This window comes from Stegodyphus dumicola, chromosome 4 (genome assembly GCF_044657685.1).
Source record: "Stegodyphus dumicola isolate Sdum_Otavi_A_Nest chromosome 4, ASM4465768v1".
NCBI classification, from domain to species: domain Eukaryota; kingdom Metazoa; phylum Arthropoda; class Arachnida; order Araneae; family Eresidae; genus Stegodyphus; species Stegodyphus dumicola.
The window spans coordinates 79,680,752-79,740,643 of NC_140771.1; the positions used below are offsets into that span (position 1 = coordinate 79,680,752).

Consider the following 59,892-nt stretch of genomic DNA (forward strand, 5'->3'; position numbering starts at 1 on the left):
GATGCTGCTTATTTTTATTCTTTGCAGAGAAAACCCGAATTTGTAATAGGTCGGTGATTTAACGTGAATGCAAATACATCACAAAAATAAATAAGACCTGCATACATCAGTTATTCTGACTATCAAATGTCATAAATTTTATTCTTTTAATTTCTTTTATAAATTTATTGTGTTTCAGAATTGTAAATACAATACTATTTTATTAGTTGTTAATATATTGATACCGTGGTCTTATATCACTGATTTTGCATTTATTAACCCCATGATTTTTTATGTCGTCTCTTGGAGGTAATCAACTCTGATATAAATCAAAAGCTATTTGCGCTTACATGAAATTCTTGATTTTCTGGAATCCTAAACTTTTATGTTCTTGTAAAAATAGGATGAACGTCTTTACATACAGCAGTTGATATTACAGCCAAAGAGTTTGAATCCTTAGCTGTAGCATCACTAAATTTTTATGAACAAAAGATAAAGGGCGAAAGATCATGTTAAAATTCAACCTTTTGACAGCGAGTCTGAGAAATTTCCCGCTTTACGAGTCTACTTTTCCTTCGACCTAGAAAAAGTGACTTCACTTCCTCATTGGTTAATCTAGGCCACAAAAACTTTCAAATACGAGTTTCCAGTTGGCCTCGAGCATTGCACCAATTTCCACAAGAATCCAACACTACAACACCTAGTGATATTGAATAAAAGAGAAAACGAAGGAGAAATTCCGAAGGCTATTTCCAGTACCTTTTGGTATTCAGACAACTCTGTTTACGTAGCTTTTATTATCAAAGATCATGCCGGAAAATACACGGTTTGTTTCATCTTTAAAAGACTTATTAATAATTTGAGTAAAAAGATAATACAGTCCAAAATGGCTATAACGAAGTTCAAGAGACAGGAAGTCTCAAAACGCTGATAAACATTGCCACATCTATCAAAAGAAGTGAATTATAAATTTTATATAAAAAATCATTAAGATTTGATAACAGTTATTGTTAAAGAGAAGATAATTTATCTTTAATGTGTTTTATCCAATGCCCAATGAAAAGTAATTATTTTTTTCAAACTATGTTTGGTTTCAAAGCAAAGATAACTTTTAGAAAGGATATATCCTATAACTCTCATAAGAATTAAATAATGCAGAAAACCATTGTGAGGACAGAGCTTGGAAAGCGTTTATGCTCAAACAAAATAAATACATAAAGACCCAATTTCATTCACATTCCTAAGAGACAAATCATGTTTATAGCCTCAAATTATAAGATTCACTACTTCTTTTTTTCATGAATAGCGAAAGTTTCAAAATTCCCACTATATAACAGCTTTACATAGAGTTGTGTCAGATAGCTCAATCAAAGAATTTAAATGCAATTATAGCATCCATTCACGTTCTTTGGTTTAATAATCAGGTACACCATATGGTCACCTAAGATATGAATATTGTCTCACTCTCTTAAAAATGGATATATACGTGTTTAATGTAGAAATGTGGCCTCAAGTTACATCTACAGCACTCTCATTACTTGGTATATGATCTGTAGGGTTTAACTTTAAGCATTTTCAGTCTCCTCTTCCCATTCGCAAACACTGCAAATAGTCTCAGACTGTTGGAACAAACTGCATGTAAAGTGAAATTTTTTACTTAATAGATCCCGTTCTCACATTTTTTTAATTACATTTTACACTGTAAAATTCGAATAGCATAAAATTGTTTAATACCTAATATATCTAGAATCTAATATATTCATACGTTGAAATTAATTTTCTAACAGATACTAAAACTTTCTGATTTGTGATGCTACTGTAGTTACACTTAATATGTGACCTGATTCTCGATTTATATTTAAAAAATGCCTGTATTGAGAAATTCTCACCGAAGATGAGAATTTGTTAAATTTAAGATGACTATCATATCGTTCAAGATATTATGAGAAAGCGAATGCTGTCTTAAAATGAAATTAACATTGGCATAATTTGATATTAGGCCAAAAACGACCTTTAGATTGATTTAGAACACAACTCAGACGTCACATTATCAGTTTCTCTAGAGAAAGTAATTTTCAAAAGTGGGAAGAGCAACAATATGTTTTCAGCTGAGCTTAGTCGTAATTGGTATTTTTTTTTTTTTTTTTCAAAACCTAAGTCAACTTAAAATGCTTCTTTGCCTTTAAATTCCACATTGACGTGTTGTTTTCCAAAGCAATCGATCATGAACTTATTAATCTTCATTCATAAACTATGGTCTAAGTTACCAAACACAACAAATCAAAATTTAAGCGTTAAATTAGATCGTAAATGTAACGAAACGAGAAACTGGTTCATTTCTTTTAGATTAAAAATCAAGAAAATCAGAACATATTTAAGTTTTTTAAGCGTGTAGCGTGATCTTATAAATATATTTTAGTACATGTTAATCAACTGCGGTTTATTTAAATTAGAGACTTTCCAAATACTAATTACTTTTATACTAGCCATTTTTGTTTTATAGCGCCTTCTCTTCATTTCTCTTCATTGAACCAGTATAATTAATATCACAGATTGTTGTTACGAATTATTTATATGTATAAATCATTTTAGTGATATTATATGCAATATTGCAACATCTCTTGTATAATATAACATGAAAATAAATCTTCAAGAGAGTGAAACTTCGCCAGAAAAATAAGGTAAAACGGGCAAATCCATTTAACATTGAGGCAAACAGCTATCTCATCAGTGCGCCAAGCTAGCAGTGATTCTAGAAAATAATCTCTGTCGCCAAATTTGGCGAAAAATTGCCAAATATCACCAAACTTGGCGACCATTTAGCGACATTTTGATCCCACCCGTGTGCAATTTTAACTGGTCTTATTACTATGTAATTGTAACATATTCGGCCCTATGTAACTGTAACTAACTGTGTATCCTTCCGGAAATTTCGAGAAATCGTTTACCGAGCGTGCTTTCTCGGAGCTTTTTATAATGTCAAAACCCCAAGGGACTTGAACGAAATTTCTAAATCTTCACTAGTAATTTGGAAGTCCAAGAAAAATTTTCGAATCACTATAAAAATTTTGAAGAAGTAGTTTACCTAACATTTATACCTGTCTATTAAATGCAGTGGCGAATTTAAGAGACTAGATCCGAAAGCTGACCGGAAAACATTTGACTGACCAAGCCGTTTGACGCATCTCCTCAACCACATACATTCTAGCAGAAGCGGTTTTCTTACAGCGAAACACAACTTCTAACCGAAGATCAAGGCACAATTTCAAATTTTTTATCTGGAAAACTGATTGACTCGGACATTTCGAAAACTGATTGATAAAACTGATGAGAAGACAAGATTTTTGAAAAAAAACTACAGCATAACGTCGGCAAATAAAATAGGGCTGGGATACGCAGGATACTGAAGAATTATTGCAAGTTACAATTGGTGAAAATTTTTCTAACGATGATCTTAAAACATTTGTCCAACAAAATTGCACGAAAATGAGGAAATTAGCGTTTCTTAAAATGAGCAACTAAACAGATTTCACAGATGAAGAACAAAACAAATTCTTTCAACAGATTTTCTAAAAAAGTGTTTTGTCACTGTAACGAAATATATGGATCAGTTTATACAAAACGATTTAAATTTTGACAGTAGTTCAAAGCAAAACCAAGTGTTACTGATGCGATATCTTGCCATTGACAACTAAATACTGAACGAAACAGGAAAAGGCAAAAGACGCTAAGATGACTTTTTGACAGAGAAACAAAAAAAAAAAAAAAAAAAAAAAAAAAAAAAAAATACGTTGAATGAGGGAGAGCTTTGCTTATCACAAATATACCTTCTTTTCTCGAACGGTTTCTTAATTTTTTTGAAAGTTTTATGTATAAAAATGAATATCAGCAATAAATAAGTAAACAATGAAAGCGAAAAGGAATATTTAACAATAAAAAAGTAGTAATTTAGAAGTGAAACAACAGAAATCAGCGTTATATTTGCAAATTTTCCTAGTTTTGATGATTTTACCGAACAACCATCTTCAGCTACCAAAATGGTTCGGTAAAACCATCAAAATTAGTCTTGTGAAAATTTGCTAATATAACGCTGATTTTTGTTGTTTGACTTCTACATTAATATTCATACGGCGTGAAATTTTAACCTAAATAAAAAAAGTATTTAACAACAAATGTTACAAAATAAAACAAAAAATAAATTTTTGTATCGTCTTCTGTTTAACTTATCCCCATTATTTACGTGTTAAGATGATTTTCCTTAACGCTGTTTCGTATAACCGCTCGACTTTATCGAAACGTATACCCGCATTAAGCGACATCTTATTATACAGTTCATAGCTTTTTCATTTACACATATTTCTTCTTATCAGCTTTCCGTTTATCGCAGTAACTTAAAAGTCTTAATGCCTTTCTCCTAAAGTAACTCTAATTTTGAAGCTGCTTATAACTTCCTCTGTCCGATAATAATAATAGCAAGTGAATATTTAGAAAGGAATTATTGGTGAATGCAGCTTGTAAGCTATGTTATGTATGTAAATTGCGAAACCTTTTATCAAAATCAATATTTCGTGAAATCTGTCATTTGTTTTGACACGCCTTTCAATTTTTAGGTTAACTAATTGCCATGAATTATAACTATTTTTCTAGTTTCATCCACCAACCAAAATCAATTGTTTCATTTTAGTTGACTTTCAACTCATTTTAAATGTAACACAAAAAGAGAATTTCCAAGCAAAGATCGAGTTGTGATTATTCAGTTTTGGATGCATCAATAAAAGGCCAAAACGATGCAGAAAGGTGCAATTACGGCAGTTGCAAAACAGTTTAAATGCAACAGAATAACGATATCAAGAATATGGAAACGTACTTCCGAAATTAATTGTCACGGTGAATCTTATGCTAATGTTGATTTTTAGAAGAAACAAAACTGTAGCTGCAAGTTCAAAGATTATGGAGAAAAATTTGGAAAACTTAGACATATTCCTTTTAGCATTAAGAGATGTATGGAGGATGACTAAAGATGATGTGCTGTCATAAGAAATAGCGCCCCACACCATCACACCAGGGTTTATGGCTGTATGCCTTTGTAAAACAAAGGCTGATTGGGACCGCTCGCTGGCCCCGTTAATATTTTTCCCGAAATACTAAGTAATACATCTATGTCACTTCAATAAGTTACGCAATAATAAATTTAAATTTAAGGAACGCCAACAAATTTAAACTTACAAATTCGCTACCTACAAATTTAATATTCAATTCGTTACCTACAGATTTAAAATGCAGTCAAAATAAAAATTAAGGATAATATTTTTAATTTATTGTTTAATTTTATCTAGTTCTTTGATAATAAATGTTGCGGTCTACACTGGTGTGCAAAAATTAAGGACGAGACGATGTTTTCAATATAACTTTGTACAAAAGCTTTCCAAATCAACACATTTAATACCGTAAGATCCTCAATACGTAAGGACATGAGAAATGTAAGCAACACTTACTAAAAGAGAAATCAGAGGGATAAAAAGAAGCTTTATTGAAAAAGTAGCATGGAGCGCAATGCGACTGAAGGCCGAAACATCTCTGTGATGGTGTCCAGCAAGGGGATATGACTGACTGCTAGGCAGGTTTCACAGCGTCTGCCCATGCTGAGAATGAGGGTGTCAATGAGTTGTTGAGGCATTGCTGCCCATTCGTCTTGCAGCGCCAATCGAAGCTCCGGAATCGTTACTGGTGGTAAGGTACGAGCTGCCAAGCGTCTGCCTAGAAAATCCCATACATGCTCGATGGGATTGAGATCCGGAGATCGTGCCGGCCTATCCATACGTTCAATATCCTCACTCTCTAAGAGCTGTTCGGCAGCTACTGTGCAATGACATGGTGCATTGTCGTCCGTGAAAAGGAACTGCGGACCCATAGCGCCTCTAAAAAGACGCACATATGGAAGAAGAATCTCGTTACAATAACGGGTCCCGTTGACTGAACCTGCGTCAAAGATGTGAAGGTGTGTACGACTACCAAGCATGATGCCTCCCCAAACGAGAACACCGCCACCTCCATACCTGTCCCTTTCAATGATGTTCGAGGGATGATTGCGGCTTCCCCGCTCTCTCCAGATGAGTATGCGATGAGAATCGCTACTCAGACTGAATCTGCTCTCATCTGTAAAAAGTACTCGTCCCCATTCATTGTCTCTCCAATTCCGGTGTTCCCGGCACCACAGAGAACGCCTTCTCCGATGGGCAGGCGTTAGAGATACACACCGTACAGGGCGTCGTGGAAACAGACCACCACCGTGCAGTCTTCTGGCCCCGGTAAAACGCGATATCGGTCGTCCAGTCGCCTGTGTCGTGTGTCTAGCGATTTCTCCCGCTGTCTGCCGCCTGTTTCTTCTGGCTTGTAAGGCAATATACCGGTCATCTGCGGGTGTGGTTCCTCGTGGACGACCACTACTAAACCCCCGGATAGCTGTTCCTGTAGTTTGAAATTGTCTCCAAAGTTGTGAAACGATGCTGTGAGCAATTTCGAACTCTGCAGCCACACTTGTCACACTGCGGCCTTCCTCCAACTTCCCAATGATTCGACCTCGGGTAAAAGCTTCCAGATGTCGTCTAACAGATTGATTATTCGCCATTTCTCGCTGAGGCAGCAACTCGGTGTGATTTTAACTGCTATACGGCGTGCAATCTCTTTGCCGGAAATGCTGATCTTACACCGACAACATGCTTTATACTACTCAGACACTCCCCCATTACGTGTACCTGCATATCTGCGCATGTGCTACCGTACATCACCTTACTTAATCTCCTGATTGGTCTTTCTGTCAGCTCTGTCTCTTCGTTCAGCTGATATGCTAATTTTTCGACTTCGTCCTTAATTTTTGCACACCAGTGTATATTTATTTTCTTTTGATACTATTATTATGGAACAAATTTAATTTATCACCCGGTATTTTTTTCTCGATATTTATTACTTCGTTTGAAGTATATTTAGTGCTCTGTTCTTTCATGCTGTTCTTAGAACAGCGTTTTTTAACCGATGATAGTTACTATATTTAGGAGGCAGAGGGAGTATAATTTTTATCTATATTAGCTATTTATTATTATATGTATTTGTTCTTATTACAATTTCATATCATTTGTTTAGTTTCCTCTTCCTTTGTATTTATTTAGAAGTAATTTCTTTGACTGATATTTGCTTTTATTTACTTATTTTGACTTTTTTTAGAGGGGGACGAGACAGGAAGTTATTTTAAAGTTATTTTTCAAGCCCCATTATTCATTTGCTAGGCATTTGGCATCGTATTAATGGGCTAAAAATCTGCTTAGAAACGATTCCACTCTTTTCGAATGAGTATTACAATAAATTGTGTTAAATTGTTATTACAATATGCAGGATAACTAGATTTTAGGCTAAATCACCATTTCTAAAAAAGTTCAACAATAGCATTTCACTTTAAACTTACGCGTTAAAATTATATCTGAAATATACTTACACAATATATTAGTATCATTATAAGGTGTTTCTCCCGCCTTTCTAGCGTGCCTTCGTGGTGTAGTGGTTCTGCACGCTGGGCCGGTACTCCAGAGGTCCGTGGCTCGATTCCCGGCGAAGGCGATTGCTTATTTTTCATCTCCCCTGCTTCCGAAAATAAATCTAATGACTTTGCTGTGGCGCCCGAACTAAAAAGGGTGGTGGATGATGATTTCTTCCCACTCAGGATTTGGCGGTTGGTTCCCCTAAAAACCCCCAGTCGCCCTTTAAAAGAGAAAGTTTATAAGGTATTTCTCCCGCCTTCCTAGCGTGCCTTTGTGGTGTAGTGGTTCTGCACGCTCAGCGTATAATTGAGAGCTCCGAGGTTCGATTCCCGGTGAAGGCTTTGCTAATTTTTCATCTAATCATGCCTGCTTTCAAAAAGATACCTAATGTCTCTACAATGGCGCCCGAACTAAAAGGGTGTTGGACGATGATTCTCCTCACCCAGGATTTGGCGACTGTGTCCTGCCCCCAAAAACCACAGTCGCCGTTTAAAAGGGGGAGTGCATAAGGTATTTCTCCCGCCTTCCTAGCGTGCCTTCGTAGTGTAATGGTTCTGCACACTGGGCTGGTATTCCAGTGGTGCGTGGTTCGATTCCCGAAGGCGATTGCTCATTTTTCATCTAACCTGCTTCCAAAAAAAAAAAAAAAAAAAAAAAAAAAAAAAAAAATACCGAATGTCTCTACAACATGTCTGGTTAATATGGTAAAGGTTTTATAACTTGCTTTCACAAGAGAAGTATATTCAAGATAAAATAATGTTTTTGAACTTAGATGAAAGATTTTACACTTACTTTCTTGCACAGCTATACTCTTATCGTTTAAGTGTAATATGTCAAAGTTAAGACAGGTTGAAATCTTATAACTCAAGTAAACATGCAATTCATTTAGTGATGACTAAATTTGTGTCATTGTTATTCATGATGTATGGTAACACATTTAGTTTCACAAATATTTACGTATAATATCTTATCTGTAATTCCTTCCCGAAAATTTCTTATGTATACCAATGTATCCCACATAACTCACATACACATTCAGTCTAGTATTCATACACATTCAGTGCTGCCATGGTCCAAATCCTGTAAGTGATCAAAACGTTTACTTCACTTTGCCTCTAACTATACGAGTAAGAAACGAGGCTAAAGCAAAACATTAAATTATTCTAAGAATCTGAAAAATGATGACACTACGACGTCTGATCACGGGCAGTCTGACCTTCTAGAAAGACCTTGACGTTAAAAGAGATGATTTTGTCTTTATATCGCACTTATAATAAATTTGAAGTTTTTTAAAAACTCTGTCTTAATGAAAATAGTCAGGTATACTCTGCACAAAATTAAATGAGACAATCTCTGTAGCTCCCGTTGTATTAGGCCGATTGACTAAATTTAACTTGCGTTTTTTAATGTCTCGAAAGCGGCGACTTAGGATACATATTAGATTTATATATAGGATTGTTCTAGTATCGGTATTTTGACACAAAATCGGAGTTTTCTGAAATGACAAACCGATTTTTTCTATATTCTGATTTTACGATTCAAATTATACCAAAGTGCCAAATTTTGTGAAAATCTCAAGACTAGTTTTAAAACAGTTAGCTCTCAAAATTTTAGCTCCTCAGAATTAATTGAATTTAGTATATTTTTATGGGCATCTTTTTTTTTTAATTAAACTTACTCGATCCCTTCTTTCACAATTCGAAATTTAGGCTCAATTAAAAAAAATTCGCAGATTAGTTTTATTTGTTTTTATAAATTGTATTTTTTAGTAATTTTTATAAATATTTTTAAAATATTTTTAGTTAGTTAATAAATATATATATTTATTAATTTTAAGAGAGGAATCTGTTAACAAGACTTCAAAGTAATTCAATTTTCAATTAAAGTTTCATAAAAAAATGGGAATTTCCTGCTTACATTTGCTGAACTAATGAAAATTTCAAGAAAGTTTCACGAATTGTATAAAAATTGCATCTGCATAATTTTAGAAACGGTGATATAACATAATACCTCAGAAGTTTCGCCCATAATTATGAAATGCTATAATTTTATTGTACTTATTTCGTCCATCCTGCAGAATAGTATATTTAAATTAAAAGATATTTTTAGCAAATACGACAAGTTTAATTTTGAAATTTTTAAGAAAACTTCAGCAAGCTTATTGATATGAACAGCATTATGAAGAAAAAATAAGAAATAAGAGGTGTAGAAGCTTTAAAATTTAGTGTGAAAGTGAAATTGGGGATCCAATTCATCTAATTGTGTAATTCTTCCTACTAAAAATAAGCTTCATACCTGCTCTTTAAAGATTAAACTTATCTAAAGTAAGACACTTTCAATCCTCTTCCTTCCCCCTTCAAAAAAGTACTTAAGCAGAAAACACATTACATTATCAGAAGACACCTGCGAAATGTGGAAATCATATCAAACTACGACCAGCATTCCGATCGGTTAATACAGATAATACAAAATTATTTTTGACATTTAAATTATTTTTATTTGAACATTGACCACAGATTTTATAGTTCAAAACAGCTTTTTTATAATATCAACTATCTCATTCAGCATAAGCCTTTTAACCTGTAATTCAATGTTGGTGGTAAGTTATCATTAGTTTTATTACATTACAAGAATATTTTTGAAAATGAAGCTTACCACAGTATTACCGCATTGGGATGAATACAACAGAACTTTTCAATTTTGAGCCAATGACTCGGTATTGCATATAAAAGTTCGATATATAAAATGTTTTCTGTAAGAAATGTAATTGAACTGTCAAAAAGGGGAAAACTAAATAGTAAATATGATTAATTTTTATGTGAATATTAATCGCATTTATAGAAATATCACATAAAATAATAGAATGATTGATAAATTTATTAATATACTAAGGGCGCTCAAATACGACCTGGACGAATAGAACGCTCGAAAAACTGAAATGGTTGCATACTTGCGAAATCACATTATCATTTGAAATAATTCCCTACTCACAATCAGTACAGCACTGGAAAGTATATTATAGTATAAGGATTCAGCGTGTAATAATTTTAGATAATCAAACCCATTTTAGCTACTTGGCCCATTTTAGCTAATTTTTGTAGAATTTAAATTAAAAAATACGATTAAAAGATTTAAGATGCTAAATAGTCGAAATTTTATCTAAGTTGTCCTTTATTAGCATATGACTTATTTTTTCTTCTTTTAATTGAAATTCGAAACATTTTTTAATTTGATTAATGTATACGTACTAAAATATCACGCGCCGTTTATGCGCTATGTATCACCCTTCCTCCCCCCCCAAAAAAAAGCGAATTTTATTAATAGAGAAGTACATTAAGAGAAGGCGTAATTTACGGAAAATCAAACAAACTAAATGTGTAAGAACACAGATGAGGTGAAAAAAAGATTAAAGTAAACATTTTGATCGGTAGAATATCGTTTATAAAGTTTTTAAAGTTCATGTGTACAGAAGGAGAAAAACTTGTATCAATTTTGTCATTAGCAATTCTTTCAAGTAATCTATCCCTGAGTAAGCGAAACTGACGGAGATTTTTAAAGTCTGAAAAATAAATAATATCATTTGCTCGCATATACTTCGCTTTCGCAAAGCTATAAATTTCAATAATCGGTTAATTTTAATTCGCAGATCTTAACTTAATCTCGAAATCAGTTTCAATTCATAAATTACAACTTATATTGTAATTTTAAGTACAGTAGATTATCGGCCTTGGAAAATCGATTATTTATGGATTCAGATATGAAATTTTAATTTCTAGAACCGTAAAGGCAGTCAAAAAGCTTATTGCCTTACTTTAATAGATATGCAACAGTAGCAGATGGTGAGAGCCAACGGAAGTAAAAGCGAAAGTATAGGCAAAATAATAGATTAGCTGGTTGATTAATATAAAATCCTACAATTATAAAGGAAAGCGTAAATATGTGTATATGGGAATGCTATAACGTGTAGTTATGCACTATTCTGATTATTACTTGTGCGATGTTTACCTGTGTGTGTGCTTACTTGCTTTCCATGTGCGAAGTACTGTAATCACGAAGGATTTCAGTTTTCAGATATCAAAGGAAATATATCCATTTCCCTAATCCGCTTTGACTAATTCCGTCTTGATATCTATAAGTACGTATATTGTATAACTTCCAAACGGTTCTCCGTAAAGTGTTGAATTGGTTTATTTAATTATGGCAAAGCACTGTATAGCTATCTGCTTGGCTCGTATACACGCTACACACGTTCGTCTCTGATTCGAGTCCCGAGACGAACTACCAGTTTTCAGCGGCTTTATCGCTCGGCGCTAGTGGATACTGAAATTTTGTATTTGGAACTCTTATAATATCTGGTTGTAAGCCTCCAGTTTAGGTTACAGTCGGCAGTATCAAAAGGTCACATTACTCGAAGGGTTTTGAAACCCAGTAAAAGCATGTTACAAATGTAAATTAAAAATTTGGTAACTTTCCAAAGTTTTGTTTTTGTTTTCAATTTGTTAACGATTACATCATAACAATTTTTAAAAACAGCATTAGGTAGATGAAAGACTTATTAAAAGAGTGATAAAGGGACTTTATCCTAATATTTCATGTAAGATTGTTGAATTAGGAATTGTTTACGTATTTGATATTAATAAAAACTAATATTTTAGCAGATGTGTAGTTACGAGGGCTATCCAGAAAGTAGATTACGTTTTGGAATAAAAAAATAAACAAAGTAAAGGAAACAAATTTTATTATATACAGATGAAAGCCACACTCAAATACTACTTTTCTACATAGTCACCATACAAATTAAGGCATTTATCGTAGCGATGTACGAGCTTGGAAATTCCTTCGTCGAAAAATTCGGCCGCCTGCGCCTTCAACCACTTCGTTACCTCTTCTTGCCTTCCATCTTGCACAAAACTTGTGGTAACCAAGCTTTTCGCTGATGATTTCGTGCAACAAACTTCGCGAAATTTGTGGAAAACTCAAAGAAAGTTCCGTTATTGTGAAATTTCGATTTTCACGGACTTTAGCATCGACTTTTTCGAGAAGTTCGGCGGTCACTATGCTGGGTCTCCCACTTCGATCTTCGTCGTGAACATTGGTTCGGCCATTTTGAAATCTTATGACCCACTGACGCACTCCACCTTCAGTGATAATGTTGTCCCCATACACTTCACGAAGCTGCCGATAGATTTCTATCGGTTTACAGTTTTTTGCAGTCAGAAACCTTATTACTGAGCGCACCTCGCAGCTCGCGGGATTTTCAATTAACGCAGACATTTCAAACCGTCACAGTATCTGAACGGAGCACAGCACGAACCTCTCACTAGCACGGCTAGATGCAGACTGAGCTGCGCAACGCTCTGACCCCAAGATGGCCGCGCTAGCCCCGCCCCTAGCGGACACAGACGGAAACGTAATCTACTTCCTGGATGGCCCTCGTATATTAAAGAACAGGAGAGTAGTATCTCACTTTCAGATGAAATAAGTTTAAATGAAATGCAGCAAAAAGTATGTATAATTTAATTAATAAGCGTACAAAGAAGTCACAGGATGTTGACATCAGATTTTTTATTCGTTACATTATTTTTTTTTAAATACAATACATGGCGACAGCGTTTGGTGACCACATCTTGGTACTTGTGTTCCCATACATTTTTTATATTATCCTTTCCTTAAAAATAATACATAGAGATAACATTTGGTAGCATCATTTGAAAAGTAATACAGACAAAGAAGTGAGGTTTGAGACTATTAGTATCTCTTGTTCTAAAAAATCTTCTGTGTCGGAATTGATGGAAATAAAATACATTTTATAAGATTTAAAATAATTGCTAAATATGTTTCGCACTATTCAATTTAGATCTTCAAAACTGCTGCTGGTTCAAAATTTTTAGATGTCATAAAATGTGGCTATCTGGAGACCGAATGTATGATTGATTAAAAATTTAACTTTTATAATACTGTCTAACTCATCTTAGGATAAAAAATATGCAAAAAAGATGATACGCCAAGATTTCAAGTTAAACAGCTTCAGAAAACAAACGCTATCAACAAGAAAGAAAGGGAAAATACAAATAAAAGGCGAAAGCAAATGTTAAAAATAAAGCAAAAAAATCTTCGACAATTGAATTCCTTTTACTCTAGCAACCTATTCAATTTCCGTTATCTGTTTACATAAATTCTCCTTGAATTAACTTGTTAGAATCGCTTCGTAGTGGAATATCCGGTTCATAAATGTTGTTGAGACGCAAAGAAAACATCGAAATGATTGGCATGGCTATCTATTCGAATTTTCTTACTCAGCATCATTACCGAGGTACTGAATTCCCAAATGTCAAGATTATTGGTGCAAAGTCAGTGACGAAATTCTTTAAATGATTCTGCCAAACTTGCAGTGTGATCCTTAAGATTCTAATTAAGGGGCCAAAGCACTTTTAAATAGATTTTAAAAAGTCGCCATATTAAAGCTTTTATATTAAATTTCAGTTCTTAGAAACGTTGTGAAAACGTTCGCTCTAGAGCCAAAATTATGGTTAAAAAAAAAGTTCGAAGCTTTTGCTGTTTAGAGAGTCATGGTGTATGTTGACGTTTATAATTCAGCAAATTCCTCATACTGAAATCTCCTGAACGAGGCATATAACGCTTTTGTGTACAATTTTATGCAAATGTATGGGTACGCATGACAACAGAACAATTAATGTATTAGCTTATGTATACATATTTATTAATTTGGAGAAAATATGTTTATGAAATTATATAGTAATTTAATTTTTCAAATAAAACTTCCAAAAATAACATTTTCCTGCTTGACTGCAAGGTTTTTCTCAACTAGATGGATAGAATTTCAGAGTTTGATAATTGTGTAAACAACTTGTAACACAGGAACGTGTAGAAAAATAATTAATTTTGAAATTCTATTGTGAAAATGTAATTCTATTATTTTTTAAATAAGTTATTTTTATTATACACTATTTTTCTAATTTGACAAAACCAAATCAGCTAAAAATTGCGACTGAAAAATTCATCCATAAGGTTGCACGTAGTAAGCATTAAAACTTTATGTTAACAATGAAGGTATAATATATTTCTTTTATTTTAAATATCCTTCATTTCAGGAGCATAAAGCAACAAATTCGAAAACTTTAATACACACAAATGTATATTAAAAAGGAGTCCAATCTATTAAAGGTCGAAAGGAGACTTAAATTATTTATTTATTTATTTACTGAAAGAGGAGTATTTATTTATATATAAACTAAATTATAGAAATTCTGGATTCTACCAACTGTGCTGAAAAATAATCTTAGCGTAATCTTACAAATAGTAGATTATTGGTGATCTTTCTTTTAGCTCAGAGTTTCTCAAACCACGATACATGTACCATCAACAGTATATTGCGTTATTTTGATGGTACAATTTTCACACAAAGGTTTAAATAAATGTTCAAAAGGAATGTAAAATGGTGTTCCTTTTTGTATATGCAGTAAATCCTGCCGAACTAAACACTAGCAGGCGGTGAAAGCAGTGATAATGAAGATAAAGAGCCTTTAACATACAAGAAGTTAAACTAATTGTTGCAAAAGGAGCAGGACACTGTCCGGTTTTGTATTGGAGATTGACCCAAATGAAGAAAGGAGAGGATCCTGTATGACGGGTATTTAAAAAACTTTGCACTTCTTAATACGAAACGTTTAAGGAGTTGCGTCAGACATTGTCCCAAACAAGAATCACCAGCTATTAAATTGCGTCATGTACCTATTTATTAAGCAGTAACAGAAACCCTTACAGTTAACATTTTCATTTCCCCCTTTAAATTACAATAAATATTTAGGTTTGTATACGTAAAACATACTTTCTTAATCTGAACTATACTAAACATATTTTTTCCATAGAAAGTTAACGCTGCGGAATGCAATTTTGCCATACGCGCACGTGCATGGAAAAGGAAAACAAAAGAAAACGTTCTTTTGAAAGTGGATGGCAAACACATATTTCAACCGAAAAAGGAAGATATGTATTATATTTCAATATCATATAGTAATTCTGTTAAGCAAATGGTGGTAAAAAAATTCTATATCTTTATACACAGATCTACATTCTTATCCACAATGAAGCGAACATTTTTAAACAAGTTCGTAAAATAATAAGTCTATTTTATTAAACATTAAAAAACTGGAGTTTCATGAGTCTTTGGAGCATTAAAAATCTTTAATTAGATTTAATGTTAGCCCAGTTCTCAAGAGTCTTCACATTTCGCTTTTATTTAAAGTAGAGAATTCTAAAAATATTCTAGCTGCCCTTATTCTTCAGAAATAGACATGCCATATTTCATAACAACAATAATTGTAATCAAGTAAAAAAATACTTATATTCTTGTTGTAATTAAATATTACTACTAAGAGACATTAATGTTTTATCTAAACATAAAATTTAAATGGCGGAGCGTCATTCTGCCATTATTTTCCACATATATCATAGTTACATAACCACGAATCATATTTTCGGATTTAATGTCAATTCTGTCTGAAACGGCTGAAGGTGAAGACTTTTATTAGCTGTCCATCAACAAAAACTGAAATGGGACCATTTTGAAAATGTCTCAACTGAGAATGCCTGAAATGGGTCGTAATCGATTTTTGATGCATTCACCCTGAACATCGGCAAGAGGAAAGAAAAAATCCTGTAATTGGCTTGAAGCACACGAAAGTTGAGCGCCCAGTGACAGAGTGCATCGTCACCCTGGGCAATTCAATGTGATGCTATATGTGAAAGACCAGGGCTTTTTAAACTGTGGATCGCGACTCTCATGGGGGTCGCGGGACCTGCAGCAGGGGATCGTCAAAAATTTTAGCAGTTTTGATATTTCTTTAACTTGTAATAATTTTACAATTACCAAGAATTTTTACACACTATCGAAAAATAGATAAAGATACTACAATACAGACAAAGTAAAAACGAAAACGTTTCGGCGCATTCTTTTTATAATATAAACGTTCCTTTTTCTTGCTTTGTAGGTGATGCTTTCATTTCGTCTATTACTTATTTAAAATTTCCGCACTGTTCTATGTCTTAAAATTAGAAATTAAAGTTAATGACCTAAAACTGTAATAGTATATTACAGTACAAGTGGAAAAATTGACAGTTTTACTCACGCATGTGACGAATTTGCGCAATGCTTATGGGGTCCCATAAAATTTTCGTAAATATTATGCTGTTCTAGGAATTGCGAAAAATTCTCATTGATAAAAAGGGGTCGCGAGTGAAAAACGTTTACGAAGCCCTGTCCAAGACAATAGCATTATCCTATACGTTACCACAATGTTTGCAATGTCGTTTAGCGTCATCTGACGTTCCATTGATGTCCTCATTCCGAATACCTGTATAGTAGGAATTAAAGAATCAGAAGTACGTAAGACTGGAATGGGATACCGCGACTAAATCTGACGAGCAAATATGGAAGCGATAACGTATTGCAGTTGGCAAGAAATTCACGAAATATAAATGCTCGATGACAGAGTACATTGTCGTCATGGCCATAATGCGTATACTGCATGTCGTAATAATTGTACTGCATGTTCAACACAATAGGATTACCCCATGTATTACAATAACTGTCTTCTATTACACTAACTGTATATAATGTCTTCTGTACCTCTGAGCATCTTCTGACGCTCCACTTACAAAAATTCCAGAATTCGTTCCACACTTTTTTGGGGATGGAAAGAAAATGGATTAATGCTTATGGAAGATCTTTCAGATCGCGCGTTGTTTTCAATGTTCGTTCAATGGAACGTTCTCCCGCTTCTAAAGCACCTGTGCAACCTGAAGCATTGCGTAAGTTTTCATCGCCTTATATTGTTCATTAGAATTTGGTAAATTTTTTCTGGTACTATCATGTGACCCAAGATAAATCGAACCCAAAGAAAGTCACCCGTATCACGTTCGGTTTATCTTGTGCCACCGATATTAGCTCTGTTATAACTGTTTAGTTTAGAATTGTATCAGGTATTCATTTGGAATGTAAATACAGAAATCAGATTATAAAGAATAATAATAACTTTAAAATTTTCATTTTTTTATTGTTTTTCAGTTTTTAGAATTTTAACAACAAAATTTTTTTTGAGGTATTAAATTATAATTTGCAAGGTTTTCAGACCGCAATTTGGCCCCAACTCCCGTTTATTTCTCGTTTTTGACTTTTGTCGATACGACATAAGTGGTGTTAAAAATAGCATACTTGAAACTGCCTTTTAATTATGTATTAATTATTTATGTATTGCAAATATAGTCAAAACAGTTTTTATTTCAGTAATATATATTAAAATAACAAAAAAGCTTTTTTTACCTTTTTGCAGCATCATTTTTAAAATGAAAAGTTAATAATTCTTTGAGGCGCATTTTAATGACTAAGTTACATCTAAGCTCTTACGAAATTTAGAACTTGGTTCTCTCTTTAAATCTGGGACACACTTCTTCCATTTCCTGACTTTATGGAAAAAAAAAAAAAAGAATACCTTCGAGATACCATGTGCTACATTTTATTTTCCACTTCTTTTTTCTTACTGCAGTATGCCTTACATTCTTAACTGAATAATTTCTTAACCGAATACTTGGATTAATAATTTTCTTTTCTATTGTAAATGATATTTTCAAAAATGCTTGATATTCTTTTCTCATGACTTACCATAAGCTGTATTTAATGACAATCAAAAGATGTAAATAGCTTTAGGCGTAACCAGGCCGTGCAAATACAACAGTCTTACTCCCTGTCGTCTAAAACCTGACAAGTGACTAGATCCGGTTTGGCTTGCAAGATATTATCACCTCCCTTTCATATTTAACACTTTTCACCTTTCTCCCTCTTGCAGTTTTTTCCTGTGTCAAGATTAGTACTCATTTCAAATTTAACGCTGTCTGTTAAAAAGAGGAGAAAATTCCAGAGGAGTTTATCCTTTTCTCCTCCTCAACGTAGTCAGAACTATGCCTGTAAATACAAGATAATCAAAAATTTTGGAAATAATTTTGTAATTGCCGTTAGTAACTACCCCTTTTAAAATAATATGATGACCTTTATAATTTTTTCAACAACTGTAGGGAATATTTGGTGCTAAAAATAAATTAATAAAATTTTAAACTCTTTGAAGATTCTTTCTTATTAGTAAAAGGATTTACAATTGTTAAAATGACCCCTTTCCAAATTATGTGTTAACTTAACCGCTTTAATTTTTTCAGCTACTACAAGAACAACTTAATGCTAATACAATGCAAATTTTTAAATTCTTTAAAAAATACTTCCCAATCTCATATTAGCCAAATAAATAAATAAAATAAAATGCGAAAGCTTTCAGATTTTATATTATGCCCAATCGGGCGTTTCTTTCATTTACAGACCCACACACGTTTCGAGAGCATTTGGTTAACGCCCATCTGGACTGAAAATATTTGAAAACAGCACATCTTTAGAATTTCCGATAGATAGCCTCCCTGATAAAAATGTTTTATTCCCTACAGTGTCGTCACTACTGGCTTTAAAACATTGATTAATCAAAAATTCGTTTAAATTTTACAAAATATGAAACAGACAATAAAACAAATTCCAAATCTGCTCATATTCGGGTGTAGGCCTACGTTATTCAAAATTTGATGTCTCTAGGTACCTTTTTTTTTCACAATGCGGGAAAATACATACATTCATGCAGATTCTTCATTATTTAATTTCTTTAGATATAATGTAGTGTTGAAATATTTAGTGGCAACAATTTGAAAAGTGATTCAGACTTTTATAATGAACCAGCTCAAAATGCTAAAACGAAATTAATAGCCCTTCTAGGCAAACTGCCTATATGGACTAAAAAAACGATTATTATATTTTAAAATGCATATGGTATTTATTTTTCTGATATATACCACAACTTTAATCGGTACTTAGAGTACAAACTAAAGAGATCCGTACATTTTATTGCACTTCCTGTATCATTTTGTCAATACAGTTTTTTTCCTCCTACATGATTTGATGCATCTGAGTAACTATTATCATACACAAAGTGTATCCAAAACAGCTGAAGGTTTTTAAAAGAATCAGAAGGCTAATGGAAAAGAAATTAGTATAAGCTTTCTCGTACGTATTTATTACAGAATCAATAGATTTTGCTGTGGTACTGTTATGTTTTGAATTCGCACAGTTCAAGTTGACGGGTATTTTCTCTCTCCTTACTGCGAGCATTCGGGGTGTAATTGGAAGTATAGCCGTCTACTAATCAAGAGGTCTGGATTTAGCATTCCGAAGAGAGCATTGCACATTTGTCATGTTTTCTGCTTCGACAAGCCTAATTACTTTACAAATTGATGATCCTTTTGTTAAACATATTATTCCAGTCAAGAAGTTAAAAACATCATTGCATGCGAAAGCATTGTCTAAGGATTTCGCTGTATACACTTTAATCTTTCAACTCATCAATGGTTATGAGGGCGTATTATCATATGCCTTCACATACTTTTTGAGATAGCTTTATATGAAGTAGTTAAGCTAAATCAAGCGGCCTGGATAGCCAGCTGAAATCACTGCAATGCGATATGAGTAGGATTGGCGTAAGATGGTAAGGTATTTATATTAACTTACCATTTCATATTAGGAACCTTTACGGTCACTTCTGTCTTTCCGTTTTCCTACTAAATGCGAATTTCAGGTTGCAGGTATTTAAGCAAAAATTTGAGCGTGCTCTGCCTGCTGAACACTACGTTACTAGTTGATATTCTGCAATAGCATTCCTGTCTACAGTGTTGCTTTATTCTTGCAGATTGTGCTGTATCGCCGGTGTAGATTAGATTCAACTTGTGCGTTTAATTATCTGCGTGTAGCTTTGGCTAATTAAAACTTTTTGATTTCAAGTTATATGACTGGTTTTGTAAGCACCAGGAGTGCCCTCTGTTCAACTTATTTGAGTTCGTAATAAAAGGGAGTTTTACATCCTTAGTACGTTACAGTTTGCTTTCCTAGACATAGCGATCAAGTCTTAATTCTACAAAGGAGTCTTGATTTAGTGTATGTTACGAAAACAAATGAGTGTCTAAACCGTCGAACGAAATGAAATAAGGACAACGTCTCGAGGAAATTCTACATTTAGTCTACCCATCTCAACATTCCAAGCCCTACCGACACCAGGTAGTCCTATGGAGGGATTTGGATTCATTGTGGCACTATGCGAGCAGCTATGAAACCCACGTTTACTTTCGAAGGGAAAACTTCGGGAACTAAAACATTTAAATTCGCATTTTGTATTATATTGAGAACCAGAAGTTCAGAAAGTCACAACAGCAATTGCTGCTTTCAGAGGACAGCTTTTAATTCGGTACAATTGTATTGGCAAATTTGTGTTGGGTGATCTTGGGAGTAATACTTATAAATTTGAAATATTTAAAAAGCACTCATCAAAGAGTTCTTCTTTGTAAAAGATAGGGCCAAGTTTGAAGGAGAGCTTTTCAGTCTACATCAGATTAAAGTTGAAAAACTAACTGACTTTATATTGCGAAAATTACAGATTATAAATGTGTTGTATGGCAAAAGGTCTCACGGAGAAATAATACAGGTTGTTTTACCAGGTTACTGCCTCAAAATAAAATTTCTTTGAAACCAACAACATTTGAGAATCTGTTTGAATTCGCCATGAAATCTGAAAGTAGATGGACTGCTGAAAATAAACATATGGCAGGATATGATCAGAAGCCAAATGGGCAAATTTTTAAGCCTCCACCATAGTGAAGGTCCCAGTCTAACCAAAATAAGCTTTTGGAAATAGGCAAAAAGATTTAACCTCGAGCGGCGACCGCCAAAATGAAAGACAAAAAAGAAAACAAGCGGAAGGAACTAAAGAAAATTTAAACTAAGCCAGGAGTAGTGAAGATAAAAGGGTATACCTACTTCCGAAACAAGAAAATCAATCTAAAATTCAATTATATACAGTAGCTGTTAAAAATTTTGGCGTTGCCAGTAGTACATATATTGCTGAATAATGTCTCTGCAGATGCACTGTTAGACACTGGAACTCAGTGCAGTTTTCCATAGGAAATTTTTTTCCGCAAGTAAGTTTTAGGAGCTATAGATCGTTTGGCGTTGCAGGAGCAAAAGTTATTGCACCTCAAGGTAAGTAGAGTACATGCAATACATGTGCAAACTAAGGACTAAGAACAAAATGTAATGTTTTTCGTCGTAAAAAATCTTGAAGCACAAGTGATTTTAGGGAATGATTTCTTAAAATCGATGGGGGCAAAAATAAATTTCCAGGAGGCCACATCGCCGCTGGATGTGTGATGAAAAAATGTGGAGGAAGAAGAAGTACAACCCTGGAGATCGAAATCAGGCATCTATCAACAGAAGACACAGTGAAACTGGCAAGTCATTTTCTGCATTATTTAATGACAGGCCAGATCGCACTCAAATTGTGAGCAACAGTATTGGCATCGTAAAAACCTCCCTGTAAGAGTAAAGCTGTATCGTTATGATAAAATTAAAGAGCAAATAACAGTAATGCATATTGTTACGAAATGTACAGGGGCGGTAAGATGGCTTCCCCGCAAAGCAGTTTTAGGGTTGCCATAAAATGGCAAGGGAAGGCATTATTTCCCCATTTGGCGAAAAATAGCCCATTTGGCGAAATTTGGCGACAAATTTGGCGATATACCATGGACGGATGGAGAACTTTCTGGAACGAATCCTTACCGGTTTAGCCCAGAATGTTGTCGAACTATATAAACTATATAAAGTTATATAAACCCTGCTGGTTCGCAGTCAGTTAGTGTGTGTGTGCCTCGTCTAGCGAGCTGATAGTCATTGAGCGAGTGTCTCAAAGTCTAGCGCCGAGTTGGTCGTCGAGTGCATCGAAAGAGTATTTTAGTGGATCGTCTAGTTTTGTCTTAGTCTGTGCTGAGTCGAGAGCTATACTCTTGTGTATCGTCGAGTGCATCGCGTGGAGAGACTCGAGAGTAGAGTTCCGAGAACGACCAAGCAGAGTTGGGAGCTGTACTCGGGTGCTTTGTAGTTAAGCTGTCTCCACCGTTTTTGTCTGACAGTGTGAAGGCTGTGTCGCTGAACGTGTCAGCGTGTTTATAACAGTTCGACGACTGGAGCTATCTGATTAATATTGGTAAAAAAAGTGTGTTTCGATACTTCATCAAGTGTCGTCGTTATTCACGAACCCCGTACGAACGTGAAGGAAGAGAAAAACGCAACAACTGGTGTCAGGAGCGGGGTTTGCGAGTGAATGCCAGTGACCTGCCTGCAGAGGAAAGCCATGGCGGAGAAAACGAAGACTTTGATGGACTTCCTAGCCGAGATAAAAACGGATATGAACAGGTGAACGTGGAGCCTTTAGAAGAAACTGGAGCCATAAAAGACGATATGGAAATGGTATCTGAAGAATCAAATGATGAAGAAATGAAGGAAGTAGCTAATGAACTTTGAGAAAGATCACTTTGAGAAAGATCAAGAAATGAAAGATAAAACAACTAACGGGATTAAAGAAAAAGAACAAAAACACGAAGAATTAAAAGACGGGAAGGAAGATTTTGATTCTCATGTGCCTGAAATAGAGATAGAAGAAAGTGAAAATGCGACTGTCAAGTTCGTAGAAACTGATAGTGAAGTTATGAAAACGCAGTCAGCAGGTGTTGAACCATCTGAAAGTGCATGTGATGCAGAGATGGGAGAATCTGATGTACAGCTTAACCAGTGTGCTCCAGTAGTGCAAGAAAATTCACTCACCTCGCAAATTATGTGTGCGTCTCAAAGTGCAGGTTTTACAGACAAAGACTTGATTCTAAACTCGGATATTTTTGCTTTTAAAGGAACGGATTCTATTCGCGAAACTGGTGCAAACATCAGAACTGGTTCCCAGGAAACGGAGGAAAATAAGCATGTATCAATTACTAAAAATACCGAGGTGAAATGTATGCCTGCTGAGAATGAATTACAGAGTGGTGAACAAACAGTTTCAGATCTTCCTGTAGATTAAAAGTCTGAAAGGACTTTATCTTCAGACTGTGATATGCAAAACAGAAATGCATCTGAGAACTGCAGTGGAAAAGTATTTGGCCCGGGTATAAAGAATGAAAAGACTGAGACTGAAATTCTTTCTGAACTTTAATTTGTATAATTTAAAATTCTTATGTGTTTAATTTGTGTATCTAACTTGTACATAGTGTAAATATTTGTTTCTTTAGTTATGTCATTTGTTTCATTATGTTTTGTTTGTATCGAATTTGGCTTCTGACAAAGGTTTGTACTGGGACGCACAGTCCTTGGGAGGGGACAGTGTTACGAAATGTACAGGGGCGGTAAGATCGCTTCCACGAAAACCAGTTTAAGGGTTGCCATAAAATGGCAAGGGAAGGCACAGTTGCCACATTTGGCGATAAATAGCCCACTTGGCGACATTCGGCAAAAAAATTGGCGATATACCAGGGACGGATGGAGAACCTTCTGGAACGAATTCTTACCGTTTTAGCCCAGAAGGCTCTCGAACACAAGCCGAAAGCTATATAAACCCTGCTGGTCCGCAGTCAGTTAGTGTGTATGCCTCGTCTAGCGAGTTGATAGTCAATCATTGAACGAGTGTCTCGAAGTCTAGCACCGAGTTGGTCGTCGAGTGCATCGAGAGAGTATTTTAGTGCATCGCGAATTAGTGCATCGTCGAGTTTTGTCTTAGACTGTGCTGAGTCGAGAGCTATACTCTTGTGTATCGTCGAGTGCATCGCGTGGAGAGTCTCGAGAGCAGCGTGGAGTTCCGAGAACGACCAAGCAGAGTTGGCAGCTGTACTCTGATTTGTAGTGAAGTTGTCTCCACCGTTATTGCCTGACAGTGTGAAGGCTGTGTCGCTGAACGTGTCAGCGTGTTTATAACAGTTCGACTACTGTAAAAGTGATTTTGGAGCTATCTGATTAATATTGGTAAATAAAGTGTGTTTCGATACTTCATCAAGTGTCGTCGTTATTCACTCCAAATCCACGAACCCCATACGAACGTGAAGCAAGAGAAAAACGCAACAATAATATACACTGGTGTGCAAAAATTAAGGGCGAAGTCGAAAAATTAGCATATCAGCTGAACGAAGAGGCAGAGCTGACAGAAAGACCAATCGGGAGATTAAGTAAGGTGATGTACGGTAGCACATGCGCAGATATGCAGGTAGACGTAATGGGGGAGTGTCTGAGTAGTATAAAGCATGTTGTCGGTGTAAGATCAGCATTTCCGGCAAAGAGATTGCACGCCGTATAGCAGTTAAAATCACACCGAGTTGCTGCCTCAGCGAGAAATGGCGAATAATCAATCTGTTAGACGACATCTGGAAGCTTTTACCCGAGATCGAATCATTGGGAAGTTGGAGGAAGGCCGCAGTGTGACAAGTGTGGCTGCAGAGTTCGAAATTGCTCACAGCATCGTTTCACAACTTTGGAGACAATTTCAAACTACAGGAACAGCTATCCGGGGGTTTAGTAGTGGTCGTCCACGAGGAACCACACCCGCAGATGACCGGTATATTGCCTTACAAGCCAGAAGAAACAGGCGGCAGACAGCGGGAGAAATCGCTAGACACACGACACAGGCGACTGGACGACCGATATCGCGTTTTACCGGGGCCAGAAGACTGCACGGTGGTGGTCTGTTTCCACGACGCCCTGTACGGTGTGTATCTCTAACGCCTGCCCATCGGAGAAGGCGTTCTCTGTGGTGCCGGGAACACCGGAATTGGAGAGACAATGAATGGGGACGAGTACTTTTTACAGATGAGAGCAGATTCAGTCTGAGTAGCGATTCTCATCGCATACTCATCTGGAGAGAGCGGGGAAGCCGCAATCATCCCTCGAACATCATTGAAAGGGACAGGTATGGAGGTGGCGGTGTTCTCGTTTGGGGAGGCATCATGCTTGGTAGTCGTACACACCTTCACATCTTCGACGCAGGTTCAGTCAACGGGACCCGTTATTGTAACGAGATTCTTCTTCCATATGTGCGTCTTTTTAGAGGCGCTATGGGTCCGCAGTTCCTTTTCACGGACGACAATGCACCATGTCATTGCACAGTAGCTGCCGAACAGCTCTTAGAGAGTGAGGATATTGAACGTATGGATAGGCCGGCACGATCTCCGGATCTCAATCCCATCGAGCATGTATGGGATTTTCTAGGCAGACGCTTGGCAGCTCGTACCTTACCACCAGTAACGATTCCGGAGCTTCGATTGGCGCTGCAAGACGAATGGGCAGCAATGCCTCAACAACTCATTGACACCCTCATTCTCAGCATGGGCAGACGCTGTGAAACCTGCCTAGCAGTCAGTCATATTCCCTTGCTGGACACCATCACAGGGATGTTTCGGCCTTCAGTCGCATTGCGCTCCATGCTACTTTTTCAATAAAGGTTCTTTTTATCCCTCTGATTTCTCTTTTAGTAAGTGTTGCTTACATTACTCATGTCTTTACGTATTGGCGATCTTACGGTATTAAGTTTGTTGATTTGGAAAGCTTTTGTGCAAAGTTATATTGAAAAAACCGTCTCGTCCTTAATTTTTGCACACCAGTGTATAGGAGATGCTAAGAAATAAAATTATAACTCCAATAAGTAGTCCTTATTCCGGTGGTTTTATGTCGAAACAAAAATAATCGCCGACCCATAGACCACAAAGCGTAGCGATTTGCAGTTGATTGACTAAGTTAGTGTTAGTGTTGTAGTTAAGTTAGTGTTAGTGTTGTAGTTAGTGTTAGTGTTGCAGTTGTTAAGTGTTGTAGAAAACAGAGTGACTAAATATCCTGTCTTGTCCTTTTCCCATAAGTGAAGAAATTATTCGCAAAGTAAAGTCTAACTATATGACTGCTTCAGACCTAACATTCAAATACTTTCAGATTGGCGTAAAGCCGGAAGGCGCTCCGAAAACCTCATTTATCGCAAAGTCAGGTGTTCATGCCTTTCAAAGAATGCCATTTGGTTTATGCGGAACTTCCACGACTAATTGATTGTCTCTAGGTAAAGGCAAGTTTATTTATTTAGATGATATGATAATTACCAGTGAGATAATTGACAAACACATTAAAGACTTACACAAAGTTCTTTCGCTTCTAAACGAAGCAGGATTAAAAGTAAATACCACAAAATCTAAATTTGTGGCCAAAGAACTTCATTATTTAGCAGCTAAAATATCAAAAATTTAATGGAAACCGAAAATTTAAAAATAATAACTATACAAATTTTCGTCCACCTAATAGTGCAAAAAGTTATCTTCCTTTTTAGACATGTCTTCATATTGTTACGAAATGTCAAGGCGTGGTGAGATGGCTTGCCCGCAAAGTAGTTTTAGGGTTGTCATAAAATGGGAAGGGAAGGCAGGTTTGTCACATTTGGCGAGAAATCGCCCGTTTGGCGACAAAATTGGCGATGTGCTATGGACTGATAGAGAACCTTCTAGAACGAATTCTTACCGGTCTAGCCCAGAATGTTCTCGAACACAAGCCGAAAGCTATATAAACACTGCTAGTCCGGTCAAGTATAGTCTGCTAGTCAGCTAGTCAGTATCGAGAGGTGTGCTTCGTCGAGAGAACGAGTCAGAGTGCCTCGTCTGGAGTGCCAGATAGTTAGTATCGAGTGTATGCCTCGCCTAGCGAGCTGATAGTTAGTCATTGAGCGAGTGTCTCGAAGTCTAGCGCCGAGTTGGTCATCGAGTGCATCGAGAGAGTCTTTTAGTGCATCGTCGAGTTTTGTCTTAGACTGTGCTGAGTCGAGAGCTATACTTTTGTATATCGTAGAGTGCATCTCGAGTTGTAGCGGGAAGAGTCTCGAGAGTACGTGAAGTTCCGAGAACGACCGAGCAGAATAGGGAGTTGGACGTGACTTTGGAGCTGTCCTGATCAGTGTTAGCTAAATAAAGTGTGTTTCGATATTTCATTAAGTGTCGTCGTTATTTACTCTAACGTGACTTTGGAACTGTCCTGATCAGTATTGGCTAAATAAAGTGTTTTACGCTGTTTCATTAAGTGTCGTCAAAGATCTACTATAAACGCGCTGACACGATCAGCGATACAGACTTCAGGTTATCAGGCTATCACGGTGGAGACAGCTTCACTGCAAAGCATCAGAGTACAGCTCCCGACTCTGCTTGGTCGTTCTCAGAACTCCACGTACTCTCTAGACTCTCCACTCTACAACTCGATGCACTCGACGATACACAAGAGTATAGCTCTCGACTCAGCGCTGTCTAAGACAAAAGTCGATGATACACTAACTCGCGATGCACTAAAAGACTCTCTCGATGCACTCGACGACCAACTCGGCGCTAGACTTCGAGACACTCGCCCAATCAGTGACTATCAGCTCGCTAGACGAGGCACACACACTAACTGACTGTGGACCAGCAGGGTTTATATAGCTTTCGGCTTGTGTTTGAAAACATTCTGGGCTAAACCGGTAAGAATTCGTTCCAAAAGGTTCTCCATCTGTCCATGGCATATCGCCAAATGTCGCCAAATGGGTGATTTCTCGCCAAATGTGGCAAATCTACCTTCATTTGCCATTTTATGGCCACCCTAAAACTGCTTTGCGGGGAAGCCGTCTCACCGCGCCTTGACATTTCGTAACAATATTATAGGACTTTTATTAAATATTTCGCTAAAATAGCTGAGCCCTTTTAAAGTTAAAAAGAAAGAAAGTTAGATTCACTTGGTCAGCGGAAACAAATGCTGTTGTTCTTGCTTATGCTCACTTGTCTGACGCATACTCAGCACAAGCCTACGAAATTCCTCATGGCAAAGAGCGTTAGACTATGCCTGCCGTTAGCAGCAGCCTTTCAGGTGACAGTGCGATTTAGCTCATTTCTTCCAAGAAGGTTAGAATGCTAACCTCCCTGATTTCTTCTGCCCCCAACTTAGATGGAGAGCTCACCGGGGGGGGACGGTCCGTGGGTTTCCTACCCCTCTTCCATTCCACCAAACCACGCAAGAGGACTTTCGGCTCGCCGCATATTTAGAGTGCCGCCATGCCACACCAACACCATACATTTACAAACATCCATGCCTTCTCCGGGTGTTCGATTCCGGGCCCGTCGGCACGGCAGTCAGCGATGCTAACCACTATCCCAGTTGGGCGGCTAATAAAACTTGGAAATCGCTGCAGATGCCCCCAGATAAGCAGTGGGTGCTCTTCTAATTAAAAAAGATGGCATACTTTAAGAAAACTCTCGATCCTACGCAGAGAAATTTTACAGCTACAGAAAGCGAAACCCCAGCAGTTTTGTTACCAATTAAAAAATTTAGAGTATATTTTGGGAAAGCTCCTGTTACAATATATTCGGTCACTCGGCTGTGGGTGGTTATACTGCCGAAAGAATTTATCGTCACTGATTAGAAGGCTGTATTAGATGGGCCTAGTCGTCAAATTTATCATCAAAGGCCTTTAACTTCAAGAATTCAACCTAATCATTAAACATACACTTGAGAAGGAAAATATAATAGTCGATGTTTTATCAAGAATAAAATTAAATAAGGAAGGGAACACTCTAAAATATGTTATTCTTACTGCATAAACCCTTAATTCTCGTGAAACTATTATTGCTGAATTACCAACGGACCCCGAAATTAAAGATATTTAGGCTTTATTCAAAAGATCCTGATCATTTTGAGCATCATGATATTAGGGCAATTAGGAATGCAAGAAGCATCCAACTCTCAAATGTTAGAAATTGACAGCGATCCTCGGCCAACTGCCATATCAATCGACCAGGATGATAAATATTTTTTAGGCTCGGGATCATTCTATTAACTTCATTTTCATTAAAATGATCTAAAAGATTTCTTCAGCTGGTGAATTAGATCTTCCTGAATATTGGATCATTCATTAAAATTTATTAGCTTTCGATCTTAATTTTAACCTTGTTCTTTTCAAAGTGTTTAAAATTGTCTTTTCTCATAATTTATGCATATTTTTATAACTGTTGGTGCTATAAATTTTGCTTCCTCCTTTTACAATTTATTTAGTTTCATTTCATCAAACAGAAAGTCATATCTTTTGAAGAAAAAAATCGGTTCTTTTTATTGCTCGGGGAAAAAAAGAAACAAGAATTCGGCTTACATTCCATCAAGCCTTTGCAGCTTTGCTCTAAAATTAACATCAATCTAAGGCTGAAATTAGTTTTTAAACACTTGCAGATTTTTTTAGTGTATAAAATTTCTCATTTTCTTAAATATGAATGCTCTAACTGCAATATATATCATTTGTAACAGACATAAAGTTAAATAAGTAGTGCATTGATGTATCAAATATTTTTCTTTCGCTATTCAGTATTTAAAATATTTTTCAAATAAAGTACACGAAATGAATTAGTTATAAAAATGCTTGATTTTCTCACATCTATATTTAACGACAAATTTCAATTATGAAGAGCAGCTGGGTTAAATTGATAAACTGTTCTCTAAAACAAATCGCACTATCCCTTCAGGGAAGAGAATCTGAAAGAAAAAATAAATAAATTGATCACAAGATATTAGTATATTTTTATTCATAGCGGCCTTCATTTAAATGGTCGAATGCTAATGACCGTTACCCTTGACATCCTTCTAGAAGTCTAGTGAATCCAGTGGCCATTAATCTACTGCTAGGTATCGTCAGTTGAATAAATTAAAACTTCAGCTGTTAATTTGCCGAAGCAACGCATATATTGTATACTGCACAGTTAGTTATTCAAGATACGTATCTAAGTTTTTAACGATTTACCTGTGTTTCAGAAATATTGTCCATATGAATCATGGAGTAATTTCCCAGAAAACATCAGAAATTATACAGCATGTACCTTTATAAAAGCAGAAGCTTAAGATTTATAACGACTGAAGTGGAGCGCTAGTCTGTCGGCAGGATATTGTAGACATGCTTAATTCCAGAAATGCATTTTTACTAGGAATGGGGCAGCCTAAAAAAATTAATTTCCAGTTTAAAATCTGAAACAGTTTTTGATCTCTCATTCCATCATTAATATTAAGACTGAAAAATAAGCATTAACAGGTTGTAATAGAGAACAGATGGTCACAAATTTAAGTAAGCACGACAAAATAACAATATTCGTAACACTCTGTGGTAGGATGTGAAATGCGGATGCAGAAACACAATTAGTACAAAAACATGAAGAAAGAAAAGTACTTTTAGTCAAGGATATTTACCAGAAATAATGTTTAATATTTTCAAGAATAGATGAAAATGAAAAAACATCATCTTCAATATACTATATATATCAGAACGACGATGAAGTGACTAGAGTACAGTTTAAAAAGATATCCGTGATATCCTTTACTTCTGCAGCAGAGATTCTGGCAACAAGATCGTCATGAGAGAATTTTTTCTCAATGATTTGCACTTGCCTATAACGGCCATTGGCCACTTCTAAAGCCAGAAGCGGTGGCCATTTTTTGTGGAAACACCTAATATGCGGCCACCGTTACCTCCTATGAAGGGACAGACAATTTTACATACATGCCTTCTCGGTGATCTGAACCCGGGCTCTTAACTTAGGCTCCCCTAACCACTATACCATCTGGACAAGTTCTTCAAGAGAGTCAATCCAAGTTTCATAAACCAGATCCGTTGTCGTTGTGATGTATACATGGCTGGTCGTTCATTTGAACAATTCTGGTAAACATAAAACATTTTTTATTGCAAATATCGGTCATTAACGTGATTTTTTTCCTTCGTGTTCCTTGGGTGTGAATTGTACCTAATTGCCTTTTCTACTTAAATGAATTTTCTCTTTAAGTTGTTTGGAACTCAGTCTAGCTTCTATTTCTTCAGAACATCTTTTAATAGATGCAGTAGGTCTGAAAACTTTAAGTTCACCTTATTCTCCAACAAAAGAAACACTCCAGGAGTATACCACCAGGAGTATAAAGAAACTTGAACTTCTTTATACTCCTGGTGAAAGAGAATTTGTAATATTTTCAGTGGCAATATAACATTAAGAAAAATGTTTATTTACCCGATCCTTTGCTCGTTACATTTATTTATGTACAAATCATTTTTGCATTATGCGCCGTTGAAACAAAAAAAAAAAAAAAAAAAAAAATCATATTTAGTTCAGTGTTTATACGTGACGAATTTTGCTTGCGGTTCATACTCAAACATGTTATGCGGGACATTTTTGTAAGTTTTTGGTAGTTGGGAAAAAGAATCGGTAAGAGATCCTCTGATATCAATAATTCCACCTTCAACATAAAGACTAATTTATTGAAATATATAAAGTTACAGAGAAAATTACTTTAACAATTTATTAAAATTTCATTTCATAATTTTGAGTTTGGGCAGCGTATAAGACGAGGAAGATTAAAAATGCATTCGTGATGCTGATAAAATGTTCACACTTGAAAAATAAGATATAAAAGCCCCAAAGTTCTTCTATTGAAATTTTGAATACAATATGTAAGAGAATTACCACATTACCCCGCGTATGTATCGCGTTATTTTTAAGACGTCCAACTAGCAAAATTTGTGGTTCAAATTCGGCTAAGGGCGCAGTTCTTGCTCCAAAAAATTATAATGGTTTCTGTGGACTTTTCTATCTAAACATTTAACTACTATGAGGAGTCAAATTCTTATGGACAGCATAAAGAGTCAGTTAACACACACACACACACACACATATATATATATACCATGTATATATATTTTATTTGCTAGACAGATAATCCATCATTTTTCTTACAAAACTTTATTTCGAGAGAGTTTTAAGCCTTCTACTTTCCATTTCATTGTTGAGAATTACGTTCACTAAACTGTCGAAGCCTTTGACTTCGACAGTGGCGCGTTGATTCAGTGGCGCGTTGATTGTTCGTGTAAATCCCTTGAATAAACACACTAGATGAAAAGAAAAGCTTGAACCGGCTTCAAGCGATAGCAAATTTTAAAAATTGCAGTCTTAAAATTTTCAGATTACAGTTTAACTTCTCGAAAAGTTTACCGCTAAAGTACCGAAAGATGTAAAAAAATCATAGAATTAAAATAAAAATTTTAATCTTACCTGAGTACGCGGATTTCAATTTAACAGATGCAATAATTTTAAGCTAAGCAGTACAATAAACCTATTAGTTTAAAAACTAATCCCACCTTTGAAGAAATGCAACCAAAGTTCAACACTCTGAAGGCAATTATAATGACAAAATGTCATTATATATTGTTGTGATTTATTTCATTCACCTGACAAGAACATCAGAATTTCTTTGACCATAACATCAGAAACCCACGAATTTTATTATGCTTAAGAGGCAAGGGTTTTCCCTATCACTGACTTAGACCTTGGGCGCCTTACAGGTGTTAGTACGAATTAGCTAAGCTGCGTCCTGCTTTTGACAGATAATCCACCAGAAAACAGATCCGAGGTCCTTTTATCCCTACCATTAACTTCTCGACAGAACCTTTTGCTAGACAGTATTTTAAGTGCGCTCCTACCATAAAGACATTATACGTTTAAAAACATTTTTGCTTCCCCAGGGATTACAACCCGAGCTCAAAGCTATGAACGCCGATATCCAAATCACCATACCAACAAGGCTGTTTGGTTTATTGGTTATTTGATAATGGTAAGAAACGCGAGAGCTAGATGCCTTTCGCCTGGAATCGAACCCAGGCTGAATTACCAGTATTCAATGACTTTACCGCTTTGCTGTCCAATAAGGCCGTACCATAAAATGTAGTATCATCCATCATTGCGAAGAACTCTATAGTATCATCCAACTTCTACACTTTGGAGAGCTTATTTAAATTGTTTCTTTAAGAAGAGAACCACACAATATGATGTAGCAAATGTTCAAGAGTTAAGAAAAATCAGCTATTGTGGCCCACGGGCTATCAGTCAGCCGTCGTTGGGTGAAGAGAAATTATGTATAAATAAAGAAATGCACGATGAATAATTTCAAATAAAATATTTTATAATGTAATTTAGAATGTTTTGAAAAAAATCTGACTGTTTTGTTATTTTGTATTAGGAGATACTTCACCAGTGGCCAAACGATAAAAGAGCACTGAATACTTATAATTCATACAGGATTCAAACCCAGTGAGTGACTTGGCTTCATCGTTGGTTTTCTGGCTATTTCCCTCCCCCGTTTAATGTGAATGTGAGCCAGTTTGCCTTTGAAAATCCCTCATTAAAGCATCCCTTCCCTAAGCTCCCCTAAGATAGCCATTCTGTGCTTTGTCATATTCAAATGACCTAACCAAATATTGCATTAGGAGACGTTGATTGAATAAGGATCGATAAATTAATTATTTGAAAGTAGAAATATTATATATAAACAAAGTGCTTCAAAAATAATTTTTTTAAGTAAAGAAGGAGAAGAAAATGAAATCATCAAAGTTTTCCTGTAACAAATTTCCACAGGAAAAATATAATCACAGTATAAATACCATAAAATGTAAATTTAATGAAGGCAAGTTCTCTGTCATGCTGGGAATTATCATTTATAATCAAAAACTGACCGCAATATTTACTCAGTGTGAAAAACCTACTTCTCACGTTTTTTTTAATGCATTCCCCTCCCCCCGAAAATTAAGCTAGTTCCGCTCGGCTAATCTCAACACATCTGTAATAGACTCCATTCAAATGATGAGAAAAAGCACAAAAGTAATGAAAAGACTCTATGAAAACAAATATACTGTTTGAATGCTTTCATTTATTTTTCTTTTCGTAATTTTTGAAACACGGTTAGTAAAGCAATTCCTTTTATTTATTTATATTATTGTTATTATTATTATTTTTCATCCTTATGTGTATGACATATCACGGGTTTTAGTAGAATTGTTGCAATATGTGTTCCATAAGATGTTCAATATCTGTCTATAAAATTAAAATAGTATAATGCTCATCAGTATAAGAAAATGATGTATTAAAATTAATATAGTTCGCACTCATATGTTGATACATTTAAGTGAAAACAAGACTATTAATAAGGTACACTCTACTTCCTTGAAATGGCTTTTATACTTATGCTATTAATAGTTAAATTTCTTTCCCTAACTCTCTTTCTGTAGATTATCATAATATTTATAAGGAATTATCTCATTCTTCTGCGCGTAACTCTTGTGATGTTAATGCTTAACCCGTTTAGATGTCAAATGGAAGATCTGTTATTCAAATCCCGCCTGAGGGTTCATTTCTCACAGTTGGTGCAGTTGATTTCTCACATTCTCCGGCTCCAATACCTTAATAATCTCAATTTACTTATTTATTTTATTAGTGGCATTTGCTATGAAAGCTTAAATAACTATATGTTATATTTAAATTGATTTATAAATCATGATGGCGGTGACAAATTGTTTGGGGTGTGGGAACTATAGTTGTCTTATCCAAAACGTAACCCATGCTTCCGAATTATGCATTTTGATGCTAAAATATGAAAATTATGCATGAATAAATATGAGTTTAGAAAGTATAACTAAATACACTCAGAAATATATCCTTGAAGAACTCAAGTTGGGTAATTTTCAAGCATAACTGTCTGTTCTATTCTGACTTTTAGTTAGGTTTAGAATTTGTTGTTGTAAACACCTTTTTAACTTGACCCTCCCGAATAATTATGGTGGAATAAGGTTTGGGGATATGATTGGCTATAAGTAGTATTGCCTAACATCTGGGATTCACCCAGAGAGTTCTGGATTTGTAATTACAACCGGACGTCGTCCTTAACTGAAAAAGTTCGAGAATTTTTAAATAAGTGGTTATAAAAGTTAAAGCAGAAGAAATTATTCCTTTGTTGTATAAAAAAAGGCAAAGTAATGTTTTTACTAGATACAAGTATTTTAAAAGAAAATCATATAATTTTTGAGACCTCGGAAGGTAATTTTGTTAACACGTCATCGCAACGGCTTGATCTCGCTGCAGAATGTATACAATTTATTTTTTTATGTATTTGAGCATTTTCTTGCTGTATCCTTTACTTTTACTTTTTTAATTCTTCATTTTTCTTTCGAAACTGTGTTTACTATGCACTGTTGTATAGCTTATAAGTCGTTTACTTTCTTAGCATTGAAATAATTTTCTTTAAAATTTTCTTTCTTTTTTTTAATCTTGCTTTAAATACGGTAACCTTAGGTAGAAGCCTGCTGCCAGAAATTTATATAATAACTATATAGCTGTACCACCATAGTGTTATACTGCTTCATATTATAAAATTTTTCACTCGTTCTCTTCCAAGTGAGTAACAAATTGCACAAATATTTTTTTAAATTTAGTTCTAATAGAAGTAGCTAAATGCTGCGCTTATCTTTTCTAAATCCTACGTGAACTTGTTTACGTAGGATCCTACGTGAATATTAGATTTATTTAAAGCTAGAGACGTGAAAAATGAGCATTGCCCTCACCGGGACTCGAACTTTGACCTCTCGAATACGTGCCGGATGTGTTACCATTATACTCCGAAGGCATACAGAAAGGAGAGAGAAAATGTTTTATATACTCCTCCCTTTTAAAGGTCGACTGGAGATTAGGGGACGCAGTCGCCAAATTCTGGTGAAGAATCATCATCCATCATCCTTTAATTCGGGCACCGCTGTAGGATTAGGATTTCTTGGAGCAAGAAAATTGAAGAATGTGCAATGCCTTCGCCGGGACTCGAAATTGACCTCTAGAATACGAGCCGAGTGTGCTACTGTTATACCATGAAGGCATGCCGAAAGGAGGGAGAGACTACTTTATAAACTTAAGTGTTAAAAGCAAGAATTTTCAAGATTACAAATTCTGTTGAGTTGACTACTTTCATAGTCGTCCAAATGGAACCAAATGCCAATTATAAAAAATAAAATTTCAGAACATGATGATCAGTCAGTTTTAAGGAAAAATAATAGCATTCATGCAGAGCATTCATATTTCATGAAATATTAATCAGTTTTTTATCCTTTCATGAGACTATATTGCGAGACGAATAACTGCACTGGCTAATGGAATCCCAGCTCATTTGCAAAAATAAGAAATCAAAGCTAACGTAATATTATTAGCAGCTCGTGACTATTTTCTAGAAATGTAAAGTTGCGCGCTTCCAACCTGCACGCAACAAAGTGGTGACTGCTGAGAACTGGAAATAGACCAAAGTCTTGAGAAGGGTTTAAATCCCTTTTTATTCAACTTTAGAAATTACAAATGCGTGCTTTTGACGCTCACAAACTACGCCGACCCGACGGTAAAATAAAAATAAGAAAAGAGAAATAAGAACAAGATATAACAAGTGAAAAGAGATAATAACAAGTGACTAACTACGAGGCTCTCTAAACGTAACTAACCTCACCCCGTTCTAAAATACCGCTGATAATTTCAGCAAACTCTGAATATTACGTTGAAAGATTAACAATTTGCCGAGGCAAGCACACAGGCCGAAACGCGTGGATCTTCAATTTCTAACTAGCCACCTCCACACTCGTGAAGCAAGAAAGCACCTTTTCGAACTCGTTTCCTTTCTATTTAACTCAGAATACTTCCGCTGATAATTTGAATCCTTGCGCGTTCTACTAAAATTTACATACTCTGGCCCTGGCAATTCCAGGGGAAAGTAAGGCTTGACAGGAATAATAGTTTAAACTTAAAATAAATGTTAGTTAAAATAGATATAAACCCTACATTTGCCGCTGCCAGAATTTGGAAAACTTGGAAGCAGGTCATACAAACGACCTGTTGAAACGTTTCTACAATTCTGAACTAAATTTTAAGAGCCTCGTTTACATAAAAAAATCTGTTATCTCACAAAAGGTGTAATAAATTTCTGTGTATACTTATTTACATCTCTCTTCTTACAGCAACTTTTCCTGGACTTCAGCAATCAATCTTGGTCTCTTCCTTCCAGCATCTGGAAGGAATAAGTATCAGTATCTTTCTAAATACATTATAATTCACACTTTCTTCACTCTGAATAAGTTTTTGTTTTTAAACGATTTATTTTCCTTAGTTACTGCTTAATTCACACTCATTCAAGTATTCAAACATGAATTTAACTTTACCCTGGCTCTCCACCATGTGTGGTGTCAAACGGGAATATTCGTGTTTTAGTATTGCAACACTTTCCCTAACCACAATGATTTGTTAGAATTCAACGACCAAACAGACACACCTTACTCGACATTCTACAACACGATGAGCTACTTTAACATTCTTAAAATTCAAGTGTAGGTGGAGAACCCTACAAAACACATTCATTCTAAATTCTCCCTCATTCATCTTTAGACATGCAAGCTTTCGCTCTAAAGCATGATTTTATCTACAGTTTAATACTTAAATTTGAATTCATTGCTTTTGAGCATTTACTTTTAGCATCTAAAATTTTATGCTTCCAGACTAAATTCTACTTTTACATAACTTTGAAGTATTTACGTATATTTACAAAATTCTAATACATATGATTTTTACAATTTACCATAAAATGAATAAGAGAAAAATAAATTTTTACTTTACTCATTCTTCGCCAAGCTGGCGGCACTGAAACTAAAGTTCTTATTAATACAAGGATACGAAGTTACTTTTATCTTCGGCCAAATTTTGGCTTTAACATAACAGAATTAGTCTTTCGACCAACAGAAACTGCTTGTTCTTAGATTTTATACTTAAAGAAAATAATACTTTTGCCTTAGCTAAATAAAGTAAAACAAAACTAAGTCTCAACCGAGACACACTGACTTCCGTTAAAACATAGAACTTCGTATTTACGCCTAACATTTCGGAACAAAAGAAAAAAATTTATAGAAGATTTTAACTTATCTTTGAGTTTTCGATGATTGGAACTCCGTCATTCTTTTCTGGCAGAACTGCTCCCACGCTATAGGTTTCATGGACGTCAGTCTTCTTCTTAATGTCCTCCGAGTGTCGTCCACGTTAATTTTTCTTTTTCGCCCTCTGCATGCTGGCCTCTTGGAGTGGTAGTCGTCGGGTTGCTGTCTTTTCCGTTTTTCCCCTGGACGGCTGGTATTGGCGTCCTCCGTTCTGCTGTCATTCTTGAATTTCTTCTGTTGGTGGTGGTCTTTCCGTTCCTCCTGCTGTCTTTTCATTTTCGGTAACGGCGGCCTTGTTTGCACCTGACTCTCTGGCCCTGGAAGCGTTCTCCTCGATGTAGAATTTCTACTGCGATACGTTGTAAGTGGAGTTTTCCTCTTTACCAAAATTTCTTTACGCGGCGGCTTTGCTTTCTTGTATTTCTTAAATGCTGGAGTCTGACCGTTTTCTTCTTTTCGGTACCGTCGCATGACATGTAGAAGGGCTAGGTTTCTCTTCAGTTCTCTGCTTCTTGGGTGGTGGAACGGGTGACGTTACTTCTGGAACTTTTACTTCTTTTACGCTTGAGTCCTGGAAGAAACTTTTAAGGATTTCAAAATCATTTTGATTATAATATTTTTTCACCTGGTCGGGACTTGCTTTACATATTTCCCCTCTCTCGTTCTTAAGGTACAATACGACTCCCTTGATTTCCTGAATTACATTTCCTGAATTACAAATTTTGGAGCTAACTTTGCAGTAAAATTGTCTGGGGCACTTGATAAAGAAAATTTCCGCTTCATCACTTTATCCCCAACTTCAAAATCTGCTTCAAGGCGTTTTCTATCATAATATAACTTTTGTCTATTTCTTGCCGTATCCGAGCTTTTAACCGCCTGGTCAATAAGTTTTTGCACAGCTTTCTGTTTAAATTCTTGCTCTCTTTGTTGCACAAAGAATAATTTATCTAAAGGCGTAATTAACTTCCGTCCTAAAAATAATTCTGCTGGGGTTTTTCCCGTAGTATCGTGATTTGCCGTTCTTAAAGCATAAGCTAACTCATTTATGTAGCCATCCCAGCGCTTGTGATGTGTGCTAACATAACTTCGAATTATTTTTACAATGTTTTTATTAACTCTTTCTGCTATGTTTGCCTGTGGTCTATACGGAACCATTTTGATATGGCGTATGCCAAGTCCAGTGCATATGTTTTCAAATATTTGGCTAACGAATTGTTTACCGTTATCGCTAATAACTTTTATCGGTGCACCGTATTTTAAAATGTATCTGTGCAAGAATGCATCTGCTACTGTTTTGGCTGACGCGCGTTTAAGTGGAACAATTTCTGCCCATTTTGAAAAATGATCTACAATTACTAAAAGAAAACGATTTTTATTTAACTCACTCTGGGGGAAAGGATCAAGAAGATCTATGCTTAAAATTTCATTCGGAAATGTAGCGCGAATGCTATTTAAGTACCCGGCCGGGCTGTAATTAATATCATTTATTAACTGACATTGATTGCAGGACCTGACATACGCAGTTACTCTTTTGTATAATTGCGGGTAATATACCGCCTCGCGTACCCTTTTTAAAGTCTTTCTGACCCCTAAATGACCCGCTGTTTTCGCGTCGTGTCATTCCTTCAAAATGCTTAATCGAAGCGAGGCTGGGATGACTGGTTTGTACTCGAGATTTTCATTTGGTGTTTTCGTATAAAATAATAAATTATCTATTATTTCATAGTTTTCTGCTCTATTTCTTATCGCATCGATATCTGTATGTTCAAAGCTTTCGGGGTCTTTCAAATATGCATAGATACTTCCAAATTCAGGATCAGCTTTCAGTTCAGCGATAATTGTATCTCTAGAATCTAAAATTTTTTGTCACACAGCGCATTTAAGTTCATTGCCTTCGTCGTCCAGTTTTATACGAGAAAGTGCGTCAGCTACATTGTTTTCCTTACCCGCTTTATATTTTATTATTAGATTATATTCTTGGAGTTTTAAAGCCCATCTTATTAACCTGGGCGTTAGGTTTTTCCCCGAGTAAAGTCTACCAACAGCCGCATGATCCGAAAAGACTGTTACTGGCGCTTTGCCGAAATAAACTCGAAATTTGTGTACAGCCATTAATACGGCTAATATTTCTCTCTCTGTAGCTGTATAATTCCTTTGTGTATGATTCAACGTTTTACTAAAAAAAGCCAAAGGATGGCTATTTTGCATAAGAACCGCACCCACAGCATAGTCCGACGCATCTGCTGCAATTTCCAGGTTTTCGTCCCCCTCCGGGAACTTCAGAACAGGGGCATTGATAAGCGCTTCTTTTAACCTTTCGAAAGCGGTATTTGCTTCCGCTGTCCACGTGAATTTACTTTTCTTTCTTTTAATTACTAACAAGGGTTCAACAATATTAGCAAAATCTTTTATGAATGACCGATAGTAAGAACATAACCCAAGGAAAGAAGAAAGTTTCTTGGCGGTGTTGGGAGGTGGGAAATTCTTGATTGCTTTTATTTTTGAATGTTGAGTTTCTATACCCTTTTGCGAAATTTTATAACGCAGATATTTAAGTTCTTTAGTTGCGAACTTGCATTTTGAGGCGTTAATTGTAAGACCGGCCTCTTTTAATAATTTAAAAACTTCTTCTAGATCTTTAATATGTTGTTCCAACGTACTACTCGTTATAATTATATCATCTAGATAGATTAAAGTCGATTTTCCTAGGACAGGCTTTAGAACAATGTCCATAGCTCTCTGGAATGTTGATGGGGCCCCACACAACCCAAAGGCCATGCGTAAAAATGCATAAGTGCCCGATTTTGTTATAAACGGGGTTTTATGTATGCCTTCGGGTCTCATAGCTATTTGATAGTAGCCAGACGTTAAGTCCAAAGTAGTCATGTATCTAGTAGATTTAATCTTTCTAATAATTTCCTCTATAACCGGCAAAGGGTAAACTGGGAATTTAATAATACTATTCAGTTTTCTGTAATCGATAGCAAACCTCCAAGCCCTTTTATCCGAAGGAGGAAACTCGTTCTTTTTCCTACATAGTACGCCTGGACTCGCGTACTCACTATTTATAGGCTTTATTATTTTCTTCTTTAACATTTCCTGAATATGTTCATCTATGATTAGGTCTTTCTGTTTATCATAGCGATAAGGTTTAGTCCTACAGGGTTTGTCGGCAGTTAACTGTATCTGATGCGTAACTATTTAACAGCTACCAGGCCGGTCTGAAAACAAGTTTGAAAAAGTACTCACCACTTGCTGGATGGCTTGACTTTCATGGTCATTCAAATGGCTAAGGTCAACTTGCGGTTGTTCCACTGGTTCCACCACCCTCTGGTCCATCTCCAGCACAATAGAACTGTCCTGAAAATTCAATTTGGCCCTCGCGGCCCTTAAAATCTCCATACCTAAAATAAGTGGATTTTGCTAATTCTTTACTACAAAAATTAATACTTTGAGGCTTTCATCTTTTACCTGTATGTTTAATGATAATTTCCCGATGCATTGACAGGTTTTTCCTTGCGCCGCTATAATTTCTGTGTTTTTGTTTTTAAATAATCGTAACCTATAAAAATTCTTCTTGAAAAATGTATCACTCATAAAATTACCTTCTGCTCCTGTATCGATGAGGGCTTCTACTGGTACATCGCCAACCAGGACTTGTATAATTGGTAGATGTGAGTTCTTTACGATGACCGTATTTAAGTGTCTCTTTGAGGGTTTTTTCAAAACTTCCGGGGCTGGACACTCGCTTTCACAGGCCCCTCTACTCGTTTAAAGCTTTCCTTTCAACTTCTGCCTTCTGAGTACGCGGACGTTTGTTTTCAAATTTCCTTTTTGGGCCTTGACCTTCGAGGTTCGATGAGTTAGCTTGATAGCTCTTTCCCCCATAAGAGCGGTTTGCATTTCTGGTCTGCTCATTTGAAGATTGCCTTCGGATACTTTGAGAATACGATGCCCCTCTAGCTTTTTCCGCTATTCTGCGATTTTGAAACTTGACCGCCAATTCGAAGAGCTCCTGCAATGTGCTTGGGTTTCTAATTTCAAAGTAATCTTGAACAGCAGGTAGTAATCTTGGTAAGATTATTTCAATAATCTCCGCGTCGGGTTTCTTCCCATACAGCATATCCGTCAGCTTAATTTTTCGCAGAATAAAGTCCGTCAACTCTTCTATATTCCGTTGATAGAAACTATATAGTTCGGCTTCTAGCCTTGCTCGATCTTTCACTATGGGGAAGGCCTTTAATAACGATTTTTTGAAATTTTCAAATGTATATGTCTGGCCTCCGAATTCCACTAATAAAAATTTGCCTATATTCTTCCACCATAGCGCGGCCTGTCCTCTTAGTGCAGATGTGGCGATGGCAACTTTTTGTCTTTCAGGCACAGGGTAGAGCTGAAAGTGATTGTCGAGGCTTTCTAGAAATATCGCCACCGAATTTTTTCCGTCGAAATTGACGTTTGGCTTGATTGACGCTCTCAACGTCTGGACCAAGTATCCAAATCCTTCCAATTGGCTTGCCATTTCTTGTTGTTGTTCCGCAGCTTCCATCCAATTTTCGGCCATTTCAGTTCGACAAGTGTTCGGGCGCCAATGTAAAGTTGCGCGCTTCCAACCTGCACGCAACAAAGTGATGACTGCTGAGAACTGGAAATAGACCAAAGTCTTGAGAAGGGTTTAAATCCCTTTTTATTCAACTTTAGAAATTACAAATGCGTGCTCTTGACGCTCACAAACTACGCCGACCCGGCGGTAAAATAAAAATAAGAAATTGAAAAGGGATAATAACAAGTGACTAACTACGAGGCTCTCTAAACGTAACTAACCTCACCGCGTTCTAAAATACCGCTGATAATTTCAGCAAACTCTGAATATTACGTTGAAAGATTAACAATTTGCCGAGGCAAGCCCACAGGCCGAAACGGGTGGTTCTTCAATTTCTAACTAGCCACTTCCACACTCGTGAAGCAAGAAAGCACCTTTTCGAACTCGTTTCCTTTCTATTTAACTCAGAATACTTCCGCTGATAATTTGAATCCTTGCGCGTTCTACTAAAATTTACATACTCTGGCACTGGCAATTCCAGGGGAAAGTAAGGCTTGACAGGAAAGGTAGTTTAAACTTAAAATAAATGTTAGTTAAAATAAATGTAAACCCTACAAAGTACATAAATAAAATTAGAATTAAGAACGCATCGTCCTGCTTACTACGCGATTCTATGCTAATTATTTTAATTTGACACGCATCAAAAATTAAGGAAACAAGGGGCGGAGAAAGAGGAAAAAAGAAATCCTAGAGTTTTAGGATATCATTAAAATGCTGATACGTTTTTTAACAAAACGCTGTAATTACCTGCTGTTAATTCAGAGATAACAATACAAAATATGCTGGAGCAATGTAAGACCGAGATCCTTTTTTTTTAATACAACTAAATTAAATTGCATAAAAACACTTATAGGTGAAATTTTTATAGTTTTCCTTTTTATTTCTTGTACTACTTATAGGTAAATGACGGAAATTAAATCGTTTGAAATCTATTCAGTCATTTTGATTCACCCTGCAGAACATGTTGCTAAGTGCAATCTTCCCAATTAAATGAGCTGCAGCTGCGTTCTTTAGTGGGTGTCCAGTCACGAAGAAGAGAAACTTTGGGCTACTAGCCTCGGGTTAATGAAACTGAGTTTCATAAGCTTATAATGAAGTGCTGTTTTTGTAGATTTGATTTTCGGGAGTTGGAAATGTGAAGACTCAACTGTGCCCTCAGAGGGATGAGAACTGCAAATAAATAAATTCGATAATTTCTTACATTAGCTTTCCTCGCATGAAAGCAAACTGGAAAAAGGCACGAAACTCCTTCAACCAAATCCGGTTTTGCGGTGATAAATTAGCGTTCACCACATTTTAGTGTGCAAATGTAGAGAGTATTAGGTTTTTAAAGAGAGGAAAAATTAACTATTATCTCAAGTGAATTCGAACCGGGATCTTCTAGTTGCTAGCTGGGAGTGCTATACATTTACAGTATGAGAAAATGCACAGGAGGAATGAGTTAATTTCTTAATACGCTCTAAATAAGACTAAATAAGACTGCACCCCCTACTAAGAGAAGCTTTTAAGTGAAAGCCCAGATCATTTCAAGTGCCTAAATTTACAAATGATTTCCATTTCAGATTCAAATATTTACTCACACATGTGAATGACGAATAAGGAAATAAAGTGAGATATTTCTTGACTAACGAATGTTAGCATCAGAAAAATGTACAAGACTTGCAAATTTTTTCCTCTCCATGGGTGACTCAAAAAATGTGACACCGTTTTATTCCGGTTATTTCCATATGAGACACCAAACAATGCATACATGTTTCCGCTCTGAGTACTTTAATCCCGTTATATTGTTCGTCACACACCACTGATAATATGCTTGGCTGTTTTTTCGGGAGGGGAATTTTTCATATAGCATTACATAAATAAAACTATTGATCGCAGAAGTCTAGAACAGCGGTTTTTTTTTTTTTTTTTACTATTTTCTCTCACGTTTAAATCAACGTGTTTTTTTTACTTCTAACATACACTATGGTTATTAAATAGTCAGGTTATAAATCAGTTGTGAAACTATTTTATCATTTTGTGGTCTTCTTGTAAAAGAAAGCTTTCTTTGTGGTAATATAATAGAATAAACCCTGCATTTAGAATGAAATTTCTTCCCTTTTTTCTCTGTTAATAAATGAACGCTGAAAACGAAATTTGCTTATCTTGAAATCAACACAACTTTTGCAACTTATTTGATTTAACAACCATTTACCTGCCGTTGTTCTCAGCTAAGAACATTTATAACAAATGTTTAAATTACTCTCGTAATATTCCCAATTTGTACCTTGATTCCTTTTTTCTATGATATATACTACTTCAAACATTTGGACACATTTCAAGATACATATCTGTGTATTTAGAGACACCATGACTAATATTTTTAAACGTACATATACAGTGGTAAGTGGGAAATTCTTTTGATCTCGTCAAATTTTATTTTAGTAACAATTAAATCTTAAAAAGCGATTTCTAACTTCTGAATACAAGCCTATCTTTCCCTGGCATTCATGCATCCATAGACAAAGACTAAAAGATGAAAAAAAAATTCCCATCCACATTCTCCAGGAAGTAATTTAAGCTTGTTGGGTAAGTTTTTTGTTCTCCAGAGTGTTAGAAGTAGTCACTATGATCATACCGTCATACCTGCTGATTCGGTATCAGTGGTTTCAGTTACAGCAGTTAACAACAGAATGGGAAATGGAATCGCTTCTAAAAAAATGCATTGCAAGTTACAATGAAGTTAACATGGTGAATATTAAGATGAAAAGCTCAAACACCTCCGATGTTAACACTTCATAAAGAAAAGAACAACTCCAGATTTTCTGGAAAGGATGTAACAAAAAATTTGGGAAGGGAGCTAAAATTATCATTTACGTTTGCTCTTAGCTTTCAAATCAATCCTTGGATTCGAGTAAAGTTTTCCCACTTGTCACATTCTGCTTGACAACTAGAGGTTTCGTGGTTAGAAAATGAAGTATTTTTCAGGTTTATTTATTTATTTATTGTCTTTCCTCCGACATTTTTAATTTTAGAAATTAAGTCCTGGTAATAATTCATTTATGAAAATTACTATTTGAATGGAACTCATTTCTAAGGTAATATGCCTGAGTAGAAAAACGAAATGATAATGTAATATTAAGACGATATATAAATACAAACAAAAATATTTAAGCTCCACTCTTCTACAGAGTTCGATATATAAGGGCGTATTCGGCAAATACATACATGTGTTTCAACTTGTCAATAGTCAATAGTCAACTTGTCAATTATTCGCTGTAATAAACATTTCAGAGAACGAGATTCACAATAGTATTGAGCAGCGAATCGCTATTAGGTCTTTTATTAACGAAAGTATCCTTCCTTCTCAAAAATCATTACAGCTTTAAAAAAAAAAAAAAAAAAAAAATCAGTATAAGTTCAGATTCAACGTCATCGCACTTTCATCTCTTTTGTCCACTAAGAGAAATTTTAGAGGAAGAAATTCAAGAGTGGTTTACTGATGATAGTGAATAAATAGGTCAACACGCAATGAAAAGTCATTTATTCTTATGGATTAAAGGAACTTCCTAAATGTTGGAACAAATCTATTGTACTTACAGGTGAGTGTATCGAAAATTATTGTGCTAAGTCACTTCACTAAATTCAATAAAGGTTTCACTAAATTCAGCTGATATATTCCTAGTTATATTTGAACCTCTTTCATATTTATCATGAATTATAAGATGTTTTTCAAAAACTTTTGATTTCTGTTAATTTTTGATAACATGAGAAATCAAGAACAGGAGAAAATATCCAAAGAAAGTTATTCAGCAATTCTTTTCTGACATTTTTTATTAGATTTTGCAATATGCAGAATTGCCAGGAAAAATAAAAATGCATCTTTTATTTCCGATTTTTTTCTCATATACTATTCTTCCCTTAACTGATTGATGCAAAAGCGCATGAATGGCAGTTACATTCTTAGCTGGTATTTATAGGATGCAAATAAATAACAAATTGTTAAATGCAGAGGTCCGAGGGAAACTTTATTTGTCTCAGGAGCAGTTATCCAACTATTACCGGATTACGTAGCTTTCTTTTCTTTTCGAAGCTATAGAATCTAACTGTGTAGTTATTAACTTAGAGTCCTTCGTACCCAAGTGAATTATCGTTGCTTCTGAAAGTCTTATGAATGTTTGAAGTAAACCTATTTTACTAAAGCTTGAATTAATACAGAAGGCACAGTTTGCGCTTATAATTCAAATCCCGCTACTTGCGGGCATTAAAATAACATAAAGTGGAAATATCAATGTAAAAAGTTATCGTACCCCGAGATAACACAAATTTAACTTACTAAACTGGCTCAGACTTTAACGACGCCATTTATAATATGGGCGATAAAGCTGCAAGCGTTGCTGCCAAAAGTCCTATATCTAAGACATTCTGAACTCTCGCTTTAAACATTTAGCCCAAAGGGCGTTAGCCCAGTGGGCTATTAATTTCGTTTTGGCATTTTACGTTGGTTCACTATAAATGTCGGTTCACTTTTCAAACTGTTGCCTAGAGCCCTGTATAGCATTTAAAGAAATTGAATAATGAAGAATCTGCATAAATGTATATATATTTCTCACATTGTGATAACACAACGGTACCTAGAGCCCTCAAATTTTGAATAATGGAATCTTCCACCGAATATTGGGCATATGGAAACCCGAAATTGGAATCTGAAATGTGTTTCATTATCGATTTCATATTTGGTAACACTTTAATGAATTTTTGATTAAAAACCTCAACGATTTCAAAGCGAGCAATGACAATACTGTACGGAAAAAAACATTTATCTCCAGCGCGCGAGACTGTGTATCGGAAATTTTAAAATTATTTTGTGATATTACTGTTGAATTGAATTTTATGTTTTAAGAGTGAAGAACATAATATTTAATAAATAAAGACAGCACACAAAACGTTAAAAAACTCTCGTAATGTAAAATCTAAAAGCTTTCAGATTTTATTTTTAAAAAAATGCGTTTACTATGTTCTGTGCTTCGTAACATGGGAGAATAAATAAATAGCTCTGTCTTGTCTATTCTTCTTAGATACCTGACATTCAAAAATGGATATGTCAATTTAAGATGCCAAAAGAGCATTTGTAAACATTACAAATTAATTTTACATTTACATTCCACCAGGAAAAACAAAAAACTTCATTTTAGAAACTAGCATGTTAAAGTGTCCGGATAAAAATATGTCCAAAATAATAAAATTACCACTCTCCTGGCAAAATATTTATTATACACACTTTCACTTCTGCACATAAAAAAAATGTCACACTTTCTCATACACCACTACATACATGTGCCAGCTAGTGAATAGAAATAGGTTCATTAACAATACTGACACTTCAGGGTAAGGTTGCCCGCGTGTTATGATTGTCACATCACAGTATGTACGGAAGAGTTCCATTTCTGGAATAACAAATGAGAATCACAAATAGTCTTTGAATTGTTCAGACAGACCTCTTCAAAAGTCAAAGGATATCCGGAGACCTTCTCCATACTGAATTTTACCCTAAAGCACAATTTTCTTGTGAGCTTATTCCATAAACATAATGTTCTATATCCAAGACCTTCATTATAAATCTGTATTTACAGTTACACTAAACATGCTTCGGGTAATGTGAAATGATAATCGTACATTGGAATTCATTGAGGCTGTTATAGCATGAAAATTTTAAACATACGTGCTCTAATCAAATCGCAATATATGGAAAAGGGATTTCCTTTATAATCATGTAAACAGAAATTTCTGAATTGAATAATTTCTGATATTATTTTATAATTGATTGCATTGATGAAACTGGTTTTTAATTTCAAAAGCCAAATGTATATAAAAGAATTATGTGATTTATAGTATGTTTAGCATGTTTTTATGTGATTTATAGTATGTTTAGCATGTTTTTATTTTAACTGACTTTCATCCAGAAAGCCCTAAGTTTAACTTTTTTTTTTATTAATTTCAGATACAAAGTTAGGCGTCTGGCTTCATTGCATAAAGTTTTGTTATACTTGGAAACTTACTTCTTCATACAAGTTACTGTGCAAGAAATAAATAGTCATCAGTAATAAACGTTTCGCCTGAAATTTTCTTGGGTCCTACATTTAATTTTTACATCTTTTAATTACCGCTAAGGCATAACATATCGATTTTAAATTTTACTTATGCAAGTATTTTGACGTCTAGAATATATTATTTCACCCCCAAAAAACACGAATCTGCCTTCGTTGGCTTAATTGCATTCTATGTTTCCGCTGTTTTATACTGCGCAGTTTAAATATAATTTTCCATAGAAACTGGTTTTTAATTTCAAAAGCCAGATGTATATAAAGGAATTATTATCACTTCTGGATACTTCCAAAATATTGCCCAAGCAGTGGCAAAACGGCTGAATGCTGGTCACAAAGGCATCTTCTCGTAAGTAGATAAAGATAGCTCTCGTGGGCATTGCTGTGTTCAAATAACCTAACCTAACTTTTAAAACATTACGACTCTAAAAACATTCTTCTAAAAATAACGACTTTATAAGTATATTGATGTTAGAGCAATTAATCATAAGATATTTTCTCACTTATCTATGTTAATAATTTACTTATTTTATTTAAATGCTTTTAGATGAATGGTGTGTGTGTGATTATGTCAAAGCTTCGACGGCTATCTGCCTAAGGGGAGGGATGCCTTCGTGGAGGACTTTCTAAGGGAAACTGGCTCGTATACACGTTACACATGGGGAAAACCACGAAAACGCCCATGCAGCCATGCCCGTTCGCGGGATTCGAACCTCGGACTGAACTATCAGTGTTCAGCGACTTTACCGCTCGGCCGCTGGTGGGCCTACAGAAAAGTTCGAAATTTACTCTATCTGAAAAAGCGTCTTTTTCAAATAAATGTTGTTAAAACAATGTTTCTCTATTTTTTTTCATATGGAAACCAATTTTTTGAACTGTAATGTTTTGCGAGCCTCCTTACTTGTCCCTTTTGAAAGCAATTTTTAGCATATGTTACTATCAATATATTTGTATTTAAAAAATATTTTAATATAAATAAAATTTTTAATTTTATAATGGTGTTAAGTAAGAAGCTAATATAAAAAATAATTCAAAGTTATTAGAATTTGGTTGTTTTTTTCCTTATTAGCTAATGTTTTAAATAAATTTTGATATTCATAATAATGAGATGGATGAGTCTCCCGATTCCCGCATAACTATTCTGTTGTTTGGATACACGCTGGTCAGAAGAGTCACACTATAGTGCTTATGCTTTTGTTGCGAAGACTAGAGTGGGAAGTAAGGCAACCGTTAATAAAAATTTCATAAAATGCTAGTCTTGGATAAAAAAAAATAAATAAATAAAGTGATAGATGATTGCCATGTGTAATTTTCAAACTCTCAGATTTTTCAGTTGCAATGAGGTTTTATGCAGTTCATCTGAGTTTAATTTCTTTAGCTTTTTTAGAAATCTAAGAAGACAATAAATGTAGGCTCTAAAAGCTTCTCAAATGCTGGAAAACCCTTGAAAGCACACTAGGGCTATCTGCCTAAGGGGAGGGATGCCTTCGTGGAGGACTTTCTAAGGGAAACTGGCTCGTATACACGTTACACATGGGGAAAACCACGAAAACACCCATGCAGCCAGCCCGTTCGTGGGATTCGAACCTCTGATCGAACTACCAGTGTTCAGCGAATTTACCGCTCGGCCGCTGGTGGGCCCTTTAGATAAATTGAAATAGAACTGAATTAACTGGAGACAATTCTGCTCAACCGCTACCGAAATTCTGTGGGATACGCAAGTCTATATACAATTGCAACAAGATATTAGAAAATCCATCGTCATTTTATAGGGATTAGGAATGCTCACTGAATTAATGAATTATGATGTTCTTTGGCATGTGATAACTTTTCTTCAAATGTTCACTGGGCGAAAAGTTAAAATATTAAAGTATTTCAGCAGACAATATTGTCCCTTAATAAAAATTAACTTATATTTTAAATATTTTCATCTGTCAAAGAAGAGAAATTTATTATATTTCTGTCGGGTGAAATGAGATATTTTAAATGGACAATCTAAATAAAACTCGTTTCTGAACTACTAAAGTAACTATATATTAGTAATACTAGCCACTTGCGCAATTAACTGCATGAAAACATTATTATAATAAGGAGAAAGTGTTTAATGATTTTAATGAGTCCAGCTAAAGTTATTTCAGGAGTCCAGCTCTAGTAATTAATAATAATAGAGGTGTAGAACTTTGTTTATTGCTTTTAAATCACTCAATTTGTTAATCAAAACCAGAAAGATTAAATCTGAAAGGAAAATAAAATACATTACGAATAGCAACACATTGGAAGATAGAACACATTGGAAGATAAAATAATAGAATAGCAACACATTGGAAGATAAAAATATTCTACTTCGGACAGTAGTAACATATTTCTTTTAAATTGAGTTTATTGATTAAATTCGAAAGACAAATATATTGTGTTTCACCCTGTGGCAACACAATTCTTTTCATCGATTTGAGTTTTCTGATTAAATTTGGAGCATAAATATCCTACGCTTTGTAGAGTGACAACACAAAGCTTTTAAACTGTTGGATTTTCAATCGAAGTATAAGGTATTTCTCCTGCCTTTTTAGCATGCCTTCGTGGTGTAATGGCCAGCACATTCGGCGCGTATTCGAAAAGTCCGCAGTTTGAGTCCCGGCGAGGGCACTGCATATTTTTCACTTCTCCGGCATAAAAACATCCTAGTATCTCTAAAGTGGCGCCCGAACTAAAAAAGATGAACTAGATGCGCTTTGCACTGCGCTGTATTTAATGATCTTAGTAGTTTGAAGTGTAACTACTGATTGTCCTCTGTGATACTGAGAAGAGCTGTACGTGTATTTTTATTGGCGAAAGTTCAAGAACTGTAAAATGTTTCTTTAGGTAAAAAAAAATTTCATCAAACTATCACCGATTCTGGCTGCCTTCAATCTATTACGACCGCACGCCTAAAATGTCGTCAATAACAGTCCAAGGAAAGATTCTACGAGCTCGACACGGATGTTGAAAGGCTGTCGAGAAAAGGTGACACCCTCGCGAAAACCCTTTGAAAAGCATTTAGAAAAATCTTAGAAAGATGCTCCAGAAACTGAAGAAAGCCAATCTGAAGTTAAGTCCCGCCAAATGTAAGCTATTCAGACAGGAAGTGATGTACTCGGGGCATGACATCTCTGTCGAAGGTGTGTATGTATGGTTTCGGAAAACGTATCGGAAGTTAAAGACTGGAGATGCCCCGAAAATTCTATCACCTGAGAAGACTTCTGGAACTTTGCACCTACTATAGAAGTTTGTGAAGGACTTCCCTTCCATCTCAAGGCTCCTTCACAAGCTGACGGAGAGAAAGCAAATTTCTTGTGGACAAAGGAAAGTGAGGATGCATAATAAACTGAAGGAAGCTTTAACATCTGCGACAATCCTTACGTATCCTCAGCTCAATAAATCATTCATTTATATATAACAGGGATGCTAGCAGTGAGAGCGTCAGTGCTGTTTCAGTCCAAGAAATAAACACGTACACGACAAGTACGTATCGTAGCTTACTAGAGCAAGTTTCTATCTGAACCGGAGAGGAATTAAATTGTCACCAGAAAATATATTCTCGCCACAGTTAAAACCGTAGAATATTTGCATTATTATCTCCAAGGAAGAAAATTCTTGCTCCGCACAGATCATGCATCTTTCGCCTGGCTTTTAAATTTCAGTATTCTCGACAACCAAATAGCCAGAGGGATACGGGAACTCCAGGAAGATGACATTGCTATCCGTCCTCGGAAGGAATAATCACATGGAAACGCCGACACTCTGTCTAAAAACCGTGCCCAGAAACCAAACGTATTTTTGTTTATATTTCATGTAACACTTCACATAATTAGTATTATGTTCCTAACTGCCTAATCAATCTTACGGGAAAATCAAAAAGAGTTAATTCAATTTTAGGAAAGGTTTATAGCCTTTCTTGCAAATTTTGGTTCAATATGAGCAACTTTACTCTATGTGTGTGTTAAAATGGAATTATTTATACTTATTTACTTTAAACAATATGCATACATTTAAATTAAATTAGAAGTTTATATTTTGTGTTAGAATTTCGGAAATTAAAATGAATTGGAATAATTTATAGGAAAATTTTGGTTTGATGCCTCCTGTTACATGTAATTTCGAACAGCTGGCTGAAACTAATTTATTTCTGCATTTGGATTTAATTGCTGTCGCTGCAGATAACACTCCTCCTTTACACAGGTGCATAGAACCAAATGGTAAAACTGCTATTTTTGCTGTGCCTACTAAATATGGATATTCGGTTTTCAGTCCCATCTACCAAAATATTAAGAGATTTTTCTTTAAGCTCGAATTGTAAACATCGCTGTTTATCATATCAATTAATTGCTCTTGAACTGCAATCGAAATATAATCTACGTTTATATTTTCATAAAATGGGTTCACGACCTCCTGAAACTCTGTTTTAATATTTCGAAGATCCGTAAATATGTTATAAAATGATCGTCAGCCTAGGTGTCTCACATGCCCCCAAGTATCAGTTTACACTTCACTCCTTTAAGCTAATCATAAGCAACTGGTTTTAAAGTCTGTTGAATCTGATAATAAAACTAAGCATTTTCCTGTGAGAATTTCGTGTAAAAAGTGCACTAAACCTAAGCATTTTTATCTTCTGCTATAAAATAAAAATTAAAATGTTCTGAAATTTTTTTAAATTTTAATTTTTAAAAATACTTTTTATAATTAAAAGGAAATAACAGTATAAGAAACATTGCCCTGCAGTTTGTAACTGATATAGATGTTAGCGATATTAGCTGTAGCATCATTGGGCCCGGGTTTAAATCCCTGAGAAATTTTGGATGTTCGTAAGTGTATAGTGTCTTTGTGTCTTGGGAACACTTAAAATGCAAGGCGAGAATCCTCTTCAAAAGTTTGATGGTAGAGAAAGACGGGTGGGACACCACTGGATCCATCCCACTGACGGAGTTTTGTTAAAAATTGGGACGGAGCTGAGCAGAGGCGTACTGTCACGAAAGGCAACATGGCAAAGGCTATGCCACTGGCAGATGCAATTCCGTTTCCCTCGCGATGATAAAATTGTTTTGATGTTACTATCAGACAAGTGAGATAAGTCACAACATAACTAGTATAAATTATCGTTTAGACATCGCTGTATCAAGAGCTCTTATTGACATATTTCAAAAATCTTAAATGCAATATTTTCCTTATCAAAAGAAGACACTGCATGTGAGTTGCAAACTTTTGAGTAACTTCACTGATTATATTAACATTACAGTGTTACTAGATTGCCACTTTCTAGAAATGGCTCAATGCAAAGATGGAAAATATAAAAGAATTTAAAAAATTTCCCTGTATCCGTATTCCGCATGCAAGCAAGGCTGTTTTGTTGATGCTTTAAATTTTTAAACTACTATTAAAACTGGTAGCTTTATCAGGTTCAATGTTCCGTCTTACTTTCTTTGGGAACATGTAAGGACCTGACTCGGAACAGGGAGCTTACTAAAGCTATGTTCAATAACTGTGGGAAGTAGACAGGATACACAAGAAGGGTATACAAAACCCTTTATTTTTCTCTCTTTACAATAATTTCCGTACTTCGGAATACAAAGACCCACTACTTGTGGTCTAAACGTAAGAATATAAAAATATAACTAAACTCTAATTTAACTTTGAAATAATAAACGTGGAAGATTGGCCTTATATTAACAGGAAGCCGTATGTAGTACAGAGAACTGTTAACACTACAATACGTTTAAAAATTATCACGAGGATTAAACCTCTGGCCTTGAAGGCAACCAGCAAACGAGTTATACGCTTGCCTACTATGGCAAGCGGCCTGCCGAGTTTCATATGCAATTTTGTTTTCAATTTTAAGCGTTACTATGGTGTTAATGTCTTCCTGGTAAAATAAAATGATTAGTTAGCAAAGAAGCTTTTAAAAGACGTTATAAACAAACATGTAGAATGTCTTAGACAAAAGTATATTTTGGAAACAGCAAGCCAAACTTCTATATATGTTTCTATCTATGTTCTATCTTCTTTTCTTTTCTTTGTTATAGGCAACTTCAAGATCTTTCTTCAGTGAACTTTGAGAAATCAAATTCCGCAAACTTTTTATGTTACAGCATATAAAAATTACATTAAGGACCATTCTAAAATTGTTTTATGCATATTAATTTATCACAATTTAGAACAGGAAATTTTTTAAGAATGATTTCTCCATTGTCAACAGAAGGACAAAGAATGGATACTCCTTTGTCACAGCTTTTATTATTTTTTTATTTTATATATATATATATATATATATATATATTTCCTGTAAATTTAAACTTAAATTTTTATAAGAAAAAGTAAAGAAATTTTTTATAAGAACTATTAGTAACTATTTCCGGCAAAGTATAATTTTTTTTAATAGACAGTAGAACTGAAAGTTTCCTTTTTTTAAAGAGAGGATTATACACGCATGTCTAAAATTGTCTTTGTATGTATGGAACCACGGTTTTCTCGGAAACTGTGAGCTACCATTTTATGAATAACTTCATAACACATAAATACAAAGGGAAAAAATAAGAGTCCTACATATGAGATAAAACTGTAGAATGAAACAATAAAAATGGTAATAATATACTACAAGGGGGGAATTAAAAAGTAAATAACCTTAACTCAGAAAAAAAAAATAAGGCTTAATATCACAACGCGACTTACATATCACAACGTGTTTTCATGCTAGCAATAACGCTATTGATAGCAGTTTGGGGAATTAATTCAGCAATGCGATCTTCAGGCATTTGCATTTCGTGAAGAAGGATGTCTCCGTACAACTGCTTTTCCAAGGTAGTCTCATAAGTTCTTTAGTGGGTTAAAATCAGGAGATTTTAATGGCCAAAGTATTCGCTCAATGTGGATAAGCATTATAGACCATAAATAAAACGTCGTATTCGTGCCCACCTCTGAAAAGTTTTCTTAAGATTTTAAGACCTCATCCCCATATATTTCTCCAGTCATAGATACTTTATTGAAAACTTGTAGGGGTGTACGTTCGTCAATCATTATTGCCCCCCATACCCTTACAACTACATTGCTGAAATGATCACATTCCATAATATTCGAAAGAAGATTTCTCAATCCTGACTTCTAGAGGTAAACGCATTTAGAATTAGGTGTTAAACTAAACATCAATTCATCAATAAAAAGAACAGGGGACCTTTGGTGTTCATTGCACCAATTAAAATGATTCCTTTTGCATCATGAAAACAATGAAATACATACCCTTTGCTTTCTGATAGAGAGGCCTTTTTTCATTGAACATTCAGTAGGCAATTTGTCTTGATACAACGTTCCAGTGGCGGCTGCAAGTTTTGAACTGCTGAACAGTAGTCTTCCTGTTACGACGGGCAGTTACTGCCAGATATAATCTTAAGAAACAGTTGTTATTCGTTTACAACTTTTTCCAGGCTGTTTACAACGGTTCCAGAGTTCTGAAATTGTTTTCATAGCGTAGAAAGCATTTGTCTTGAAATATTCATACATCTCATTACTTCCATATTTTTCTGACCAATTTCTAAACGGCCCATGTTTCGCCACTTCAAACATTCTTGCAAATAGTATTTCGGAGCCGTAACAAATATTTAAAACGTATTTATGCGTTTGAGACCACATACACTGAAAACAACCGCTGTATTGCAGAAATTAACTTTGTGCAAAGTACTTCATTCACAATCAAATGACGTAACAGATCATTGTCAGATGGCCTTGATTTGAATATCAGAAACCGTGTAACACTTTTGATCGGATAATGGCAATTAGACTTGCCTTTTACACATTTCCTGTAAAAATGGAGTACGTCGATTGGATATTTCACAGAATATCATTATTTTGGGGAATGTACAGATAAATTTATACATGAGTGTGTATCCTCATATCAAGGAATACTTGATACTTTGACCTGGATATACTTTATCCCAGTCAATTTTTTAAAATAAATTAGGCTTATGGATTTCCATTTAGACGATATAATTTATAAACAATATTTTAAGTTTTTTAACATTTCGATTTTTGGTTCTTAATTATCATTAGAAATGGCCTGTAAACTCCAGCTTTCAAAATTTTGTCTGACAAATATGCATAAAAGTTATAAATTCAAATTTATTAATAAAATTAAAATTTTAAAAATCAGAATATTTTATTTTAGAATCCTAAGAGAATATAACCAATAGTACTAATACAGCAATGAGTGAAATTTGAGAATATAATAATACAAAAAAAATTAGCATATACTCCGAAATATTCAAAAATTAAATTGAAAGGTTTCAGTTATAGCAGTCCTTAAAAATTATTTTAATCGATTGGAATGAAACATTTTGAGCAAAATCTTTCAGTTTTTGTAATCAATGTGCTATTAGTTTTCAAACTTCTGCTGCCTGATTTTAGGAATCAAATATTTTCAGTACTTCCTATAGTCGAACTCGTTATAAAATGAAACTAAAAGAAGCAGAACAAATTTTTGAGAGATCAAAAATTTTAATTTATGATTGTTTTCGGCAAATTGCGACTAAAACACACTTATAATTCTAATAATTACAGATATATACAGATATGTATGATAGAGCAACATGGAAATCATAACACACATATTGCCAACATTATTCATTATTTTGGTACAAATAAAACTAATTAAAATAATTTTTAATCCTATTAGAAAAGTTTGCGCATAATGGCGGGAAATCATACAATTTAAATTTTTTTTGAATATATTTTTCTTATATAAATTAAGATGCCAAAAATAGCATATCGAATGTTATAGAATAAATATTAGAAATACGAAACAAATAGGATTTCCTGTCATTCCGAATAAATTTATATTAAAATGCATTTCTGCAATGAACAGCAATTCTTCATGAAGTATATGTTTAGATTTTCACAATAGTAAGAATACATTGGTTGTGGAGATGAGGCGATGAACCAGTGACCTCAGAAATGAAAGTTGAAGATTTCGCAAAGGAAATTCAAGCCATGAATTCTCATGTTTAGGAATATCTCGGGCTTTACTTTATCAAGAGAGAAATGCAAAGAAACTATTTTCAACATTATTAGAAAAAGTTCTATTCACCAAATAGTACTTCTCCAAATATTTGTTGAATGGAATTTATTATCGAAAATTCTGAATTATTGAAGTTCAAAAAAAAAAAAAAAAAAAACCCTATTTACAAAAAACCAATATTACATGGTTGGTATGATTGTTAATACATTGTATGTCTCCCAGACGATGCAATACAGTCCGTACAACGCCCAGGCATGCTGAGTATCAAATTATCGATCTGATCTTGGGGGATATTACACCACTCAAAAAGCAATGCTCTCCGAAGTTCCAGTAGTCATGTAGGAGGAGGTTGACGGGCTACAACTCGTCGGCCAAGCATGTCCCACACGTGCTCTACTGGAATCAAGTCCGGTGAGAATGCTGGCCAGTCCACACGGGTGATATCCTCCGATTGAAGGCATTCGCTTACGATGTTTGCACGGTGAGGACGGGCTTTGTCATCCACAAACACAAATTGTGCGCCCATGGCGCCCCGAAACAAACGTACATGTTGTTCTAGAATGACGTCCCGATAGATTTGGCTTGTCATGGTTCCAGTTTGAACATGCAGGTCAGTTCTGGAACCCAGAATAATTCCACGCCAAACGAGCACTCCTGCACCACCGTAACGGTGTCGTTCAATGATGTTTTCTTGGTGGTAACTGATACCTGGAGCTCTTCATATGAAAGTTCGGCGAGAATCAGACTCCAAGCTAAACCTGGACTCGTCGGAAAACATCACACAAGCCCACTGTTGCGGTGTCCACAATGCATGCTCTTTACTCCAGGCTAACCGCAGGCGACAGTGAGTTGCAGTAAGTGGAAAGCATCTGACAGGTCTACGAGCATATAGACCAATCTGCCCTAAGCGTCTGTACACGGTCTGCCTTGAAATTGTCGTACCAGTGGCTGAAGAGAGCTGACGAGACAGGTCTGTGCTCCGCCTGTTTCTTTTGGCAGTAACTGCCAAATACCGGTCCTCATTCGGCATTGTAACTCTGGGGCGACCTGTGCTGTAACGTCTACTCACATTACCATCATCTTGGAATCGTTACTAAAGCCTGGAGATGACATTCTGGGCAATTCCAAGTTCGTCTGATACTTCCAGTTGGGTACGCCCACATTCCAGACGGCCGATAATTCTACCACGTAAAAAATCATCCAAATGCGTCCTTTGTGTCATAACTATTCGGTTATTGCACTTAAATGCTTATAAAGCGCCTGCGAACAATTTTACTTCTTTGCCTGTATTCCTTATATATCACTCTCTTACACTCTCGTCATTGTGACGTACCATCGGTGTCATCTGGTTACTTCCTGAAATTTGCATATGATTCTTGAAGATGTGGGTAGTGATTTTACAGGTGATATATTTATTTTAGAGTTCGATTTCCGCGTGACTCCGAATTATCCTTAATTTATGGACATGAGTGTAGATCAAACCCACAAATTCATGATGTCCAGAAGAAAGGCAGCTCCTGTTTTTGGCCAAGCCTTGATGAGCTTACAGATTACAGTACTTCTCTCCATGTTTTTGTTAAGCATTTATTTGATATTTTTTAAAAACTACGACTGAATTAATATTTTCATCACGAAAGTTCTTCTTCAAAAGTAAACTGTGCATATTTAGTAAAGCATTCTTTTCGCGTAGCTTGGGGCAATATGTGCTTTATTGCTTTCATCATTTAAAGCGTACGTTTACTTTGCTGTTGTGACTAAATCTTTACAAAACTAGTCTTGTCCACAAATTCACCTCATCCAAAAGAAGAGGACCACCGGTCAAGACCTTGGCCACCTTATTAGTGACAGCAAAAGTTTTCCTACCTACGTCCTACCTGTAATGGAGAACATCCCGTGAGAA

The 59,892-nt window shown here is 35.3% G+C and overlaps 1 long non-coding RNA gene across 1 annotated transcript; it reads left to right on the forward strand.

Moving 5' to 3' along the window:
• The first annotated feature begins 10,004 nt into the window (after window positions 1-10,004).
• LOC146997588 (uncharacterized) lies at window positions 10,005-48,976 on the forward strand. The gene is made up of 3 exons (XR_015040498.1): window positions 10,005-10,110; window positions 17,201-17,342; window positions 48,856-48,976. It is a non-coding gene; the product is annotated as an uncharacterized LOC146997588 (long non-coding RNA).
• The last annotated feature ends 10,916 nt before the right edge of the window (window positions 48,977-59,892 follow it).